Below are 72,089 nucleotides of genomic sequence, written 5' to 3' on the forward strand. Positions count from 1 at the left end.
GTACCATTACTTTGTAGAAAGAAAATTGGAGGAGCTGCTCGATGCCTCCGGGCCCTGCTCTCCATTGCCATCGGGATGACAGTTGCAATCTGACGATGTCACCGATGAAATGCAGTTGTCTGGTCCGACGGCCAGTGCGACCGAGGCACTGTCATCCATGAAGCCTGGTCCCTCCTATGTAAGAATTGCTGCTCATTGGCCTGAAGTCATTCTGAGGTCAGGGCCTCCCTTTGTATTGATTATAATTCCCCTAGAAGAGCCATTTCCAGCCCGTGTGCCACACTGGGGTGCCACAGGAATTTTTAAAACCTGCAATGCCTGACTTTAGTCAGGGGCACTACCTCTTTGCCCTGAGATTGTCAAATAAAAAAATGACAACAGTAGCCATCCAGTGTGGACGAATCAAAATTATAACTTTTTTTGTTTTGTTTTGTTAGATTGGCAACAAATATATATTTTTTTGGTGTGCTGCAGAATTTTAGTAATTAGTGTATGTGCCATGAGATGAAAAAGGTTGACAATCGCTGCCCTAGAACAAGGTGTCTTGCTTCTTTGGTTCTTGACACGTCCCAAGGACATCCACTGCTGGATCGGCTGGGCCCCAAGGCCACCTGTCACGGTTTAAGTCCCCTGCCACGGGCTCCTTGGCTTTCTGGCCTGGGTGCCATAGCTGCAGGCCTTTAACTGGGGGAGACCCCTCCGCCCTCCCCTGCTTGCATGAGGCTTCACCTCCCATCTTCCAGCTTCCCCCTGAAGGATTTTAAATGCCCTGATTTTCTGGGCTTAGAGGCAGAAAGCTGGCATTTCCCTCCAGCCTCCTAACAGAAATACATCATTCCTTTGAATTTGCGATTTGGCCAAACTCGAGGGGTCCGCAGCCAGCCTGTTGCATGATTCCTGCTGTCACACTGGTAGATGGGGCACTTTTCATCTGGCCCGAGACCTGATGTTAACTAGGGATGTCCAAACCAAACACGTTACTCGATACCTTTTTTTAAACAAACAAAACAAAAACACAGACTTTATTTTTTAAAGCAAGTTTAGGGTCATAGCAAAACTGAGCCAGAGGCACAGAGATTTCCACATACCCCTGGCCCCCCAAATGCATAGAATCACCCACTGTCAACACCCCTCACCAGAGCGAAGCTTTAATTGCAACTGGTGAACCCACATTCAAGTGTCATTGTCACCCAAAGCCACACCTCACATGAGAGTTTCTTTCTTTATGTTTTACACTTTATAGGTTTGGACAAAGCTGTACTGACACGTATTCCTCTTGATAGCACCATTCAGAGTATTTTCACTTCCCTAAACGTTTTCTGGGCTCCGCCTGTCCCTTCCCCTTTCTCAACCCCAGGACTAACCCCCGAGCTTCTTACTGTCCCCATAGTTTTGCCATTTAAGTACTGCAGCTTTTTGAATTCCTAGAGGGGAAAATACTTCCCTTATTCTTTTCTGTGCATAACCAACTCCGTAATATATTTTAGTTGAGTAAACAACTGCTCTACTCCTTGGTCCCCAGGCATCCCCGCTGCTGCACCACCCCCTCGCCCCCTCGCCATCTGCTCTTGTACCAGCCCCAGGGCCCATGGCATCTGGGCAAGTGTGTGGAGGGAAAGCAGGCCTGGGGCAGAGGGAAGGAGGCTGGGCCAGGAGTAAGGTGAGGCTGACAATATAGGTGAGCCTGAGGGGACATGGGACTGTCCCCTGGCGCCGAGGATATCATCTTTTTTATTCGTATATGATGTTTCTCTAATTGGCTTAATAAGAGAGTCCCAATTCCTCTCATTCATGTTGCTAAATATTCAGATCTGAATGCTCTCCTGGAAGCACAGTCCCCGGAGCTTGTCACCGTCCCCACATGGCCGGTCATGCAGCTCTGGCTCCGTTAGAGCCTGTGACAGCCCTGGCAGCCGCCGGGGGCCCAGCTCGCCACCCCGTTAGCTAATGGGGAGGTAATGACCCAGCAGCTGCAGGTCGCTCTCACCCTTCTGACCCGCTTTCAAAAAACCACACAAACAGCCACAGAAACCCAGGCCTGGCCTTCTATTGTCCCCTTTTGAATGAGGACCTGGAAACGTCAGCCTCGGTGATTATGCCAGCAGGTGGCCGGACTTCCAAGGGGGCACCTGTCACCAGAAAGATAATTGACTTTATTCAACCAATTGTCTCCCGGTTGTAATCAAGCCATTTCATCCAAATGGATCTTTCCAATTGTTCTTCGGAGGGGGAGGGGGGCAGAGCCGGTGGGTCGCAGTCACCGTGCAGAGGGAGCTCAGGGAACAGGAGCGGTGGCAAAGGGCTGTCAGGCCTTCTGGAAGCTGTGGCTGGCCCAGGGGAGGGCGTGTGGGTGTGACAACCGAAGGGCGATGGTGGAGAGGCGGGGGGCCTCCTGCCCTCTCCCAGGGTTCAAGCAATTTGAACATTTATTTAGTGCACCTTCTGGCTGCAGACAGACACTCCCAGGCTGTGCATTGCTTTCAGCAGCAGGTTCCCTGAAGGGACAGAGGGGAGGGGAGGCCTCTGTGCCCAAAGTGCCCCTTTTCTACCTCTGGGGACTTAGGTTCGATGTAAACCTCAAAGAGGAGAGAGGGGTGGTGGACAGAGACAGCCGAAGGGCCTCTGCTCTTCTTCAAGGAGGTGAATCCGGCTTAGTCGTAGCTTAGAAATGACCAAGGAAGACTCACCTCCTTGATGTCTTGTTGGGTTTGACAGATGTGGTCATCGGTGGTGCAGAGGGCAAGGATTTGAGCCAGGGATAGAATTTACTGGCTCTCAACTTCCCCCCAGTGTAGACAAAAAAAGTGCTGGATTCTGTTGGGCTCGGGGAGGGCAGGGCGCTGCCTTCCAGCTGTGTGTCCAGCTGCTGTGCTCTGGGGAGCCAGGAGCTGCCACATGGCTGATTGTAAATTTGAAAGAGTAAATTGGGGTGAAGGTTGGTCAATCTCTGAGACTATGCTCCGTCCCCATGAGAAATCTTATTTCCACATAATCTTGTTTGGGCCCTGGCTCAGCTGCTTATCTACTGTCTGGCTCTGAGGCTCTGAGACTGAGACTCAACTTTCTCAGCTGCAAAATGGGGCAACAGTGTTGTGAAATAAAGCGAGATGCGCTATTAGACCGCATGGCCCAGTGGCTCAAATGCCCGAAGCCTGTTTAGGTGCTCGCCGAAGCAGAGGCCTTGTCTCCCAGGGGGACCGAGGTGGAACCAAGCCCAGTCCTAACTGTCCTGCAGTGGCCGCGGCCCCCAGCTTATGGAAATGACATTGCCATGAGGAAAGTCCCACGCAGATAAGCTCAGCAGCTAGCAGGAGGGCGCCCTGTGTGGCCTGATGAACAGCATCTCGTGTGGAGGCCTGGACAGGGGTTTGAAAAAAGTTTATACCAAAGGGAAAGGACAGTGGCCAGGAGGGGATGAAAGTGGCACATTAAGTCCGGCCCTGGTGCTCGCTGTAGCTTTGCTGTTGGAGCTGGTGGAAACCCACGCAGGTAGACACGGGGTTTCTCAGGGTTTGGCCTGATGGGTGCAAGGAAAGCCTGAACCACAGCCCTGGAGCCCTAGGTGCCGAGTTCTGGGTTGTAGGTGTCCCACCGCGGGGAGCCTTGCCACCCCCTCAGTGGCTGCTGTAGAAGTTGCAACTATTTTTAAGACTGTGTTTAGGGGAGACTCGCTTTTCTTGTGGACTCTGGTGCAGGTAGGAGAGAGAAGCGTGGATCTGCACATGTGCCCAGCCTCAGAGGCGCCTCTGCTGAAAAGGGACCCGGACACCAGGGACCCTGGAGAATGGCAGGTGCCCACCAAGAGCATGTGGCCACCACAGTCACAGGGCTCTGCTCCAGAGGGGCCCACATTTAGGGGTTAGTGGCCTGTGGGTACCATCTTAAAATTCTGTTTGTTTTTTTTAAAATATATCTTTATTGATTTCAGAGAGAGGAAAGGAGAGGGAGAGAGAGAGAAACATCAATGATGAGAGTCATGGACCGGCTGCCTCCTGCTCGCCCCCGACTGGGGATCGAGCCTGCACCCTGGGCCTGTGCCCTGACCGGGAATCGAACCCCGGTTGCCTGGATCCTAGGTCGATGCTCAACCACTGAGCCACGCCCGGACCGGCTTGAAATTCTGAATTTCAGCACGGAATTTGTGTTTCGTAAGTACAGTGCAATGGGACAGGGAACACTGCACCAGAGGCTCAGAGCCCAGGCCAGGAGCAGTCCCGCTGGAGCCTGACATGGGTTTGGGCTGCCCCCCTGCCCCCCAGGAGCAGCTGGTGTCCTGGGGACAGGCTCAGGGGGTGATGGGCTCCAGCAGGTGTGCTCTGAGACACGCAGGGCCACAGGCCAGGGCCCCGGCCTTGGGAAAGGTCAGTCTTCCCTCCTGGAGCAGCGCTGTGCCCAGGAGGCTGAGCGAAAGATCATGGAAGAAAAAAACCCAAAGAACTAAAAAGCTTTCTTTGCTGCTTTTGGAAAAAGCTGACCGTTTTCGTTTCGCACTGATGCTCGGCCTTCAGGGCCCCGTGTAAAGGCTCAGGGGTGCACTTAGGGGTGCCCCAAGCGGCGGGCGCCCCAGCAGGAGGAGCACACGGGACAGGCCACAGCCTGCACTTAGCGTTTGCCTCTGATGTATTTATTATCTGACATATTTGCCATGTTTCAGATGACAGATACCCACTCACCCTTCTTGGGGACTAGGTGATGTTCCATATAAAGGGGGGAAGTCGGAAGCCAGCGCTTGAGGTAGAGCTGGACGCTTAGACCTGACATTGGTCCTTGAAACCCTCGGGCAATGCCTGCACCGTAGGCCTGTTAACTCGGGTGTCAAGTGAGGTTTCCAGGGGCAGATTTTCTTGTGGTTTGTTTTACACCGAATATCAGCCATTGCAACACAATATTGTGCTGTGTGTTAGATTACAGTCCTCCTTGAACATGCCTCTGTGACAGGGAAGAGTGACTTTGATGTGTCTGTGTCACTTTGTACACACACACTCAGGTGCGCAGAGTATACTAGTGTTTTATTTATACTTTATACCTTAGGTAACAGCTGGAATACTCCGATCAGGAGCACACACTCCAGGGGGAGTTGCCATTTTAATGACCTTAATTAGAAGCCTCCATGCTAAGGGGAAGCTATTACAAATCTTCAGCTCTCTTTAGAATATTTGCTGATTAGCATGGGTGGTGTTAAAAACTTTTTTTTTTTTTAAATATATCTTTATCGATTTTTTTTAGAGGGAGGAAAGGAGAGGGAGAGAGAGATAGAAACATCAGTGATGAGAAAGTCATTGATCGAGCCCGCAACCCGGGCATGTGCCCTGACCGGGAATCGAACCCTGATCGCCTGGATCCCTAGGTCGACGCTCAACCGCTGAGCCACGCCCGGCCGGGCTTAAAAACGATTTTGTGTTGGTGAAACGAGTGGTATTCCGTTATGTAGACTGACTAGAAATGACCGTATAGACCGGCCTCCCTTCTGGGTGTGGGTTTTGAGACTCTAGAGGCCCAGGCAGCCTCTACCTGTTGAAGTGGGTGCCTTAGGCCCAAGGACTCCACCAAATCCTGTGCCCATGTCCCCTCAGGACATACTTTCTTGTTCTTTTTCGATCACATAAATAAATTATTCAGCAGTAAATATGTTTTACATCCTGACCTAGCGCATACACATACACATTGCCAGGAAAAGTTGCCAGAGGAAGCGCTTCTTACACTCGCTTCGTGAAATGCAGTCAATATATTATTTTCTATTCGACTCAATCCTACCGCATTTCATTTTGTAAACTGCTGGTGGCAACCCAGTCGGCTTCAGAGCACCCTGGTGGGATGCAAACAGCATGAAAAACCCCTGGCCGTGAGGCCCAGCAGAATCCTGCCGCCGGGATATTGTTGCTTATGCCATGAGCAAGCCTCTCCTGCAAGGTGCTCGTTACAGGGCCTGGCTGGCAGGGAGCGGGGGACTCACTGAGCTATGGGACAGATGGGACACCTGGTTTTGGGCCAGGGTGCTAATGAATGTGTGTGTGTGTGTGTGTGTGTGTGTGTGAGCCAGAATTTGGCCTGGGACTTGATTTCATTGTAACTAGAACCAGGGAGTGAAGAGGTGGGAGAGGAGACCCCCAGCCCTCACCTCTGCCCAGTCCTGGACGTTACCGGTAACTGCCCAAAAGAACCCAATAATGGGAATAACCTCATCGGTAGGTCAATTTGCAAGCAACATTTTGGAAAAAAGAAAGAAAGAAAGAAAGAAAGAAAGAAAGAAAGAAAGAAAGAAAGAAAGAAAGAAAGAAAGAAAGAAAGAAAGAAAGAAAGAAAGAAAAGAAAGAAAGAAAGAAAGAAAGAAAGAAAGAAAGAAAGAAAGAAAGAAAGAAAGAAAGAAAGAAAGAAAGAAAGAAAGAAAGAAAGAAAGAAAGAAAGAAAGAAAGAAAGAAAGAAAGAAAGAAAGAAAGAAAGAAAGAAAGAAAGAAAGAAAGAAAGAAAGAAAGAAAGAAAGAAAGAAAGAAAGAAAGAAAGAAAGAAAGAAAGAAAGAAAGAAAGAAAGAAAGAAAGAAAGAAAGAAAGAAAGAAAGAAAGAAAGAAAGAAAGAAAGAAAGAAAGAAAGAAAGAAAGAAAGAAAGAAAGAAAGAAAGAAAGAAAGAAAGAAAGAAAGAAAGAAAGAAAGAAAGAAAGAAAGAAACAGCATCAGGCGTTGTGGTGGATGGAATGGTGGGCTCCAAAAGAGAGGTCCAGGACCAGAGAATGCGACGTTATTTGGAAAAAGGGCTTTTACAGATGTAATTAAGTTAAGGATCTCGAGATGAAGCCACCTGCGATTTTCCATGTGACCCTTAAATCCAGTGGTAAGTGTCCTTACAAGAGAAAGACACAGGGAGATTTGAGACGAAAGAGAAGGCGGCCGTGTGGGGCCACAGGCTGAGCTTGGGGTGATGAGGCCACAAGCCAAGCGACACCTGGAGCCGCCAGAAGCCGAGTCTCTCTAGAGCCTTCAGAGGGGATGTGGCCCTGTGGACACTTTGATTTTGGACTTCTGACCTGCAGCACTGTGAGAGAATAAGCTTCTATTGCATGAAGCCACCGAGGGTGTGGCAATTTGTCAGGGTGGCCCCGGGAAACCAGCGCAGACATTAGCTAGACAAAGGCCACCGAACTCGCACAACCCTGCCAGCCCCTCAGGCCCAGCCTGAACCCCTCACCCTGGCCCAGGGCCGAAGATCTGCTCTGTCTTCCTTGCCGGCTTATTCAGAGTGGCCTTTGGGAAAGGATTTTGAATTTTGATTGATTCAAAATATTTTGAAATCACTATTGCTCACTGTTCCTGAAGATATTTGTGACTCTCGCTCTGTGTAACAACAGCATGCACGATAAATTAGAAACTTTATAAATTGCGATGGGCGTGCTTGCTGCACACAAATGGGGCGAACAAAGGTTTTCTAGACGAAACGAGCAGATGCGTTTCTTTAAGGGGAGCACTTAAGGGGATTTTATTTCCTTAAGCAAAGGTGACCCGGGTGGCAATGCTGGAAGGTGGAAACACTATTTCTGTGTAATAAGAAAAAGAGGCAGCCTAGGCCTCCGAGGGTAGAATTTCCAATATGGTCAGGAAACATCACATCAAAAAGCACGAAAGAGGCAAGAGGGGGGACCTCGTATTTACTTGAGAGCATCAGAGCAAATTAGAAAATCAGAGGCCTTGATACAGATCTTGTTAACTTGAAAAAAAATCCGTTTATCTCCAGTAGCACTTTTAAAAGATAAGTATTTGGAAAAAGACCTCTTCTGAGGCCGTTGTTTCAGTCCCACAAAACACCCAACAGGAGCAGCATCTTTATTTTAGCGTCAAGCATAAGGTAGCACAGGCGTGTGTGTGTTAAGGCCCAACGATGGTGGAAAAATCGAGCATTTGTTTATTTGTGACGGTTGCTATGAGAGGATAATTTGATCAATTCTACGGAATCATTAAATCAGCAAGGTTGCAAGATATCCTGCAAATTGTATATGCAAATTGCCGTTGAGAGTCGCATGTGGATTCTAATAAAGCAAATGCCGTTGGTCTTCCCGGCTGCGCTTCTTCATCAGGGGTGACATGGGACATAAAAATGATGTTTAGTAAGAACCTCCATGACATAAAAGTTATTGCAATATGATCGTATTATGATGACCTCCCTGTTCAATGCTGCGGACATTTTTTGGAGGACTCTGATTGTTAGACAATTCTGTTTCGTGTAACATTCCCAGTTCTTTCAAACTTTGTAAGCCTTTTAAACCAATTTATTACTAGGGTTTAAAATGAAAATGAGCTTACATCATTCCATCTTCGCATGGAAAAATATTAATAAATATTATTTATAATAGTATAATACTACTAGCCTAATATTTATAATTTATTGCATGGAAAAATATTAAATATTATTTATAATAGTATAATACTACTAGTACAATAATTATAATTTATTTATGATATAATAAACATATTCCATGTGGGAAAATAATCTTTCCCCATTCCCAGCATTTATGCAATTCCTGGGGAAGGACCTCTGACGATTCCTGGGTTTATCTGCAGTGGCTGGGGGTGGGGTTCCCCTGCCTGGCAGCGGGTGGTGTGGGGAGGGACCTGTTCTCCTAAGGAAACGTGTCTGTGCTGTTACCAGAGGGAGCAGGGGACCGGACTGTTGAGTAAAACACTCAAAAGTGCACATCCACACTCAGACATACCCACAGATGTGCTCAGGCAAACTGAGCAAATCCTGGAAGAAAGCCCAGTGGTGCCCATTAGCCATGGTTCTGGAGGGTGGGATCGTGGGGAGACACAAACACCCCGAACTTACTGCAGTTGCCCAGGCTTTGCACCTCCTATTCTTATAAACATGTTTACCGTTTGCTGACACTGCTCTGTTTCTATTCATGAAAGTTGTGGCGATTTAAAGGTTTGGCTGGGCCACTGGAGGTAAGAAGAAGGCCAGGCAGTGAGTTCCAGGGGCTCTGATTCAAGCCCACGTGTAGGCCTCGCGTGACTCCCCTTGAAAGGTCTAGATGGCCAGTCAGTGGTGGGGACTGAGGGGACACGTCAGGGCCAGGGGAAGGGCCTCTGGCTGTGACTTTCTTTGAGGAGCTGCAGGCTTGCTCTCTCCCTTCTTGTCCTATCTCTAGTTTATCCCAAACATGGGTGCCTCTTTTCCCCCCCGTCCTGTCATTCTGGATCCTGGCTTACACCTCTGATCTGGCTAATTGTCCCGATCAGGCTCCGTTGGGAAGGTCCTGGCCCTGTCCTCCTGACAAGGAGCCCTGCCTTATTCAAACGCTCCCGTGCCCACGAGAAACAAAACATTATTCAATTCAGGACTCTCCCAAAAGCTCTCATTTCCTAAGCACTTATCAGGCACATATATGATTTCCTTTAATGCTCTGCCTTGCTTTTCCAAATTCCAGATGAGTAAGTGGGGACATGCAGAGATTATGTAACTTGTACAGAGTCGCATAGCTTATAAATGGCCTTGAATCTGAGCCAGAATCTGAGCCGTGATCTTGAAAAGGGAAGTACGGATGCTGCTTCACCCTCGCTGTATTATATTCATTAAGTCATTTCCAACTTAACATAATCTGATCATCTGTAAGGTAAGAATGTAAATCTCGCCCAGCCTTTCCATGGGCTCCTGGGAGGTTCTGTGAGATGACACGTGGGAAAGGGCTTTGCATATCATAAGCCACATGTGCACACTTGTGATGCCTTTTCCATAGACTGAGTCCCTGGAAGATCACCTAGGTGTGTGGAGGCACGTCCCTAGGGAAGTCCAGGACCTGGGGACTTTGGGGGGCTGCATACTGGGTGCAGGAGCGGAAAGCGATGAAATCAATATACTGAGGCTCCAGCTGTGGGTTGGCAAAAGGCCAGGCAGGTGGAAGCAAGAGAGGGTGACCCGCTCTCCTGCTTTGCCCGTGACTGAGGGGTCTGACTTGGGGCTTTCTGTGCTAAAACTGAACAAACCAAGGCCACTTGGTTGCCCTAGTTAAGGTGAAAATGATTGGTCATCGCAATACCAGTAATAGAGAAAGCACACGACCACTCCCTCCTTTGGGACCCCACTTAGCTCATACTCCGTCTACAGGAGAGCATTTGTCCCTCTGACTCATGTCATGTTTGTCGCTGGACTGTGAGCCTCTGGAAGGAAAGGGCTGTGTCTTTTTCATCATCTCGTTTCCTGGGCTTAGCTCAGCGTCTGGAGTAAAAGGAGATTCGTTGCTTGTCTGCTGAAGTGATGGCATCTAACACCATACCTGACTTGCCTTTGGTGGTCAATGAAGTCGGGTTTTCTTCCTAGGATCACAGAGCCAGTTAGTAGCATAGGGGGGCTGATCTTGGACATTTTATTCCTTAAGCCGATTAGTAAAGCTGCCTTCCGAGGAAGATTATTGAGAAAAATGACTATAAAATGTTTCTAGTTCATGAAAAAATTAGCACTTAAATAGAGGTTACTTTATGCAGTTAAACTGTCTTTCTATTTTCCAAATTAAACCTGCCTTAGAACGCCCACTGTATTTCCCGTTCAGTTTTCAGCTTTAATACGCTTTAGGTGAGGTGAAGGCTTTCAGGACACAGCCATCAATATTTCTCAGTAAGAATCCTGGCTCATTTGTAATTAAATTGCCCTCTCCTGCTAATTTGTGCGCATCTATATATTATCTCTTCCCTCCAGTTAAGAACATTACTCACTGGCCATGCTTGACATTTGAAGCCAAGATAGAGGGGTGGAAAGCGACAGGGCACAGAAGCAATCAAACTGGATATTTCCCTTGAGTTAAGGTATTTCTCTTCCTTTATATCTTGGCAAGTGGTCACTTTCGTGGCACTCACAGCTGTAGCATGGGGACATAGTTGAAAGGGAACGTGTTTTATATTCGCACATGTCACCGATGAAGCCTGGAAACATTTTTAAAGCTGGAAAAGAGGCATGAGCAGTCCATTTTCCCCATCACGCGATTGCAGAGTGAAGCTGTTTGTCTCAGATCAAACCGATCGTCTGCAGCAACAGCACAGAGGTGAGAAATCCTTAGAGAGCTACTGTATAGCCCATTGATGTGGAATTAGAAGAAGCCGAGTTACCTAGAATATAGGCCTGTTTCTGCATCATAAATGTGAGCCCTTCTCGTCAGGTTCTAGAAATCAAACACCCAACTCCAAAATAATGAACCGATGGATGACATTCAGAGCTTCAGATGGAATGTGTAAGGAAGTGGAGACATTTTCCAGAAGGATTTGGAATAGCACAGTATGGCATGCCTCTGCATAAATCTAAATGCTTGTAAATCTAGGCAATTAGTTCTTACCAGACTTCTCCACACTGTAGTTTATTTTTTCATCTTGACCCTCTCAGTTATCCTGTTTCCTGTTTAATAAAAACAGATTTCCCATTCCTTGTTTCATTAATATTGGCCTTTCTAGTCTCATTTACCCAGATGGTGATGATAATATGCAGAATGCAATAGGAAAGGGAAATAGCTAATTATATATATTATCGAAGGAAGCCAGGAAGGGCCTGGAGAAAAGATACATCCATAAATCTTGGAGTCACACACCTAATGGAATTTGTAGCGTATATATTTTTTGCTAATAATTATGGTAGTTTTATTAATTATGGGAGCTTATTTATTTTTAAAAATATCTTGGCTAATTCTGTGCATTGACTCCTCCAGATAAAATACAGAATTAAATTAAGTTTTATGAAACATCCCATTGGAACTTATATTAGAATGAAACTGAATTCACAGATCGATTTGAGACAACTGTATACCTTTGAATATTGAAATATTTCTGCCCAGAAATCTAATTTGCATCCCTTTTTTTAAAATTTTTTATTTTAAACAATGCAATCTTTTTTTTTTTTTTTTTTTTTTTTTTATCTTTATTGATTTCAGGTAGAGGAAAGGAGAGGGAGAGAGAGAGATAGAAACATCAATGATGAGAGAGTCATTGATTGGCTGCAGCCCACAACCTGGGCATGTGCCCTGACCGGGAATCGAACCCCGATCACCTGGATCCTAACCCCGATCACCTGGATCCTACGTTGACGCTCAACCACTGAGCCACGCCCAGCCGGGCTGCATCCCTTTTTTTGTTAGCTGTTGTTTTATGACTATATAGGCTTTATACTTCTCTTCACATAGGTCTAGATTATTTTTCTCCAACTTTTCTTAAGTATTTACAGTTTGCTGTTGTCCCATGATCTTTTTATATTATACTTTCTGTTTTTTGGAAAGCAATTGACTTCCCAGAGTGCTTTTGTCAAGCTGACATTACAGTCAAATACCAATGAATTCAAATCAATAAAATACAGTAAAATTCTTCGAAAGCTATTCAGATAATCGTCACTTTCATAGAGAAGGAAAGGGAGGCTGCAAGATTATCAATGAACTTCCTTTGTAAAAAATTCACGAAGACTGGAATGCGGGGAGCCTGTAGAGGGCGCTCTCACGCCTGTGCTGAGGGCAAGGCCCTACAGGGAGGACTCGGGGTTTAATTGCCCTCCTATCTTCCTTTCTTTCCATGGAAATTCCTCTTCTTTGTGCCGGCCACTTGCACATGGCCTGCCAAGGCTGCCTGTTACAGATTGCAATCCTCTCTCCCCAAAGAAACTCTTTATTTGAAGAAATACCTAGGTGACTTTTGTTTAAGACCCACCCCCTGTTGAACTGGGGCTCACTTGGTTCGAAAGTGAAAACCTTCCCCATGAGGCAGCCTGAGACTCACCTGCATTTTGTGTCTGCAGTCGAGTAACATCATAATATATACCCAGAGTTTTGAATTTCCAGGTTCCTTTTACATTAAAAGCACAAAGATCCCTAAAAGGAGCACTTGCGTTTTCCCTCTTAACTGGATTTTTCTTTTGTCAGGGAGAAAAGTATGAAAGAAGGAGCCTCACAGTTGTTACTTTTTTTGCCGTATGTGCTCACCCTCCTTACATTTGTGAATCTGACCCGAAGCTTTTAAATTAACTCCATCACTTTACCGGGCCTGAGAGATTCAAAAGCCTAGGCCCCAACCCCTCCCTGTTTCTAGAAAGCACCAATTTTATATGAAGGAGTGAGCAACCTACTTCAGATCAATCCCAAGGAGTATGCTAATCATATCCCTCTTGGGCACAAAGAAACAATGCTGATTTTTAAATGCTGCCTGTTCTCCAAATTACACAGAGGTTCCATTTTCCCATTTGGTGGTTTTATAATATTTAAGCAGATGCATTTTTCCGTTGTTAACAAAGGGACAAGTAGGCAAGATCATGTCTCCACTGTGCCCCTTAAATTTTTTGTTGGATCCAGAAATGCCACCCAATTTTCTGAAGTGTCTTGCCAGCCTTTTATCTTCATAAAACTCAATAAAGTGATTCCAAATGCAATGAAGATGTCAGGGGAAGTGCTCCAGCCACTTCCTGTCGGTCACACAGGTATTCAAGCCCTGTCTCCGAACCTCCCCACAGCGTCCCAAGTGTTCATCTCCCTGGGAAGCACTTGAGTCTGACAGCCCAGTGTTTTATTTTATTTTTAGTATCTTATGTAAGCATTTCTGAATTAGGAAAAGCAGATAATATGGCTAACAACGATTACCACTCTTTATTTTTCTTAGTCTGGGGGTGATGGCTACCCTAATTCCAAATCCCCCTGTTCAAATCAGACAGAGACTGAAAAACCCTCTTGATTCAATGTCCTGTAAAAACTCGAAGGTGGTCATTTGTTCTCTCCTGATTTCGCCATTCAGGTTTATCAATCTCAACGTGAATGATTATCAGTCATTGTCAATATTATCTGGGGCTCTGATTCCTTGAAGGCTTTTCATTTAAAATTTTAGTGCATTTTCATAGATTCCTACTTGCTAATGACCCACCGGTTTAGCTCAGGCTTGTATTCATGGACCTACAGCCACGGTCATGTGTATCGTGGACTTCGCTGGATCTTTATTTCAGCCTTTCACTGGGGCTCCCTTGGTTTGCAAGTGAAACCTAAAGTAATTCATTCGATCCATAAGTAGCACCCATGGCCGAATCTAACATGCTCTCCTTGACTTCTGGTGGCAGAGAAGCCGATCAGACAGGGAATAAACGCTGGCCCCTCAATTTTGCGAAAAGTGAGCCATACAAAGAAATTGCTTTGCATGTCACAGACTGAGTTCCTATGTCATCTCGCCATTAAGCGGTCATCTCTGCTCTTTTTCTATGATTTCAGGCAAATGATGGACCAGGGACGAAGGCTGGCTCCCAGTGATGGGAAGACGGAAAGCTGACAGCAAGGAGGCAGCAGAGGGGTCAGTGAGGCCCCATCTGTGCATTGGCCTAGCAAAGGATGAAGGCCAACTTTCCTCTTGGCTGACGTGCCCGGTCGGGGTCTTGCACTTGTCGCAGGTGGCCTTTGGGCCGAATGTAAGAAATTTGTTCTTGCTCGTGGCAGTTGGGTGGGGTTGCTGCTTTTACTTCGGCGAACCCATAAAGAGGGAAATTCCCTCTCATGGTGGAGGGAAGCGATCAGATTCTAGGACGGGGACTTTATTCCTCAGCAGTTTAAAAACATAAAAAAATCCAGGTGGTTTTGTAAAGAGGCTTTGCTGTGCGCCTTCCCCCTGGATGGGCTCGGCCCAGCCCTGGACCAGCTGGCGCTGCCCCCTTTGTGGGGCCTTGGCAGGGCCCTTGGCCTGAGTCTATGAGGATAAAGGGTGGAGACTGAGGCAGGAACCGGGCAAGCAGCTGGCCGGCTACTTTGCAGGTGATTTCTCTTAGGGCAGGAGGGACTCTTTTCAAAGAAAAAGATTGGAAAACTGTTACCATGGTAACTCCAAGCTCTGAAGTGATGGAATCAGATGATGCTCTGGAGAGCGCAGGGAAGGCAGTGGGCTGGGCACACATGGGCATCTCCAGTCTACATGGTGGGCTTTCTCTCTCTTTTTTAACCTTGTCTGAATATTAAGAAAGAAGAAAGAAAGAAAGAGAGAGAGAGAGAGAAAATGATACAGAAATAGAGTTAAACTAAAGTAAGAGATAGAAGGAAAGAAAGGAGGGAGGGAGGGAGACTCAACCACAATTTATTCCAAAGAAATATCCTTGGTAGCAAGAAAGTCCTGACCATGGAGTTGAGGCTGGGAGAAAGTTTTGATTCTGTTTGATTTTTGACCTCTGTGCTTTATGAAGATTGACCAAAGAGTTCAGTCAGTTGCTGTGGTTTTCTACAGTTTATTAGCACATCTGTAATATTCATTGTTATAAGACATACTTACCTTGATATAATTGGGTTGTCATCAGTTGGACGTGAGATCTATGCCATGTAGTCTGCAATGGCCTGCTGTTAATGGCATTGTGAAAAATGGAATGATTATACATGTGATTACACATATTATACATATGATTATACATATTATTAATATTAATAATGAAACTACCATAGGCTCACATGATAGTTCTATCTATAAGACAGTACAACTTGATATTTTCTGAAAGAACAATTTGCACAATGCTTACATATGTTTGGATTAATTCTCCCACATAAATCCATCAAGTGGGTTATTAACTCAACTCCTCTGCCCCCTCTCCCTTTGTCATACTTGCCTAGAAAACCCCACTAAGGTCAGGCCAACTCCAGGCCTACTGTGCAGAAGCTGAATGTGGTTTGAGGAAAGCCCCGTACTTCACGTGGACAGGTGCTGCCCCTTCTGGATGATGCATCTTAGCTGAGCACCAGCCTCTACCATCCGTTGCCAACATCCTTCCTGCTCTCAGGGGAAGATCAAATCCCTTAGGAAAGGCTGAATGCAGTTCACCCCTCAAAGAACTTCCATCCCTGTCCTTTAGGAGCTATTAAGACAGTCCCCGCATTGGGGCTGGGGAGGGGAGGTAGACTTTTCCCGGTAAGTTTGGCCAAATCTCGTTGATGTCAGAGTTTGGAGAAAAGGATACCAGTAGAGGGAATCAAAGAAATAGAGGGATACAGCCAGGACTTGAGCAAAGGGTTTCCTGCCTTTTTATAAGCAATTAAGATTTTCAGAGATTAATAATGGGGATGCACTGAGGTGATTTTGAAGCCCTCAGCAAATATTCATACAGATTTTTAAAAAAATCTGAAGTTTATGCTAAAAAAAATTGTTCTTCATATGAAATAAGAATATTTTGTTGGCTTGCTCTCATCACCCTCAAATCTGGGAATACTTCATATGTAATAATTTTCATGACTCCAGGGAGTTCAGGAGATAACATGAAGATCCAAGCAGTGCTATCACTCGTTTTTTGTCATGCCCAGGACATGCATCTCCTAGGTTTGGTGGCATTTTGCTGCGGAAGTTCTCTGAGAAATTACCAGTCTGTCACCCTAGGAGACACTCTTTATCGATTACTGCTCGGAGTGAACTTGTAAGAGCTGAATCAGCCTAGTTCTTGGCAAAAGTTGAAATGCAACCCGTAACAACTCATGTGTGGTAACAGTGGGATGGGATGGAATGGAGCTGAGGAGCAGTTTGGTTCCATGCCCACAACAGAACTGTCCTGGTAAGTACCAGACATAGCTTTCATTCCCTCCTTCCAAGTGAAAAGTTGAAAGAACACATAGTTGAGGCTTAGCAAAGATGTTGGAATCAGAAAGACATTGATTCAAATCTTATTCCAGCCACTTGTTAGCATATCTCCTTGGGCACTTCTTCTAAGCCTTCTGAAGCTCCAGGTCCTCATCTGTAGCACAGGGTTAAATAATGTCGCCTGTTATTGTTATTGGTGTTAATATCAGATAGAAGTGAAATCATTAAAGTGCTGAGCATAAGCCGTCACTTAGTTCATATTCAGAGGCCAGTTGTAAGTATGAGTAAGTATTGCCCCAGTGATGCTGCGTAACAAAGCATCCCCCAAACTCAGTTGCTTACAGTGATCCACATTTATTCTTTTGTTTTAGTTTGCAGGTTGGTAGCATTACTATGAGCTTGACTGGGCAGCTCTGCTCAAGCTGGGGTTCAGCTGGGCTTGGCTTCAGGATGTTCAGTTCTGTTCTCTGTGTTTATTCCAGGGTCAATGCTAAGAATCAATAGCTGGGCTATGGTCTTCTTAGGTCGCTGGAGCACCAAGCTAAGTCAAAAGACATGAGCACAATTAAGTCTTCTGCTTGCATCACACTTGCTAACATTCCATTAACCAAAGCAAGTCACATGGTGACCCCAGCATCGGTAGGGTAGGGTAGATTTTACTCACAGTAGGGTAAGGAAGGAAATAAACATTTGATGAACAATAATTTCAACTATCACACTATAATAATGTTATACAAATTTGTTTATTTTTATTATTGGTAGGTAGAAAAATAATTGTTGATTCTTTCCACTGATTTTTGTTTGGTTGCCAGTTTTGTGCCAGGGATTACCTTAGCCACTCTCTCAAGTAATAGTAAGCTTTCCTCAACCTTACAGTGATTTCGATGTCTGGTTTTAAAGAACAAGTTCTTAGACAATGACCTGAGTTGTATAAATTCTTTTCATCAGTTTGGGGACAGGCAAACAGACTAAATGAGTGACAAATGCAGCTCAATGACTAACGCGTTACTGTTTTGGCGGCCCTCTTGCCATCTCTGAGCTTCGGCTTTCCTAATCTGAAATATAAAAAGATGTTCTCTTCAGTTCCTCCTAATTTTCTGAGTATTTTCCATAAATGAAAGGACTTTTGCTATACACCAGTCAGTCTCACGCATTTTAAGCAAGACAGGAAAGCATTTGACACAGTCAATTGACGCTCATTAGAGGGAAGGCTGGGATCAAGTGCCAGATTTAATTCAGCCATGAAAGAACTCATGGATAGTAGAAGTGACTCATAAAATGCATCCCTTGGCCCTTGCTGTGATGGGACGGGCCACCTGAAGAGGACCGTCTAACATAAAAGCAGGAGTCATGTCTTAGGGATTCTTTCCTGGGGTTGTAGAAGTGTGGCACATGGGATGTCGGAAGGGGAGCTGGGTATGAGATTGGGAGGGAAAATGAAGGTATTTGTCGGATATTAGTTGGCAATACATTTTTCTTGCTGGCCTGTCACCGGTGGATGGCAGCTATCAAGTCTACAGAAAGGTTATCTTGCCGGGTTCGATCGTCTCCGTTGGCTAATGAACCAGAGGGGGAGAGCTCAAGCTACAACATGAAGAATTTAATTTGGGTGTGGGGGAAGCTGTCCCATCTTAGAAGGCTGATAAATATTGAAATACCTTGATAACCTCAAGCTATGACATTGACACACTCAACACAAGTTGACAGCTTGTCTCTCCCAGTGTCTTGGTCTGAAGGGGTGAAGGAGGGAGAGAATTGACTGACATTTATGGTCAACAGGAAACAGGCAGCCTCGCATGCAGCACAAGAACCCAGTCAGTTAGTATAATAACCTTGTATTCAGAAAGAACCCATTACTACCCAAGGAGATGCTGATAGGAAGAACCCATTACTACCCAAGGAGATGCTGATAGGAAGAACCCACTACTACCCAAGGAGATGCTGATAGGAAGAACCCATTACTACCCAAGGAGATGCTGATAGGAAGAACCCACTACTACCCAAGGAGATGCTGATAGGAAGAACCCATTACTACCCAAGGAGATGCTGATAGGAAGAACCCACTACTACCCAAGGAGATGCTGATAGGAAGAACCCATTACTACCCAAGGAGATGCTGATAGGAAGAACCCACTACTACCCAAGGAGATGCTGATAGGAAGAACCCATTACTACCCAAGGAGATGCTGATAGGAAGAACCCACTACTACCCAAGGAGATGCTGATAGGAAGAACCCATTACTACCCAAGGAGATGCTGATAGGAAGAACCCATTACTACCCAAGGAGATGCTGATAGGAAGAACCCATTGTTACCCAAGGAGATGCTAATAGGAAGTGGTGGGATTGACCTCAAACTTAGCCTCCTATTTTTTCAGTGCATTGCATTTTGATCTTTAATCTTAAAGATCAAAATGCAATGCACTGGTTAAAATGCAGTGTCATTGGTTACGGCTGAAAGCAGAGAGGTAGACTGAATGCACGCTCACAAAGGTCCCTTCAGTCCCCACATCTGTGAGTCTGATACACCAGAGTCCTTCCTTGGCCAGCCCGGGGCCTACACTGCATTGTACATATTTTTTGCTTGTTTTTAGCCGTCTGCTGCCTGACTGTTCCTCACGGCTGCTTTGCGAGTCTTCATTGCCAAGCATTTTTCTTTTTCCAGCTTGTCTGGTGGATGGAAAGCCCCAGGAAGGGATTGCTGGACTTTGGGTAGAAGGCACATGAAATATCTGTAATTATAGATTACATTTTTGTGCACAATAAATAGCTGAAAGGGGTCCTGTGACAGAAACTTTTGGAAGATTATTGATTCTATCAATCGGAATAAAGCATGTACTTGCCTCGCCTCTGCAAACTGTGATAAATAGTCTGTTGTTTGGAGAGTTTGCCTGGCCTTTTCTTTTGCATTGTAAAATTATTCTAGGCCTTGCCACGGGATTTTTGGTTAACAACTCAAAGAAACCCTTCAGATTGGAATGTATCTTGTAGATGCCAGATACTGTGCCTAGTTACCTGGAAAACAATGGATTTAATCATTCAAAACTTTCATTTATTTCCACCATGAACCGAGGCAAAAGAATTTTTATTTTATTTTATTTTTTTTAGCAAATTTATTTGGTTAAAAATGGGACAGGTCTCATGCTTGGGTAAAAATGAGTATTTATCTGAAGAATGAAGTGAGAGAAAAAGCATTTATTCTTCATTATTTATATTTGCAATTGTGTCCTTTATATAATTGCCTTGGAACAGAAGCCCCTTATAAAAATGCACAATCCGTAGCTGTAAGAGAATTTTCAAGCAGAAGAGCAAACCAAAATATGAATGGAAACTCACTGTTAAATCCCAGCAGTATGTAGTGTGACCTGACCTGGAAGAATTGAGCTTGTTTAAACACATATAAGTCATCAAAATTGTAAGCAGAAATAGAAATAAAGGGCCATCAAATCCAGACACAGGACTGGAGTGAGAGGTTTCTGATTGCAAAAGCAGCGGAAGAAATAGCAGAGGAAGACAATCAGTAGGTATTTTATACACAGATTCCAATTTCTCTCAAAATTGCTGAACAGGCACAGTAAGCAGGGGAAATGCTTCCTTCAAACAGGACACAGGGTGATATCCTTAATAAGAAAAGAGCTCCTGCAAAAAGTAACAATGAAAGCATCAATTTCTCCATAAGTAAAAGGGAAAGGAACAAAGATGATTTAAAACCGAGGCATATCAATGGCTAATAAACAGCTGAGCATTTTTCAACCTCACTCATTATCAATGCAATGGAAATGCGAATAGCAATGAGATGCTATTTTTAACCTGTCAGAGTAACAGAGCTGTGAAAAATGAGAATATTCAATACTGGAGACTGGCACGAAGTGATTCCGGCCTTCGGGAAAAGAGCGTGGCGTACAGTGCAAGAGCCTTGGAAATATTGTCATTTTACCTCCAAAATTCTGTTTCCAGGATCCTATTGATGGAAATGATCCGAAATGAAGAGTTTTCTGCTGAAGGCGTTCACCGCAATGCTGTTTGTAATACTAAAACTTGGAAACAAACTGTTTCCAAAAATAAGAGTGATATTTAAACAAATTAGAATTAAAACATGTATCCACTCAAGTATCTGTAAAAGATGTTGAATAATATCATAGAATGCCTACGTTTCAGTGTAAACTATAAAATTAGAGTATAAAATGTTAGTGTGAAATATGAAATTAGAATATAAAATGTAGAATGAGATCTAAGATGTGAAATGTGCATAAAAATGACTGGAGCGGATTATACCAAAATGTTAGTAATGTTTTTATCTGGTTAGAAAGACTATGGGTAGACTGACCATGTAATTTATTTTCCAAGTCAGGACACTTGGGAGAGTAAAGGGGGCTGGATCAGTGGTTACAAACTGAATTATTCCAGTTACATGGTCACACTTCTGCCACATTACCTTCAAATGAATTTTTATTTTTCCATTAAAATTTCTCAAAAATTTTTCCCCCTCAAAATTCTCAATGAGAATCTTTCTGATTATAGTGTACTGAATGCACAGCCCGAATATCTATGAGAAGGGACATATCAGGGAACATTTTTCTGACAGCACAACCTAATGAGAATGTTACTTTTCACTAAACTTCATAAATATTTTTTAGGCAAGTACTACTTTTTTTTTTTTTTAACAAAAGGACTCCTTTTAATTATCGAAGTGATACATACTCAATGTAGAAAATTGAGTGAACATAGGAAAACACAAAATTTTGAGAAATTTTCCTGACGTAGGGTGGGTGAGTCAAAATTCATTTGAAGGTGGTCTGGGGACATGTGGGTGGGAAACCACTTGGTCTGAGAAACACGTGAGGGAAGCGGAGAAGATCTAATGATGGAGAAGCACAGGTTAGGCCAGAAGTAGTTTTGTCAAGTAGTGAGTTCCCCGTTCCTGGAGTCATTTCAGTCAAGACGGGGTGACTCCATCAGGGTTGTTCTTAAGGAGAACTGAAGGCTGCCTAGGAGATAGTCACCCTGAGGCCTGGGGTCCTTTGGGGGCCCAGTCATGCACCAAAGCCCGTCCCTAGCTTTTCTCCAGGACAGGGGTTTAACCCAGGGAGGTAGGGACATCCTGGCAGGTCACTGCTGGCGGCAGCCACAGCTGAGCAGCACATGGGCGATCAGGGTTGGGGAGCTGAGAGCACCCTCAGAACACGACCTTATATTTGAGTATTCGCCTTCCGAAGTGCCCCTGTGATCCACGTACCTGTGTGGCTTCTGAAGAATTGCATTGCTTTTCCTGAACCCAGAATGTTCTCAGGATTGGAGCACCCCCCCTGCTTCCCCCTCCTAGGCCTAACCTCCTTCTCCCCCTTGAAGGAAACCAGGATCCTCACTTCTGGACCCTTTGGCCCGTTTTTAAATCCTAAGTGGAGCCATGGAGATGTGCTCCCTCATGCCAGGCTTCCTTCACCCCAACATTATATTTGTGAGATTTCTCCAGGGTGTTACCGTATAGCTTTCGATTCCCGCAGAGACACCAGAAGGTAGGTTAAAAAGCAATCAGCGGAGAGACGGAAATAAACGTAAAGAGGTGAAGTGACTTGCCCAAGGTCACACAGCCAACCACCAGCCAGCTAATGGAGCCTGGATCTCCGGGCTCCAGGCCTCGCTTTCTCTCCTCGCACCCTGTCACCACCCCGAGGAGCGTGGCCCGGCGGGGACGGTGTGGGAACCGGGCTGGTTCCTACCTTGGCTCTCCTGCTCGCCACTTGGGTGACTTTGGGAGAGTCACTTGCCTTCTCTGAAACTTGGGTGCCTCGTCTGTAAAATGGTACCCCAATGACAACACCCTGCGGGCAGTTAGTGTTTAAGCGGACGGACCGATGCTTCTGGTTGTTGGGAGAAAGTGACATGTTGGCACTTCCCTGGGACTCAGTAAAGAACAGCTGTAGGTGGCCCTGAAAAGAAAGTGTCATACCAGGGGGCGCAGGGAAAGGCTAATTTTGACACATGACTCAGGATGCAGTGTTGGGGTGCTTCAAGGGAAGTAAAAAAATAAAAACAACCCTCAGGGACATCCCAGCGCCTGTGTACTTGCTCAGTGCTGCTCACCTGGATGACAGGTGTCACCTGGTGTCGCCTGGAGGCTTAGGTCTGTGACAGCGCCTCGCATTAGCTGCCTTAAGGCTCTCAGAGCGTTTCTCAGACTCCCACTTGCTCCAGGCTTTGGTGATGGGCACAAAAAAGTCAGCTTTTCAAAGCTCATCTTTTCCCGAGTCTTTGACGCGCGGGGCGCGCTGGCCAGTTTGCAGCCACCTGCGGGACAGCCTGGCTTTGCTCAGGGACAACGTGGGCGCCGTGGGTGTCGCACTCCGTTAGCTGCTCTTTCGGTGTTCCCTGGAATTTTTACAGCAAACCCCATGAGACAGGATTGTCATCGTCACCATCGTCGGGAGAAGGAAACTGGCCCAGAAAGGCTGAGTGATCACTTCGAGGCCCAACAGCCCGGAGCGGTCTGACTGCAGCCTGGGTCTCTTTTCTCTGTCCTGGGACGTGTGGCAGGAACAGGAGGTTAACATAAGAGGTCTGGAGTGGGGGGCCCAGGGAGGGGGTGGGGTCTGACTCTCCTGACACGCGTGGGTCTCGGGCAGTGGGCGCCTCGGTTTCCTCCAGGCCTTGGTGACTTGCTCCCTCCAGGCCTCAGTGACTTGCTCCCTCCAGGCCTCAGTGACTTGCTCCCTCCAGGCCTCGGTGACTTGCTCCCTCCAGGCCTCGGTGACTTGCTCCCTCCAGGCCTCGGTGACTTGCTCCCTCCAGGCCTCGGTGACTTGCTCCCTCCAGGCCTCGGTGACTTGCTCCCTCCAGGCCTCGGGGACTTGCTCCCTCCAGGCCTCGGGGACTTGCTCCCTCCAGGCCTCGGGGACTTGCTCCCTCCAGGCCTTGGTGACTTGCTCCCTCCAGGCCTCGGTGATTGCTCCCTCAAGGCCTTGGTGACTTGCTTCCTCGAGGCCTTGGTGACTTGCTCCCTCAAGGCCTCGGGGACTTGCTCCCTCCAGGCCTCGGTGACTTGCTTCCTCGAGGCCTTGGTGACTTGCTTCCTCGAGGCCTTGGTGACTTGCTCCCTCGAGGCCTTGGGGACTTGCTCCCTCCAGGCCTTGGTGACTTGCTCCCTCCAGGCCTTGGTGACTTGCTCCCTCAAGGCCTTGGTGACTTGCTCCCTCGAGGCCTCGACAGCTGCCATGTCTGGAGAGCAGCAGCCGTCCAGCCAGGAAAGAAGCGAGCCGCCCTTGTCCTGGCTCCAGCCCGGGTCTGTCCAAAACACGCTTCCTGCAGGCACCCTGGAGGACCAGGGACAGCCTTCCAGACTTTTCTTTGGCCACCAACACGAGGGGCCCTCTGCTGGCCTGCCACGGCTCCCCATTTAGAGCAGCAGTTCTGTGCTCTCCGAACACCCATTCCAAAGATGAGTGCTTAAAATAATAATAATATAAACAGGCTAAAACCCCACCCTTGGGTCACCCCACAGTGAGCCCCACACTATGGAGGAGGGTGGGGGAAATAGAAGCAGCTCGTCCCCCTCGAGGGCCAGGCGAGCAAACTGACCGCTCGCTCGCCCTTGCTCAGTGCCCTCGGTCTTCGGAGCCATTTAGGTCTTTAATGTGCCCAAACTGGGCACTTTAGTCCTGAGTTCACTCCCGCTCTTTACACCCATCCTCGCCACCATAGCCTACGCCGCCCTCATGTCCCCCCAAGGCTGCGTGGGCCACCACACCAGGCTCCCTTTCCCCCTCGCCCCCCAATAATTAATTCTCCTTAAAGTAGCCCGAGTGGAGTGTCTATTCAGACACACAAAGCACGTTTCGGCTGGGGCAGAATTTACTCTCCCAAGACAGCTGCGTGAACAGATCTCATTCCACATGTTCCCACGAGGTGACATTGGGACTCCGGCGTGACTGGGTAGGGCCTGTGTCCCCCTTGCCGTCCAGCAGGGTTTGGGGATGGTCTCCGTGAGCGGTTAGGAAAGGAGATCCAAGGTACCTCCAGGCTGCCTCCCCCCCCCCCATCTCCCTCTGTCTGTCCGTCTGTCTGTCCGTCTCTCTCTTAGGAATCCAGCTGCCATGCAGCCACGCAGCCCACGGAAGGCCCAGGTTTTTCTCTCTCGGATGAACTATTCCAATTTCCGACAACTCTCCCCTCTGCACGCTGCAAGCTGGTCACAGCGACTCACAACCCTCCCTGCCATTGTTGCAGCATTCCAGGAGCAACCATGCCCGTGAGGGGCACCCCCAAACACAGCCAGACAGACAGGCAACGCTTCCCGTGCCTGGCACACAGCGGGGCCGTTACATGGGATTCTCATCAGTTTTTAAGCAACTTTGCCAGGGTGACATTTAAGTTAACGCATCGTGCCCGGTGCAATCACCGCTGACATGCAGTATGTAGGCGACCTTACCTATTATTAATTATGATTATTGTAGTTACAGGCTTTAGACCTCTCAGAAAGTGTACTTTGCATTTTTTTATAATCACAATATTAAGAACTTGGAAATGCATCCCGACCTCGCGTGCCCGTGAGTGACATCCATTTTCAGTCTCATTACCAGGAGGGGTCGTTAGATAATCTGATGGCAGTGGGTAAATCTATTTCTTGAAACCGTTCTCCTGGGATAAACAGATAAAGGCATCATTTTGTTCGCCGTGGTGTCTCTGACTCTCCGAATGACTGATGGGCCCTAATGGTGTTCCACGGGGAGGGGGTGCGTCGGCTGTGGGGTGGCTTTCGGTTTCCTTGGCAACTCTCTCCTAGGGACACCGTGGCAGCCACATTGATTCGAAGTTCGAGTTCTAAAAAAAAAAAAAAGGCGATTTCAATTGAGATTTTATACACCTAAATTAACTTTGCTCAAGAGAGCCGATTCTTGCATTGCTGTCATATTTTAGTTTGTGTTATTTCTCATTAGAATAGCAAACCCTGCCCTTGGAGGAGAAGTGGCTGGGAGGGGACAGAGCTGGGGGCAGGGGAGACTAGAAAGGCTTAATAACCGAGTCCTAAGGGGGAGCGGTTTCCTCTTAGCTCCATTTTCCAGTACAGCCCCGGGGGGGACTAATTTAGACTCTGAGCCACCCCTGTCACATAGAGGGCCTCCTTAGTGCCATGTAACCCAATGGGAGCGGAAAGAACTTGGTCTTTCCTATTGTTTTTACAGAGCAGCTGATCCCTGCGTGGGATTTATTACCGTTTCCTAAGCTGGGGTCCCTCAGCCTGGCAGCCCTGGCCTTTGAGTCGGGGTGATTCTCTGCTGTGGGGCCTGCCCTGCGCTTTCTGGCCTGTGCCCAGGAGATGCCAGCAGGTCCCCGCCCCAAGCGGGGCAACCAGAAGTCTCCACATGGTGCCAGGCCTCCCGTGGGGAGCCAGATGGGCCCAGATGAGACCTAGTGTCCAAAACACAGTGTCATGTGATCCCATGGGCGAGCCACTGTCGTTCTCTCTTCCCCAGTCCTCACTCTGAGCTTCTGCTAGACACAGGTTGGTATTTGCCTTCGGGACGCCCATGCCCTGGGCAGCTGGGGAGAGCTGATCTGGTCCATCTCATGGCCTCAGTCACCGCCCTTCCTTGTCGTTTCTCCTCCCGTCACCCGTGTCACGTTTCTTTCAAGAGTGTGCACGGTAGGTGGCGAGTACTGACACCTCCAGCCCTGCAGTGTGAAAATTCAAAGGGCACTAAAGTAAAATACAGTGAGGGGGGAGCCAGGGAGAGCCTGCTGCGACTTTCAGGGGGTTCAGTTTTATAGAATATGGGCTCTTCCTGCCCCTACAATAAACACAAAATTAGAGCTGGGGCAGGGGGATGTGGGGGGGTATTTATGTAACACTCGTAAGCTCTAAAAGACAACATTTTTTCCCAACAAAATCTACTATAACACAAATTCAAATCATAAAAGAGTATGCACAGCTTCTGGAACTTTCCCATGCCCAAAACTACATTTCCAGGGTGAAGGTGTTCCTCTAAATCCTACTTATAGAGAAGCACCTTTATCCGATCTCAAAAAAAAGATGGGGTCGTGGAAGTTTTATCTAGAACCTCCGCAGGGCACCGAGACCCGGCCTGTGCTGGCATTGAGGCAGCGTCTGAAAGATGTGAGCCACCCGCATGCATTCGGCAGGCGTCGCCTGGTTGTGTTGGGACAGGTTTGAATCTTAGGGTGAAGCCTGTGGGACAAGGGGGAGGGAGAGACTGGATTTTTTGCATCTGGCCAGCTTTTAACCCCCCCCCGGCTGTGTGACTGCAGGTAGCTTGGTGAACCCCTCTGAGCTTTAGTTTGCTCACCTGTAAAGAGTATGACACCCATTGCAGGGCCTTTGTGGGGAGTAGGAAGGATGCACCTAAGGCTCTGAGCAGGAGGCCTGGCCTGGGCTGAGCCACTCCCTGTGGGACAGTCACTCCGAGTTGACAAGGTTTCTGACAGGCCAACACCTCTAATGCGGCATCAGACCCGTCTGTTTGTCTGAACAGCAATAACAAATTCGTAAGGTCTGCCTCAGAGGCTTGCAAACAACACTGTCAGCCTGGGGCCTGCTGGAGGTAACGATCCCTGGTCCATACCCTGTTGGTTCTAACTCAGTGGTCCACTAGGACCTGCGGATCTGGGCTCTAGAAAGCTCCCTGGGAGCCAGCAATGTGCTGTTTCTCAGTGCAGCTAGTTACCTGGGTGTGTCCCCTTTGTGAAAACACACGGATTGGTGTACTTTTCTGCACGCATGGAATTCATACTTCAATCAAAGTTTAATGAAAAAGAAAATATCCCCCCAGGTGATCCTCAGGAACGGCCAGGTTTGAAGTCACCGGCTTTCATCTCAGGCAAGCCTCATTTAAAAGTCAAAAATGAGAAATATGATTTTTCAGCAGCAATGAAAGAATTGTTGGGCAAATATGCCTGGCCAGGGGAAGAATCGCTTCTCGCTGCTGCAGAAGCGTGGATCTCGACATCGCCTCCTGTCTTTCATTTTATAGTTGGGGGGACCGAGAGCCAGAAAAGGGAGGTGACTCCTGTAGGAAGAATTGGCAAAGTAGACATGAGCCTGGGGACCATTCCTGTCCTGCCTCTACAACGCACAGAGGTTGCAAAAACGTCCCCACAGCATTAGATGCACAAAAATATTGGCTTTCATTCCCTGTTTTCTCGACCAAGGCCAAGCGCCTGCAGGGGATCAATGACTCTTGCCTTCCTCTCAGCATCTTACGCTCTGACACACCTTTGATTTCAAGGAGCAACAGGCCACAGGAGTGAAGTGCTTCCAAGCTTCTGCCAAAGCTCTTGCCTTTGCAGAAACCCTTTCTGGGGTCAGAATGGCACCCCCCAATTGCTCAGCCCTTGCTCAAGCACCGGGAACGGGAAAATGGCTCGCTAATTGCTCTTGTTCCTGCTGCTGCTCAAATGGGAATTAAAAGCATTAATACTGTCGAGCCAAAGATTGCAGATTGTATACGAAGGGACATACTTCTATTTTTCTTTCTGTCAGGAGCAGTTAATTTTCTCCTGAAGAACTCTCACTGTGCACTGAGTAATGGGAAGAAATTGCATAGTTTAAGCTTGGTAAGTATGGTATTTATTTGTAATTTCACTTAAAAGAAGAACCAGTTAAGGCTTCTACAAAGCATGAATATGTCTAAGCATAGGGCGTCCCCAGGCAATTGCTGTGGTTGTGACTGGTGGCTTAGTTTCCAATTTGCCACTTTATTTACTTATTTCAGTTCTGCATAAATCAAGTGAGCTAAGTTCATAACACTCTGAGATTTCCCCCCCGTGCTGATGATAAAAAAGCAGATAGAAATACACTGTCTATGTCCTAAGTGGACACTCAACAGATGAAATGTGGGCCTTAATCAGATGAAACACTGGGATTTTTTTCCAATCAGTTAAAATGCTGGGAAACCATTTTATCTTTTAGATAAATGCAAGGGAAATATGCACGCCGTGAAGAGGTGGGCTGGGAGAAAAAAGACTGAATCTGAAGTGAGGTGGCGAAGGTCAGTTTGAGCCTCATGGGTTACAGTCTCCTTCAGGGTTACAGTGATGTGCCCATTTTTCACATGAGGAAACTGAGGCACAGACGGGCTATAGAGCCGGGAATCATGCAGGGCTGTGTAAAAAGCCATCCCCTTTCCTGCATCCGCCCTGGTAGTATCAGTGAACAGCATGCAGAAGGCTTTGTAGAGGCCTCAGGGTGCAGTAATGACAGAAGACACAGCCAGGCCTGGAAGCCAGGCTCTATGAGGAAAAGCCCCAGGACCCCCCCCCCCCCCCGCCAAAAGCCACTTCCTTTTCTTTTTCATTATTGCTATTCAACCAGTTTGCACAGGCTGAGGAGGAGTGGATTTTGGAGGGAAAGGAGGGATTTTGGGGACAGACCCTCCTGGAAATAGTCCATGCACAGTCCTGAGGCTGGTTACACTTGAGAAGCAATTTAACAATAAACTCTCCAGGATTAGAAATGTATGAAAGCGTCAAGAGGGCTGTTGGCTCGTTTCTTGTTTCCCCAGGGTGTCCTGTGCAAAGGTCCTGGGGCTTGAGTGTGGAGCAGGCCCCCCCCGCCACTCTCAGCTAAGGGGGATAGGAGAGGAAGAGCCAGCATGAGATGAGACCAGGAAAGCTTCCAAAACCAGGGAGACTTGACATACTTGACATCAAGTGTCCTGGAGGAAGAATCCAGAGAATAAAATGATGCTCTGGGAGGTGCCGCTATCCTCTGGCCGCCAGCTGGGGCAGGCTGGGGCCTTGAGCACACCTCTCCGGCTCTGTCTTCTCTCCTGTGTCCAGACACTGTCACCTCTGCCATGCGTTAGGCCGTGGGGTCCCTGTGGAAGGGTCATCGGACCCTAAATTCTTGATTTGGGCTTAGGAATCGAGAAGGGCCCTTCGATGTTGGCCTGGACCACCTGCTCTGCCCCAGATTCCCGGTGCTCTCGCCAGTAGTGCTCGGGCCATGATCCCAGCTCCGGATCCTAAGAAAAAGGCTCCCTGCCACCCTGGCAGGCAGGGTTCGCTGCAGTCTAGTAACATCGCAGCTTCACCGCTAACTGCTGCCACCAGCCTCCCCACGACGACTCGGCAAATCAAACAGAAGCTGCATCCCCTTCCCTCGTGTGCACAGCTGTCAGAAGCCCCGGTGCCACCCTCTTGATGTTAAAAGCGCAACTGTGCCACCTGCCCAGGGAGGGTCACAGGCCCCCGGCCTGGCAGTGGGGCTCTGTGCAGAAGGACCAGCGAGGGAGAAGAGCCGGGGAGCTTGGCTCTCTCCCCAAACTCTCGTTTCCACAGCACCACAGTGATTTTAATGAAATGCTCCCCCTCCTGACTCAGCGGCTGACAAAGCCGAGCGCAGAGCCGTGATAAATAGTGTCACTGGAGGCAGTCACACTTGAAGGCCGCAGCTGGGGCCACCACGGGCTCTCCCCTGCCAGCCCCGCAGCCCCACAGCCCCAGTCCTCCTCCTTCCCAGCAGGACTCCCCGGGGGCTGCCTGGAGGCGGCAAGCTGTGTTTTCTCAAAGCCTCTTGGAAGAGACCCTTCTCTGGACTCTACTGGTCCAGGGCCCTTTGCCAAACTCCTCCTGGGGAGGCTGCTTAATGCACCCCGCGAAGCTTTCCTCCGGGTTCTCGCATAGCTGGGGCTGGAAGCTGACTACTGGGGGGCTCTCAGTAACCCCCCGGGAGGAGACAGACAGGACGACTCGCAGAGAGGACAGCTGGGTGCCCAGGCCGCAGGGCAGAGCCACAGGCCTTGTGCCCAGGCCCACATGGCCTCTGCTGCCGGCTCTCCCAGCTCCTCGCGGCCCCCGGGCTCCTGACTTGACTTTCACGGCCTCAGCCTTGTGCACACAGGGAAGGAGCCTGGCCGCCGGGGAGGACGATGGCAGGAATTAATCGAGCCTCAAGTGGCACATACCGAGCCTTCCATCGCTGGTGGCCCTGATGCCCGACGCGGATTTTCCCAGCGGATGCTGGGTCACCCCCAGCCTGGCAGCGCTGCCAAGACGTTGCAAAGCCACGTGAGCGCTCCCAGTGTTTCAGGCCCCCCGCCGCTTAGTTTTCACCTGATCTAGGCCGCAGAGGACAGTCATTCTTCTGCTCCCTCTATTCGGGGAGACGATTCACGGTGTCAGGGAGGCTGTCCCAGCCCCTTCTGTCGCAGAGGCCTGTGCAACTGTCTCGAGGCGTTATTGGTAAATTGTCACCCATACAAGGAGCCTGCCTTTTCAGAGCGTTGATATTGAGCTTGGTCCTGTCTGGTTTTGGCCAAATGGTCTGTCGGCAGGAGCGGAAGCATCTGACGCCCGAGTTGCAGCCTGAAGGGACATTGCATGCTTCTGCTCCTGGTTCTGGAAGTTTCCTACCTCCACCAGGCATCGCTGCCCCGCCAGCCTGGGCCCCCAGGAGGGGGGCACGTCGAGGGACCTACGGACTGCCACAGGGCCACCGTGACCAGGCTGCAAGCCTGTGAGCGGGAATGAAGGCCCAGTGCTGTCGGCCAGAAGATTCTGTGGCTAATGCTACCTGGCAGTGGCGGATTAATCCAGTCTCCAGGGAGCAAGACAGACAGCAGGGCAGATGTCGCCTCTATTTTTGGATCCCCTAATCTATCTGGGAATTGTCCTGTCCCTAGGCACCCAGTATTCAGCCAGGTAGGAAAATAGGCCCCATCCTTTCAGGAACAACCTCCATGCTCCCCCCTTTCCCCCTCGCCCATGCCTAGACTAGGCCAAGGAAAATACATGGGTTGAGCAGTGACCCCTCCCCAATTTTCCCATCTAACGCTCAAAACTTTACATCTTATATTCTCTGGGATAACTCCCACTGGGCACAGGTGGTCATCTCTGGAAACCACCAAGAAAAAGGGGTAGTTCTTCACACTATTAAACACCTACGGAAAAGCTCAATGAGATGAAAGGGATACAGTCAGCACGAGGTAAACTTCAGTACTTTTTAAATTTTTTTCATAAATGCAACAAATACTTGCAGAGAACCTGCTATGAAGCTCGCCGGGTATAATATAGGCTGCCCCGATAAATTGGAATTTCAAAAGGACAACCCATTTTTTTAGTATAGAGATGTTTATTGCATGGGATGTATTTATCCTAAAATTTTTGCTTGCTTGAGGTTCATGTCTAACCGGGTGTCCTGAATTTTTATTTGTTGACTGTGGCCCTGCTGTGTGGAATCCAGGCGCTGGGTTTGATGTTGGGGGTAGAGCTGCTGGGAATGATAGAAAAGGCCTTGGCCCTCCAAAGGCTTATAAGATTTTGGATGTTGCAGGCATGTGTACAAGAATTACATGCAGACATGGGTGTAAAACATGAGCACAGGCGTGCCTGCCACTTCGGCGTCACATGGGCCCTATAATAGGGGAAGCCCAGGCGCTATGGGCTGCCTGGGAGGGCCAGTGTGTCAGCACATGGGGTGTCCCCCCCCAATCCCATTCCTGTTTCCCAGCTCCCTGTGCCCAGCTGGCTAAGGAGGGAAAGATTAAGCCTGTGCTTTGGGTGGCTCTGCAGGACATTCTGACACTTGCCAAAATTCAATGCTGCAGTGTCACAGCTTCGTCAGGAATGGCCTGGAAAGAGAACAGAGGAGGGACCCTGGCTCAGTGAACCAAACTCAGCAGCCCCATCGCCTTGGCCGTTTTATGTGGAAGGTGACACAGCCTGACTCAAGGGCCTCTGCTCACCCAGGGGCAGTGGCTAACGGTGTGGCCAGTGGGCCGGGGACTTGGAAGAAGCAGGATTAGGGCACAGTTGACAAAGGCTTTTGGGGAAGAGACATGTGGGCCTTTTGGAATGGCCTCAGAATGCAAAAATATCTGTCTTTTTAAATCCTCCCCAGGGGATGTGTTTATTGATTGGAGAGAGAAAGAGGAAGGGAAAGAGAGAGAGAGAGAGAAACATCGATGTCAGAGAGAAATATCGACCCATTGTCTCCTGTATGTGCCCCATCAGGGGGTTGAACCCACCACCCCTGAGCAGGAATTGAACCCGAGGCCTTTGGGTATACGGGGTGATGCTCCAACCAACTGAGCCACACTGGCCAGGCAATATTTGTATCTTATTTGAAGGCCCAACCATGCAGGGACTTGCTGATCAGGGGGGAACCCCTTGCAGCCCTGGGTTTCTCTGGCCAGCCCGGCAGGGACCATGCGACCCTGAATATTTCCTTTTGCATCTGTCCCTATGATGGGAACGATTGGGCTGCATTGCTTAGTTGTTGTGAGGACCGTAGAGCTGATGTATAAAAGCGCTTTTAAGAATACTCTTCAACTTCTAGAAAAGCTGTAAGGATGAAAATAATACCGAGCCCTGGCCGGGGGCGCTCAGTTGGGTGGGTGGCGTCCCGGGCACCAGGCTTGGCTCCTGGGGCCAGGCCACATGCCCAGATTGGGGCTCAGTCCCCAGCGGGGGGCGTGCAGGAGGCTGCCAGCTGAGGTTTTGCTCTCACCTCGATGTATTCATCTTTTCTTCTCTCTCCCTCTCCCTTCCTTTCTTTCTAGAAGTCAATGGAAAAAATCTTAAAAATAGAAAAAAGAAAATAATGCCAAGGACACATACATCGTGTGCCCTGTCTCCCCTATTGTTAACATTTTACCCATTTCCTCCATCATTTGTCATTTGTCCTCTCTCTCCATATATATACACACATAGATGCTAATATATATGTAATTCATATGCATAGATGTAATTTTATGCATATATGTACATGCATAAAATATGTTTGACCACTTGAAAATATTTTAAGACCACAGACATCATGGTCTTAAACACCTGAAGACCTCAGCCTGTGTTTCCTAAAAATAAGAATTTTCTCTTCTGAGGCCAATAACAGTGCAGTTATCAGCCTCATAGACTTAACAGGATTCATAGTTTAATCAGCTGCTCAGTCCTATTTTGTCAGTTGACCCAATTCCACTCTTCACAGCATCTCCCTCTCCCCTTGGGCTGCAGCCCAGGGTCAGGCCTTGCACCCACTTACATATCTCTGGCCTCCTCTAACCTGGGACATTTTACAGCCTTTCTTCGTCTTGTACAAAAATAACACCAGAGCAACGCCAGTTTAAGGCAGAAAAATTAATTTGTGCGCATGAAAATCTCTGCACGTGCTTGGCTCACCCGGGTCCTGTAGGCCTAGAGCGCTCAGCTGAGCAGTGGAGCCGGGAATTGTGTTAAATACATTTTCCTGCAGCCTCTTTGCTCATTTATCTCTTTACTCTGCTTCTTTCTGTCATATTAGGGACTCTTTCCTGTGTGTCCCCAGAGCCCTGTAATTGAGTCTTATTGAGTCACCCTGCCCTTCTCAGTTGATGGGGCTGAATCTGTCACCAGGCTGAGATGCCATAGCTGCTGGGACTGTGTCTTATGTCTCACTCTGTCCTTAGGCCTCAGTAAGTCCCTGGCACGTAGTAGGCCGTAAACAGAGACACAGAAGGGACAGATGAGTGAATGGATTTGAATCCACTTAAATATGTTTCTGGGGGACGCTGTGTTGTAATGGAAACTGCTCAGTCTTGATATTCAGGCAAACTATTGAGTCTTAGCATGTGTGTAACTAGTAAGAACACTGGCTTCTTGAAGACCTTACCCCTGTGCTATTATATATAAATTATTAACCCCACCTAGGATCATGGTCAACTCAATGGTATCTAAGTGAAAAGAGTAATTAATGAAACAAAACCACGTGCAGGGGGAAAATTCAATCTTGTTTAAATGAACACAGATGAGAAAAACTGGTATAAAACTGGAGCACCAGATGGTATCAATACATTACACTAATTTTCCATTCACATATTCAATTATAGTTTAAATAAAAGCTAATATGGGTAATTTATCTCATGCTGCTTCTGTGTTCTGTCTGATTGTGAAGTCCCACAGTGTCCACACTGCGTGACTGCTGAGCAAACGGGGGTGCCTGCAGGGTGCTGGCTCCTCTGGGCCCTAGGACAGGGTGTCACAGGGCAGGAGGTCAGCTGACTTCTGTTTCCCAAGAATGTGGGTGCCAGGTAAAATGCAGGATGCCCGGTTAGATTTGAATTTCAGGTAAACAGAGGACAATTTTTTAAGGACAGCTGTGTCCCAAATATTGCACGAGGCACATAGTAAAATAAAATTTACACAGCACACCAGTGCATCCCTTTCCTCTCGGCTATGGGCTCGTGAACCAGAAACTCAGACTCACTGGGGAGAAGTGAGGAGTGTGCAGGGGAAGCTCCGCCGTTTCCAGAAGCATCCGAGCCCTGGGCTGTGCTCAGAGGGAGGCCCAGGGCCTCCCCCAGGAGCCAAGAGCAGCTGGGGCAAGTGGACCAGGCCCCCTGGCCCTGCCCCGAGGGCCAGACAGGCTTCCCTTTGGGCCAGCCCTAGGGACAGGCCAGTGCCAGGCAGGGACAAAAGTCTCCCCGTCTCCTTGCGACACGGTGCAAAGTCAGTCTCTGCACCTGCTTTGTGGTGCCAGGAGCCAGCACAGAGGAGGGGAGTGCAGATCTTCAAAATCTTAAAACCTGTATGGTATAGACATTTGTAGGTAAATCTAGTTGGCAGATTTGCACATGTTATCTCAGTAATGAGCAAAACATTTTTTTCTACTTGGTCTTTTCCATCTCTCCCCATTTAGAATTGATTTAAATCCCCCCAAGAGCTCAAATGCTATTTCCCTTTTAGGTCCTTTCTGAGCCCTCACAGCCTGGAGAGACCCCCCCTTTTCTGCACCTCCCATCATCTCATGTTTAACTGCCTGGAAATGCGTCGCTTTCATCTTCTAGAAGGATTTTTGTATTGGTTTTATCTCTCCTTTAGTACAGAAATTCCTTGGGGTAAAAAAAACACACCCGTCTTTAGTTTCCAGAGTGCCATGTTCAGTTCTTAAATATAGTAGGTGATCAATTATTGCCAAAAAGAAAAAAATAAACTGCATTTTAAAATGAAATGAAGGCCATTTTTCCAATAAAAGGAACCAGGGCTTCTCGAAGAAACGGCCAATTCTAGGCCTGGGGCACATACAGGGTGAGGCAAAAGTAGGTTTACAGTTGTGAGCGAGCAAAAGAGTTTATTCTTATATTATTATTTATTAATTATCGCATTATTTTCCATATGAACAACTATGCACCTACTTTTGCGCCACCCTGTCAAAGACGACAAGGCTCCGGTTAAAAGGACACAGGAGCCAACTCGAAGATGCTTCCACTACTCAAATACAAAATTAAGTATAGAAACCCAAAGAATAAAATAAGAACCCAGGAGCCCTCCTTGAGGGAAACGTAAATAAAAACATAAATTCATGTCAGTGAAACGTCCCAATGAAATGCAGAAGAAATGACCCTATTCGAAAAGTGCCACTATTCTAACTGGCAACTACTATAGTCACAGTTGTTTTAAAATAAGAATCATCAAGGATGAAAAAACTCATGGGCAAAAGTCTGATGCGACCTGGTGCGTGTGCCTTGTCTGGATGTGTGACCTCACCAGGTACCTGCTAATTAGAGCGGGAAAAAGTCACTTTTCAGTGGAGAAACCTGGTGGTGTCACCTTAACCTAAGTTAGTGTCATCAATAAGGAGAGACACTGTCATCGTGTGCCTCCTGATGGGACGCACCCAGAGGAACACGACACTTACAGGCACCCCTGACAAAAATGCAGGCCCTGGCTCTAGGCAGAGGGCAACCCCAAAATTAAATTGAGGGACATTCTCCAAAAAGTTGCCACATGCTCTTTGAAAATGCCAACCGTTCGCTAAAGAAAACAGGCCCGTGGCTAAGGAGCGTGGGAGAAGATGCTCCCACCCTGTCATCAAAGCCGAGCAGGTTAAAGCAGCGATCAGATGTGACAGATGACATGTCCATGAGCATGGCCCGAGTCCCCAGCGGCCATCAGCACCTGCTGGCATGGAGGAGGGGCAGGAGGGGACTTTGGTACCATTAGCATATGATTAGCAGTTATATTTCTAGGTGGTCACTCAAACACTGGCCTTGAAAATTTCCTTGTCACCACCTTGCCTCTTACCTGTCTGCTCAAATCAGCTGGATTATTGACCCCACTTCCCAGCCCTGACCTGACGTGTCCGTGGGGCTCTGCTCCTGGAAATTTCGTGATTCAGGCCTTGCAGCCTCAGAGGAGAGGCCTGCCCCCCTTGTTTCTCCAGTTCCAGGGCATCTCTAGCCCCAGGGGGTCAAGGCAGGGAAACTGGACAGAGGGGAGTGGAAATGAAAAAAAAATAATAAAATTCAGACTTTCAGGGGAATTCTAAACCCCCCAGCCACATAGATTTAAGACACGCTTCTTCTCATGAAAAGCAACGCCTGTCTCTCGATCAGATTTGACGTTTTGCATTTTAGCAACAGATATTAAGTATAAAATTGCACAGAAGAGAGAGAACCCAGGGGTTACGCGAGGCGACCAACTGCACCGAATTTGTTAACTGGAAAAGTCTTGATTTCTTCCAATGGTTGTTTTCTGAGTCCACCCGAAACCAGCATCTGCTGAGCGCCCAGTCAGCTCTAAGTGACAGGGTTTGGGACTTCACCGGGGTCAAGACACGGTGTCTATCATTTATGGCCGGTTTGTTCTTCAGGGGAATGAATGAGCCTGGAATCAGATGTTTGCACTTGCTCTTTGGATCCGGCCTGGCCTACCCATCCCAATATCTGCACCTTTTAGACAGCATGCGATTAAACAGTTTTTAAAAAAATCTTCTCTCTTTATATGTAGAATTTTTCTTTCTTTCCAGGGCCTAACGTTAACAAGGGACCTGGTCTTGGGATCAGGGTGACAGTCCCCCCAGATCCAATCTGGAAAATCTGCTTTTTAATTCCCTAAAGCCATGCACAGCAATACATGTAACCTGGATTCTTGAAATAAAACCCAACTGAATTAGAAACATCTCCAGGAACCCGAGGAGCCCGGTTGCTATATTATTTTAGTGCTCGAGCTGTGGTCAAAACGGCAGGCAGTGGCTTTGTCCCGAACTAGGCAAGCTTTTGAGGGACATTCTTAAAAATGGCACTTGCTGATTGACAAATGAGCAGCCTTCCTGCGGTGCTTTGGAAAGAGGTGCCAGCTCAGCGAGGTGCCGTCGGAGTGACCGAGAGCCACCTGCTGCCAGTCTCTGCTCCACCGTGTGACAACCAGGCCTCTCGTGGGTTATCGCTGCTGGCCGGAGAGAAAAAGTCGCCTCTGCGTGACATGCTGGTGACAGGTAACTGGTCAGGGAGGCTTTGCATCCTGGGTTTTGGAAAATGCATAGGGACACAAAGATGCCAAGTGACAAGAGGACAGGGAAACGTGCGACAAAGAACACAGCCGTTTATTCACAGTAACTCAGGGCGGGGGCGCCAGGCTGAGCATTCATTATGCCTGAAATGCTCTTTTTTTTTAAAAGGACATTTCTAAGTTAAAAGAATAATGACCTGACCTTTGAAAGCACCAAATATTTGTCACCTAGAAACCATCGCTCTTTTCTTTCGTTTGCATTCGAAAAAATTGTATATAACTGTAATGTTTGCAAATAGTTCTACCAAAACCAAGCCATGATTTTTATTTCTTAATATGTCCTAATTTTGGACCATGTGAATAAATAGTAATATGAAAAGTAATCATCAGAATGGATATAATAATTTATAATTGTTAGTTCAATCATATAGGCCCGATAATTGGCCTCTTTTCAGAGTTATAATTATTAAAACCATGCAATACCTTATGTATTTGGGATCCACGATACCTAAATTTATGGAATTTATGGTCGTTTCTAATTGTGAACACTAAAATCTAAAATGTGATAAACGTTCCCAATTTTCCACTGACATGGACGGATAAGAGTTAATGCATCTGTTTTTTTTTTCTATAGAATTATTTAAGATAAAATTCTGAGACTAGGATTATGGAGGCAAAAAGCACGAACCCCTAAATACCCCCTTGCAGACTTGCTCAATTCTGGGGGCGCTAGGCCTAGTTTTACATCCCGAACGGCCCCCCTGCGGGTGCCCAGCGCTTCACCGGGGCCACCTTCAGTGGTGGCCCTGTCACCGCTGTTGCCAGGTCACTTCTTGGGGATTAACCGAAAAGAATCTTAAGGAAAATCCCCAGACAACCCCACTCTCCTGCATAACTTCTCGTTTAAGGAATTCAGATCATTTTGTACAGAAAATTACTAATCCGTGCATTTAGTTAGAATTTTCAATGAACAAACATTTCAAGAGAAGTTAAAGGATGCAAATAAAGATAAAAGCAACAGATTTAGGCGAATATACAGAAACATTGGAAGTAATAAATAAATATCATGACTATGTCTGGGAAACCATAATATATTAAATAAATTGTTGGTGAACCTAGCGACGTAAACGTAGAGAAAGATAATAAATGAACCATTTAAAAATGAGAAGAGTAAACAACTAATAAAAAAGGGATTAACTTCATATAAATATTACATTATGTTAAAGTTGAAAAAGGCAATGAATTATATCTTATTAAAAATCCATAAATAACAATATGCATGAATAAAATAAAAAAACCTAAGCAGGTGTATGGTCAAAAAAAAAAAAAAAATTGACAAAGATATTACAGTTTACAAAAAATCAGGGGAAAAAATCAGAACCTCCTTCTGAAGTTGTTTTAGACATTCAATAAATAAGCAACCTCTTGTTAGAGAAGCAAATTGATCGCATAAATGGAATCAGATGATAAAATTCTTTTTATAAGGCAAATTTCACTGTGACCCCCAGACTTAGGGAAAATAACATATAAAAATTGAAATGTGTGCCACCTGTAAACTGCTCGTTTTATAACATTAGTTGGAGAAACCTGGAGTCAAAATTGTGTGTATAGTATAATTTTAATCATGTAACAAAACTACACGTTACAAAAAAAGAAAACCGGGAAGGAAATATGTCAAAATATTAGGAGTGCTTCACTCTGATTTGAGTGAGTGATTTTTTTTTCCCTGTTACTCTTCAAAGATTTCCTAATTCTCACTACAAGTTGATGGGTAGTAAGAACTATTATGGGTGAATTGTGTCCCCCCTAAAATTTCCATGTTGAAGCCTTAACCCTCAGTGGCTTCTTCAGAGTGTAAGTGTGTTTGGAGATAGGGTCTTTAAAGAGGTAATTAAATTAAAATGAGGTCATTAAGGAGGGTCCTGGTCAAACTGGCATTTTTATAAGAGATTAGGACACAGATACAGGTGGAAACTATACCCCCACAAAGAAATCTGCTCCCACCACCCCCCTAGGCCTACCTTTTTCTTCTCATAAGGGCTTATTTGCAGAGGAATATTTTGCAAATAAATCCCCAGTGTGAGCAGGTGGGTAGACAGTGGCCCATGACCCCGGTGCTCCTCGAGGACAGGGTGGCTGGGACTGCTGAGGCTCGGGGGCAGGTGTCCCCAAAAGGGACTGGCCATCTGTACAACACAGGAAATAAAGTCCAATAATATTGAAATAACTATATATGGCGGCAGGTGGGGACTAGGGTTATCAGGAGAATCACTTTGTAAGTTATAGAGAAGTTTAACCACTTTATTGTATACTTGAAACTAATGTAATATTGTGTGTGAACTGTAACAGAAAATTATGAATGAAAAGATAGCTCAAAGTAAGATCATTGTGGCATTGAGGAGCCGGAAAGAGGGCCTTAGCCAACTAAATATTAGAGCGTATTATACAACCAAGACCAGTTAAGCAGTGTGGCACTGACACCAAAATTAAAATGTAGACCCTCAGAAATAGATGAATATATGACACATTGTGTAAGTACTTACCCTGTTAATTAGTAGTGATGAGAGAGCAAGTTGAGAATTGGGGAGTGAATTTATGTTTGTCCATTATGCTCTACACTGAAATCAGCTCTGGCTACATTACAGAGTTAAACAGGTTTTAAATTTTAGCTTTTAAGACATACTCGAAGTACGGTAATTAGGGGCATTTGATCAAGACCTTTTCAGCATGAATCTGGAAAAAAATGCTACATGAAAGAAGAACCATTTCAAACCCATAGAACATTAAAAAATAGACTAATCTGATATGGAAAAAAAATAAAATTTAAAAGTACACAGTATGAAAAATTTGCCTGAAATTTGGTAAAGTAAAAACAGAATAATATTTGCGACACATTAGGAGCTCATTTGATTTTTAAAGAAGCAGGAGGATTCCTTAGCTAAGTGGGCCCAGATGAAGCCGGTGTTTTGTCCAGTGTTTTTGTTGAGTCGAGCATTTATTTCTACCAGCTCGTGTATATTTATATCAGCTCATCACGACTCTATGAGGCAAGAGAGAGTGATATCTCCATCTTACAGGCATGATCCCACTTGATGCAATAGACACAGAAAGCAGAGCTGGAACTTTTGCTTTAACCACTACTCTTTTAAAATTTTATTTAGATGTTCTAGCAGAGCGGTCAGAAATGCTAGGGGGGGCCATTGGCTTAATATTCATGGAGCATCTACTACGTGCCAAGCCTGGGCTGAAAGCTGCATCAGGATACTCTCCAGACAGTCAATGGGAGAAACAGGCAAGAAAAACAATCACTAAGAACATGGTGCTGTGCAAATTAAAACAACGTTAGGGCACCATTTTGATGGCCAAAATTTGAAATAATAATGATTGTGAAAGCTTTCAAGAATTGATAGAAATCTTCTAAAAGGCAATGCACAGGCTCCTGTGAAGAACTTCAGAGTGTTTACTCCCTTTGACCCCGTAATCTCTCTTCTTCTTGAAAGTTTATCTGAAAGAAATCATTCATCAGGAGGAAACAGAAGCATCATTTGTTAATTAACTTTTTAAATATTTGTTTGTGCCTGTTGCCTACACGATTCTGTGCCAGGGTCTGGGGAGGGGAAGGTGAACAGGAAGCTCGTTGCCCAGGAGCCTTCATTTCAGCCCTCACTGGACTGATGGAAGCTGCTGGCAACCTTAACGCTGGATCACAGAGTTATCTTAGAGATGATGGTACATTGGCTTGTGTAAATGTAGCAGAATGTTAAAAATTATTTGAAAATCGCATAGGAAAAGGTCATTCTCATGACACAATGCTCCCTTAGAAATATTACATTTTGTATATAGTTCTGTTGCTATAATAAATATTTATTCATAAAGGCAAAAGCTAGAAAAGCGTATGCTAATAAGGAAAGTTATATTAGGGCCTGGGGACTATGGATGATTTTTAGTTTACAAAATTAAGATTATGGTGTGCAGCTTTTTCCACGCAAAACGGGAAGGAGAACAAGAATTCCTGTAACCAAAGAGAGACCCTGGGAGAGAGGAATGATTGATGGCAGAGGGGGCTGCAGACGTGAAGGCCCGTGTAACCGCTCGCGGAATAGCAAAGTGGAACCTGCGAGGTGTGGAGAGAGCCCTGCCCTGTGCAGACAGACAGGAGGCGGGGTGAGGAGGGGCCTAAAGGGCTGCCCTGAAATTTCATCATATAATACCCTAATTACTCTCAAATTACTGGCTTTTAAGTCCCACTAACAATACAGCACTCGCTAAGGATTGTCAAATAGAATTTATTCAGGATTCCCAGGGTTATCTATTTAGCATAAAGATGTATTTTAACGCACTTATGAAAATGATAAAACACTTCAATGAGTCTCAATCCTTTCGAGTCTTCCTCCTGCCCCCCATTATCTAGCCCTGTTATTTGCTCTTAAATCAACTGACCTGCCACTTAGAAAGCAGGGCCCCTGGTCCCTCTGGCTTTTTTCTTGAGCCACATACCCCGTGGCTGCCTCTCTGGTTCCTGAATCCTTAATATTCTTGAGTCTAACCTTCTGTCAACAGGAGAGGAGCAGTGGAAAAAGTAAGAAAAATGCTCCCCAATGCGGGCTCTGACATGGACCCTGCACCGCACAAAGCGGACCCTGCTTGTGAGCAGGGGAAGTAAAAATGTCTAAGCAAGGACAGGCTTTCCCCCCACTTTGGTGTATGGAGTGAGTTCATCAAAGAAACACTGAGTGTGCCAGGGAGGTGGATAGCACAGTTGCTATTGTCCTGGGCTCTTGCTACAGCTCGGTGGCTTTGCCAGATGTACGTCTCATGATATCCAGGACTTGGCTCCTATCAACAGGCAGTAGGCTGGGGCCTGCCCAGGGTCTGGGGCCCCTATAAAAATTCTGGCAAAACGAACACATCCCAGCCAGTGGAAGATGCTAGCCTGCGCCCAGGTTCCCTTTCTGCTCTGCACGGTTTCTGCAGTTGGAGGAAAGCTTGGCTCTATAATCACAAATTATGTCCACACCTTTCCCAAACACACCTACGTTGGCCCCTTTGTTCTCGCATCAGTTCAGAATTGCCTTGATTGTTCCCCTTCTTGATGAGCAATATATAGGCCACAGACACCCACTTCTGCCTCAGATGAGGACTGGGGGGCCCCTCGGGGCCCATGAGCAGCAGGGCTTTGTTTGCAGGCTCCCCTGCCCACTGCCTCTGGCCTCTACTTCCCCCGTTGGGAGTGGGGCCTGGCATTGGCCCTTTGGCATCATTCCTTGGTTCTCTTGTGCTAAAACCAGCTCCGGCTTCCATCACGCGCTTGCCTCTCATGGCAGAGTCTGCATGGCCAGTAGTGAAGCTGGTCCTAGAGGAGCCTTTCGAGAAATCCCAGTTTCTAACCCAAAACAGAATAGGCCATCCTGTTGAATTCTTGATTCTGGAGGAGATTTATGCATTTTCTATATGCAGTCCAGGCTCATTTGCGAGGAGCCTATTATTTCTTTATTTCTTGTTACATACACCATTAGAGAGGCTTGAAGAAGGCTTTTACTGATTAAATATTTACCATTAAAGACTTGACAATAACCCAACCACCTCTTAAGCATTCAAATAAGTGACGAAAGTGTCCCAGAGGAGGGAAGCGCAGGAAAATAATAAGAGGCAGCCTTTCTAGCACTTCCCTTAATGCGTCCTTTCTGACCCCTGGGAAGTTTGAAAGAATATCTGGCCTGCAGTGTATTTCTCACCTTTATTTTTTTAAAGCCCCTGCTTAGAGAATCCTTGACATTCATCAACACAGAGCAGCTGATTTTTCACTTTTGGAAAACTGAGCTAAAGAGTTGCCCAATTGTTCAAAAAAGTCAGGAGTTGCAGAGAGACCCCACGAAGAAGCCCTCGGCAGGCATTCGCCCTTTGTCCCTCCAGCCACCGGGCGTGAACTGGGTGCACACATACTGGTGAGCAATGTGCTCAGCGCGATGGACACCAGAAGATGTGTCCCCTTGAAAGCGACTTACATTTTAGCAGGAAATATAAGATACGCACACGGATCATAACAACAAGGGAGCCTGTGCCAAGGGAGCCTGTGCCAAGCGTCCCAGGGGTACTTGAGAGAAGGTGCCTGGGGTAGGTAGCGATCATGCTGGACTGGGGAGGCCAGGGAAAGTGTCAGCTCAGAAGTGGCGTAGGGATTGAGATTTTTGCCCTACGCACCCTCAGGAAATGTCAGGCCCGACGGAAGCTGGCAATATCCGCCCAGGCCCTCGCTTGCCACATGTGAGCCACAACTTTGTGTTCCTTGCCTCTCCGGCCTAAGCCACCGCTTCCCAGCCTTGGACACCGACTAGGATCACCTGGGGAGCTTTGGGAAATCTTCAGGCCCCAGTTCGCTCAGGGGGTGCTGTGGGGAGGAAACAATACATAGATGACAGATGAGGGGGCCAAGAGCCAGAAACGCAGTGTTTTTTCCTAAAACGAACTAAAACTGAGGCTAAGTCTGGTTTCCCTGATTCTCACTTCAGGACCCTTCCTGCAGAAATAGTGCAGCTTCTTTGCAGTTTCTTTGGGCTGATCTTACCTCTGTTGTTATCATTTCTTGGGGCACAAACAATATCTTCTGGTCTGATCTGTAGCTTCCTGCGATGCCCAGTTAAGGCCGTGGGCACCGGGTAAAGTGTTGCCTGACTGGTCATATAGCTGACAAGAGGCGCAGAGGAAAACAGCAGATTCCTTTTCTGATGCAAGACGGGAGACCAGTAATAAACATTTCTCTTGTACTGCAGTGTATATTAAGATGTTTAAGGAACAAATTGGTACAGATGTAATCTGTTTTTAAAACGCCACTCGCTGTGTTTTCCCAAAATGTCACGCAAATGAAAACTTTATCTCTGAGTGTCCACGTGGAAATCTTCTGATGTGAGCACACATGGGTGACACGCAGGGAGACAAGCTGACCCCTGTGATCTCTCAAATTTCCTGCGTAGGATTTCAAATTCTCTTCCAAGTTTCTGAAATGAAAAGGCTCGGAAAACAACCAATAAATCAGATGAGTAGAGAGTGAGAATGCTTATAGCCAACACTCATTATTATTTTATTTTATTTTATTTTATTTTATTTTATTTTATTTTATTTTATTTTATTTTATTTTATTTTAATCTTATTTTTTATTATTTTATTTTATTATTTTATTTTATATTTTATTATTTTATTTTATTATTTTATTTTATTATTTTATTTTTTTAAATTTTATTCTTGTTTAAAATATTACAGATGTCCCTTTTTCTCCCCAATGACCCATTCCACCCCGTTCCTTCCCCCTCCCCAGTCCCTCTCCCCACCATTGCCCCTGTCCTTGGGTTGTGCACATATGCATATAAATTCTTTAAAGCGCTCCGTTAAGATTTTATTTCTATAGCCCAGACCACGTCGTACCTGGGCTATGACAGTAGCCTCCTACCTGGTCACCTTGCTCTCTGTCCCTCTCTCAGCTCTATTCTTCATGTAGCAGCCGGAGTGCCCGTCCCTTTGGAAGAAACCTTGTAGTCAGTATAGGCCTGAGAGCTTGGAGAGGCTGGTGGCTCAGGGCCCCAGGCCGGGAGGCAAGAAATCACGCCTTGTCCGCCCACCTCCAACTCTTCTGGGGCTTCCCATTGAACTGGAACCAAACTAAACTCCGTATCAGGACCCAGAAGGCCCAGGCGACCTGGCCTCTCCCTGCCCGTCGCCCTCTGAGCTCCTAGGTCACCGTGCCCAGGCCACCGGTCCCCCAGAAACTTCCAGAGCGAGGGCCTTTGCACCTGACGTGTTCCCTTCTGCCCCTTTTCTCGTATTGTGATTTCTGATGACAAAGACAACCAGAGCCAGGCAGAAGTTAAATCAGCGAAGGCCGATTTGATTCAGGAACTAGGCTCCATTTCAAACACAAGGATCGGGGATCCCCCTAAACTGACTCAATAGGGCTCTTGCTGAAGGCGGGCCAGGGCGCTGAGGTGCCAGGGCCGGGGTGTGGGCATGGGCGTGGGCGTGGGGGGTGTGAAGAATTTGATCAGATATCTTGCACTCAGATACCAAGAGTAGATTAATGAGTTGATTTGATCCGATGTGAAAGGTGGGGTATGTTTCCTAAAGTGACCTCGCAGGATTCTTGCTGGAACTGGACCAGCCAGGCCAAGGACAGACCCCAAGGGTAAGGTGTAGTCGAAGAGAGGGCTCAGGAGAGCCTGCAGCCAAAGAGCAAGCCCTTGTCGCCGACAGTCTGCAGCACTTATTTTCCGTGTCGCATATTGTGACGCTCCATCTCCCTCACGTTAGTCTTTTCTGTTGTGTTTTCTTTCTTTTAGGTTTAAACATTTCCCCTTCATGAACTCATGGGCCCTGTTAGGAGCTCAAGGACCACGGCAGGTGGCCTTTCCATCTTTGCCTTCCCAAGGGGAAGACGAGATGCGCACGTAGGACAGTCCCCTAAAACGGAAGGGCTGCCGTGACGACCGCGGCACAGTCCCATGGCTCCAGAGGCCACTGTCACCTAGGCCGGTTGGAGCTGGGAGGCTGCAAGGAGGCGTCCGAATGGGGCCTCTAGTGTTGGGTGGGTGTGGGGGGGGGGAGGATACTTGGCAAAACAGAACGTTATAAACATCAGAGTTTTGTTTCCTTCTCATTTTCTGCTATTTTGAGTTTTGTTTAAAGTAAATGCTTCCCTGAAGTGTAAGACACAGGCGGTGCCCAGGTCTCAAATGTCCCGCCCAAGTGCCTTTGAAGGGAACGCAGCCTTTGTGCCAAAATCCAGACCGAAGGAGAGCACAGGGGTCAAGGCCCCGGACCCCCCTCCTGCCTGCTCCCAGCCAGTGTCCCTGCGAGTCGCCTCGGCCCGACTTCTGTCCCCAGAGGCTGGCGCTGCGTGTTCGTGCGCTTGGTGGGGATGCGAGCGCCCTGCCTCCTGCTCAGCGTGCACGCGAGGCCGTGTCGTGTTTTGTCACATGATCATTTCACCTTAATTTACCCATTTGACTAGTGGGGGGCCTTGAGGCTGTTTGCAGGCCCTACGTGTCGCAATAAAGCCATGAAATCGTGTCTAATGTTTGGTAACGTCGGGTGGTGCGGCGCCTGGAGCTCTAGGCCCAGGCCCTTGGCTGGTGGCGCCTTTGCTTTGGAGGCCACAGGGGAAGGGCGACAGAAGGGCCTGGAGGTTTAAAGCCGTACCCGCCTGTCCCCCCCCAGCCGATGCCTGACCCCGGCCGGCGGGTGAAAGCCTCGCTCGGGGCTCCCAGCAGGCGAGGCAGGGCTCTCCGGGGACTTGCTCAGCCCACAGCCTGTGTGGCATCTCCCCACCCCGCCCGCTGCCCGCTGTCCCCGGGGCCGTGTCCCTAAGTGCGGCTGGGACCAGGCCCTCAGCTCAGGCCCCGCCCCTGGGGACGCGCTGCCTCGGGCGCGTCTGGGCCGCTCCAGGCCCGCGCTCGCTTTGCCGCGGGGGTGACCCGGCTGGCACCCCAGCGACTGTGGGGACAGGCCCCGCTGCTCCGCTCTCTGTCAGCACCTGCCCGCAAGGCTTTTCCGCGGGTCTTCATTTCGCAATGGGATTCCTTTTTCTTACGATTTTTAGATGTGCTTTGTAAATGTATATTCGTGATATGAGTCCTTTGAGATATATATATATATATATACACACACACACACACGCACACACACATACATACACACACACACACACACACACGCACACACACACATATATATACAGATATAAAATTAAGAGTGGGACTAGATATTATACTATAGTATACTGCATTATACTATATTATACTATATTATTATATTATAATAATATAATTATATGTAATATATTATAATATATAATATATAATTATATATTATATATTATAATATATTACATATAATTATATATTATATATTATAATATATTATATAATTATATATTATATATTATAATATATTATATATAATTATATATTATTATATTATATATAATTATATAAAAATATATTATATTATATATTATATAATTATATATAATATAATATATTAATATATAATTATATTAATATACTAATATAATAATATAATAATATATAATATATAATATATTAAACAATATTACATATTATATATATTATAATATTATAATATTATTATAATATAATAATATAGTAAAATAGCTAGTCCCACTCCTAATTTTTATATGCGCTATCAGGTCGTGTGTGAACAATGACTGCTTTAATTCCCCTCCTCTAACCTTCACGGCTGTTACTGGCCTTTCTGGCCTTCTGCCGTGCAGGTCCTCCAGCGTGATGTCGAACAGAGATGGTTACAGGGAGCGGCCTTGTCTTAGACCCAAACGTGGCCGTCAGCATTGCATGGGATGTGTGGGGGGAGTTTCTATGGATACACTTTATTAAATTAAGGACATTTCCTTTTATTCTTGTTAAAAGTTTTTCGTTTTTGTTTTCATGGTCAATGACTAAATTTAATCAAGGAATTTTTATGCATCTACTAAGGTGATCGTATGACTTTCACTGTTTTTCCCTGTCAGTGCTCAAACCCACCCTGCATCCCGGATTCCCACTCGGTTGTGGGGTTTGACCCTTTCTGTATTATTTCTGGATTGGATTTGCTATTATTTTCCTTAGGACTCTTGCCTCTACGTTCCTGAGCGATCTTGGCAAGTGCTTTTTCTCTCTTATAATGTCCCCATCAGGGTTGGTCTCAAAGTTATGCTGGTCTCATAAAATAGGTTGTGAAGCCCGCCCTCTTTTTCTGTTGCCTGGAAGATCTTGGGTGACATTGGGGCTCTGAAATCCTTAAATGTCTGGAAGGATCTATCCATGCATTCCTCTTTTTCTCTTGGACTTTGGCCTCTGAAGTCCTGGCTGTTCTCAAAGTGGGTTCCTGGAGCAGCAGCAGAAGCTCCCCCAGGAGCTTGTTAGCAATGCAGCCCCGAGCCCTGCCCCGGGCCTACTGAGCCAGAATTCTGGGGGGCACACCCTTTAGCCTGTGTCCTAACAAACCCCCCCAGGGATCTGATGCTCGTTCAGTTTAGGAACCATTGCTTTAGACCCCATTTTGCCTCCCTCACAGCTGGAGATGAGGGTGGTGCCGGTTCTGGTCAATGAAACCTAAGAGGAAGTGCACTTGGGGTACCTGTAGGAAAACTTTGATTTTCTTAAGAAAAAGGGACAGATGAAGCTGGGCTGTCCGTTTTCCTTCTTCTTGCCATGGATGCTGAATGATGTTGTGACCAAGATGCAAAAGGTCCGAGGACTGAGAAAGCCAACATACAAGAGCCAGGGTTCTTGATAACATTAATGTGCCTCACACTGGCCTTGGGCTGTCTACCTTTATATAATTAAATGCATTTATTATTCAGTTCACTGGCAACTGGGTATTTTGCTGCTCGTAGCTAAATGAATTCCTAAATGATATCTGTGTTAGGTTTCGATCTGGTACCTAGTAGGAGAGCCTGAGAGATAGTTCCCCCTGATAAGTCAGAAAAAAAATTAACCTACTTCTGCAGAAGAGATAGATATCAGCTAAGCGTTTATCTCCCCGCGGAGATCGCAGCTTTGAGTAACATTTGATTTCTTCATACCTTGGGCAGAGGAAGCAGTTTTGAATGTTGGAGAGAGATTTCTCACTGGATGAAGCCACTTGGGCAGGCGAGCCCAGAAAGCAAGGAGCTGCTGTGCCATCTCCTTGGCATTACTCTTTTCTCTGTCCAGAAGGGGAGATCCATGGGGGAGAGCAGTCCCCCCAAGAAATTCACGCTGGAGACGAATCTGTTCCTCTCTCATTACTGCTCTCAGGATGCGTCCTGCTTTCCCAGGGCTCCCTGGAAGAAGGGAGTAGTGGTTTCTGGCAAAGGAGACAGTGCCATAGCGCAGGGGCCTGTGCCTGGCAGCTTCCTTGCTGTCCCTGGCCCGGTGTGCTCCAGATGGCAGCAGGTCGCAAACACGCTTGGGCGGCGTGTATGACTTGCACGTGACAGGCCTGTTCTAAAGGGGACTGACCCACAGCGCGCGACAGAAATAACTCAAGTGGGAAACACCCGCTGAGCGGCTCCCAAGGAGACTGCCTGGGAGTGCTCCCCACGCACCCACCTGCTGGCTCCTAGTTTCTGCTTTGAGTTGTAGGTGCCGTTTTGGGTCCTAAGCGGGATATCCTGTGAATGTGTGCACATCCCGAATCACCTCCACAGAGAGCCTTTGGGCACTGGCCACCCTGTTTAAAATCGCAGATCCTCCAAACGCCGGCCTCTCTGCTCTGTTTTCCAGCGCAGCGCTGCTCACCAGCTGCAGGCCGCATGCTTGACTTAGTGAGGCTTTATTGTCTTTCCTTCCCACTATTTTGCAAGCTTTATGAGAGCAGCCATTCCTGCCGGTTTTGCTCCTTGCTGCATCCACAGTGTTTAGGAAGGTGCCTGGCATGTAGCAGGTGCTCAGTAAACGTTCACACGTGGAGGCCTCTGGGCTGGCTGACAGGCCCCCCCCTTCCTGCCCTTGGCCGCTGTTTCTCTCAAGAATAAGCTTTAGAGGGCATTCGGCTCCCATTGCTGCTGTGATTTACTCCATGTCAGCAGGCAGTGTTTGAATGAATACTAATAATGATGAAGAATAACTATGATTTGGTGAAGGCCCGCTGTGTAACAGACGAATGCTAGGTGCTTCGGATGCGTTGTCTTATTTAATTCGCAGAACAGCTTCAGGCCCATGTTATCAATGGGAACAAGAAGCCTCAGGGATCTCAGGTTCACAGCTCATCAGTGACAGTGCTGGGACTTGAACTTGGGGCTGTCTCACTCCAGAGCCTGGGCTCCCACCCACCATTTTATTGGGGAACAGTTACAGCATCAGTGGACACCTTTACATTACCCTGGTGTCTCCTCCACTCTTCTAAAAAATAGGCATTTCTGTGCAAACCCAGGGCTCAAATGGCTGGTCAGAGATGCTTTCTGCAGACCTCCCCTTGCCTAGATAGGGAGGTAGAGAGGTAGGTACATAAGTAGGTAGGTAGGTAGGTAGATAGATAGATAGATAGATAGATAGATAATAGAATACTTGGCAGAAGTGAAGTTCTGATTAAATATTGACTCTTTAGGTGCATGCACCTTCCAAAAGAAGAAAACGAAAGCATTTTATGTTGAATGAACTTATTTTGGTAAAGTGTTTTTCGTTTTTTTAAAAATACAGAAAGTCTTCAATATTATGGATAGATTCTGCAGCTTTTAAGGGCAGCCATGTATGATGAAACCCGTTTTAATCGTAGGCTAGTTGATATAAACAAGAGCTGAGCCCCTGTGGCATCTCATCAGCATTATGATGAAGCAGCGTAGGGTGAATCACCTCGAGGACCTGCTGTGGTACTGAGGCAGACGGTTTCCCAAGTCCTGTTTCCCAAGGGAGTGTGTAATATAATCAGACACTGGCGCAGGCCTTAAATAATAATAGTGACCACTGCCTAAAAAGTGCTTGCGATGGGTGGGGCTTCCAATCTGCAGCAGCCACGGGAACTGTTGACTTCAGCAAGGCTGAGCACATCCCCTTCTCAGAGTCTTTAGTCTCCGTGGTGTGTGCAGAGCTTGCAGCATCTCCCAAGATTATTTGACCAAGATTCTTATTTCCCAAGATTATGATGGGATCGCCTTCCATTTCAGTGGGATATTTCATGGGGCTGGGGGGGGCCACACTCTGGGATCATCAGAAATTAGATCTTATGTTTGAAACCCCTGTGCCAGGTGCAAGAAGCCAGTCACAGATGCCCGCATGCTGTGTGACTCCATTGATGTGAAATATCCAGAACTGGCAAATCTCTAGAGATGACAAGAAATGAGTGTTTGCCGGGGGATAGGGCTGCAGGGGGTGGGGGGGAGTGGGGTGTGACTGCTAAGGGGAATGGTTTCTCTAGAGGTGATGAGGTGCTCTGAAGTTAGATTATGGCGACGATTGCATAATCCTATAAATATACTTAAACACCATGGGATTCTGCACTTTAAGTGGTATGGAATTTTATGGCATGTAAATTAGACATCAAAGAAACATCCATAAGGAGAGAGTCATTGATCGGCTGCCTCCTGCATGCCCCCGACTGCGGATCGAGCCCGCAACCCGGGCCTGTGCCCTGACCGGGAATCGAACCCTGATCGCCTGGATCCTAGGTCGACGCTCAACCACTGAGCCAGACCTGCCAGGCAGTGCCTATATTTTTCCACGAATTGGACCACACTCTGTTCTGCATCTTGTCTGTCTCATTTAGTGGTGTGTTTTGGAGACCCTTTTATGTTTGCACGTATAGACCAATCACGCCTCCTTAACAGCAGCATAGCGTTCATTGACTCTTTATGCCCTGTTTATATATAATCAGTCCCCTATTAAGAGATATTTAAGTTGTCTCCAGATGCGGGTGATTTTTGTTTTCTATGTTTTCCCATTGCAAACTATACTACAATAAACATCTTTGTCTGTTGGTGCAGGACAATTACTAGTAGTGTTTACCCATTAAAAGGCACATGTCTTTGAGTGTTGACAAATGTGACCAGGTTGCCCTTTGAAATAGCGCCCCGCATATAATCCAATCCTCCAGGGGTACGAGAGTTGATGTGTTTTTCAAAAGCTCCCTTAGCCTAGAACATGTTTCTTCCTCTCACAGTCCTGACCACACCCCAGCACTGCCCGGGCTGAGTCCTGTACCAACGTGCAGTGACCTGCTTTCTTCTAAGTGCAGGTCATTCCCTCTTCCCGGGAAGGTGCTCGCTCTACCCTGGTCTCTGAAGTTGTCCTCGACAGCAAGGCCTCCAAGATGTGCACCAGAGGTGCAACCGATTTGCAAATAACCTATTACTGTCTTGCCCACGGCCCGTGTCAGCTCATGTTCTGACTTTATGATTCTCTGATGGATGTTCCTAATTCTCCCCTTGCGTTCCTGCTTCACCTTGAGAGAAGTCACAGCTTCTGCCAGCTTCTGTCCCTGCATGGACTTAGGTGGCTGGTGGGGATGGTGGTGGCTGAAGGTGGTGTTAGCTACCAGTGAGGCTCTTGAGTGTTTGTGTGGGAGGGGAGGGGAGGGCCACGGGGTTGGGCAGATACTAAATAGCTGTTTTTGAATTTGCAGCGAGCCAGTCAAAATATGGCTAGAATAATATTATTAGTATTTGTCATTTTCTTGAAGGTGCTTTGATACAGCTAAAAGGATATGGTTTCAACTGTGCGGTAAGGCTGTCACTCTTTTTTTTTTTTTTTTTTAAATATATCTTTATTGATTTCAGAGAGAGGAAAGAAGAGGGAGAGAGATAGAAACATCAATGATGAGAGAGTCATTGATCTAGCCCACAACTTGGGCATGTGCCCTGACCAGGAATCGAACCCCGATCGCCTGGATCCTAGGTCGACGCTCAGCCGCTGAGCCACACCTGGCCGGGCAAGGCTGTCACTCTTAAGGGAGGTCTGAATAGACATGGGAAAGTCCAAGTCCCCCAGGCTGACCTCACTGACACTGTCAGACCAGCCCCTTGACCATAGCACCTTCTCTCAGGGCCGGGTCCCCAGGCCGCACTGGAACAGGGGCGAGGCTTCGTTAGCGTAAGCGGCCCAGAAGTGACATCAGAAGAAGAGAAAATACTCCCCGGTTTAAGCTGTTGATCAGATTAAGCGCCGGCCTCCATTCTAAACATGCAGGTTTGACCCTGATAAGTGGGGGGGTACATGGGTAGTGGGTAGGAGGCAGCAGCTGTAAAGTGAGGGTGTTGGTTTAGGGTGTGTGCAGAGGGCAGGGGAGACTGAGCCTGCAGGGCTCTCGCACCTAACCCAGGGGCAGGGGTGCTGCCTCTCAGCACAGCTGGCTGCTGCTGGGCAGGGGTGAGGGTTAGCACCCCTCAGGCCCCACAAACACCAGGTCGGCAAGCTCGTCGGGGTGTTTCCTCTGTCAGCCCGCTCCGGCTGTGACACTGCACTATTCCGACTAGTACAACGTAAGAGCCACAGTGGCTACACCTCTGCTAAATATTTATCAGGCTCGCACCCTCCGCCAGGCACTTAATAAGAATTAGCTTTTTCACTTCTCAGGACAACCCAGTCATAGAGAGGCCACCCATTTTGCAGAGCAGAAAAATAAAATAGGGAAGCATCTTAAGGATAATTGTTTGGGCCCTGGTCTTAGCCTCTCCATATTTCTGCTTTAAAAATTAAAAGAGAAAGCATCTGAGGGATAATTAAATTGTGTCTGGCGGGGTATCTCCCCCTCGATGGGCGAGGAGATGGAACCGGGGGGATTGGAAGCAGCCCTTGGAATATAATGCTGCGCTGCTGAGCTGCAAAAATCCTGCCCGATTTGTAAATTTGCGTTTCCATGGCAACACAAGCGCGCAGTTAAATAATCCTCGCTGGTGGAAAACTGAATTCCAGCGACTCTTCCTAAACCCTCATCCTCTTCTAATCCCGCAGCCGTTGCCATGGAAATGATCAGATAAGATTCAGCCCGGGAGGCAGATGGGCCTGTGAAAGCTGAGACCTGGCCTACATAGAGCCCCCGAAATATGAGGGGTTAAAAATTACCCCCCCCAATCGTAGAAAGCAGCTGCCTCCCAGGAGAGGTTAAGGTGGCATGTTGTCATGAGAATCAGTCTTGGGGTTTGGCCACCCGGAGCAGAGGAGGGACAGTTGATCCCCAAGGCCTGCTGAGGGGTGGAGAAACCGGGAATGCTTTCCTCTGACGCATTTTGGAGGGTCGCCCTAAGAGATGATCACGCCAGGGGGGCTCTCTTGGGAGCCCCCTCCCATAAGTGACTTCCCCAGGCTGCTTCCCCACCCAGAAGGGTCACACCAAGCCACACGCCAGGCGTGGCCAGCCCAGGAGAGGCCTGTTCTTTCTTCATTGTCTGGGACTAGTGTCATTTTTCATGGCTGATGGGAGCGCGTAGCCTGCCTTGGGGTTCACTCTGGCCCTGTCAGCAGTGTCCTTAAGGAAAGGAACGGCAACTCTTTCAGGTCCTCCATCAGCACCCTTTTCTCATGTACATTCATGCAGATGGTTTGGGAACACTTCATATTTAAATCACTTTTTCTGAGCAATTCCCAATGAAGTTGTGGTTCCGTGGAAAGCAGTACCGAGTCTCTTTGTACAGTGCGATTATATTTGTGGTGATGTCTTTGCCAGATTCTTCGCCTGGGAGTGGGGTGACGTCACCCCCAAAGCAGTTGTGCCTTTCGGAGAGGCAGGTCCCCTGATTTTATCTGGGTCTACACGACTCCTCTCACCACAGTTCCAGGGCGATAGTGTCACCTCTGGAACCTGCTTGGCGCTTTCTGGGCAAGTTGTGCGTTTTAGGCGGTCAAGGCGACGCCTCTCAGCGGCATGAAGTAGAATTTCATTCTTGCTCTCCTCTCAGCTCTCATGGTTGCGAGTTGAAGACAGACAAGAGCTGAATCATCTTTTAAAGGAAAAAAAGATGAAAAATAGGAACTGAAAGCTTGCCGGTCTCCAGCCGACTCCTGGGGCTCCACCCAGGGCTGCAAAATCACCTCCTGTCTCATTGAGCAAAACTGTGGCCGTGTGGCCCGCGTTCATGCCTAAGTGGATCTGGGGCCAATGCAGGGAGCCCCCTGTGCCCATGTGCTGCTCTGGTCAGTGCCCCACCCCAGGTAAACTGAGCTTGTGGGCACCCTGTTCCCCTAAAGCTGAGCCCTCTCTAACTCCAAAGAAGACTCTGTGTGCACGAGTGTGTATTTGTTATGTTCCCACGGTGGCCAATCGTGTCACTGCACAGCCATGGCAAGTTCTGAGATGGAGGTTCAGTTACTTGTAGGAAAATGGTCCCAGATGTGGCCGTGCTAAGGGTCTGTCTCGAGATCCTTGCTCTCCAGACCTAGTCAGCTTCCAAATTCCCACTAACACACCTCTGAATGTCCCTCAGAGTCGCCCTCTCTCAGGCCCCTGTCGCCTCTCTGCTCAGACCACGGTGTGAGCCTCGATTAATCTCCCAGATCCCCTCTGGGCCCATTCAATGCTGACCCCAGTGGTGTTTTCAAAGAACACAAATCCGATCCTGTCACCGTCTTGTTTAAATGCTCCCAGTGACTCACCTCGGCCTGGGATTCAAATCCCAAGCCCTTAGCATGGGTGGGCCCCTTCCTGCTCCCCAGGGCAGCCCCTTCTGTATTTTCCGTGCCCCAGACACCCCCCCCCCCGGGCCTCCAGCGTGCACACCGTGGCCTGAGCACTCCTTCCTCTGCCCCTGGCTTTAGGGTGACTTCTAACTCCACCTGAGCTGAAATGTCACTTCCCCAAATTAAGCCTTTGCGGGGCTCCCAGATTAGCCTGGGCCCTACTCTTGTCAACGCTCCTTGCGTTTGCAACCAGAGGGGAGTTATTTATAATCATTCCAGGCAAAGGCTGGTTATTTATAATCGCTTTGTTCCAAATAAATTGTCAGTGTGGCCACGGCCCTTTCAGCTGCACGTGCACTGATTTTCCGGGGCTCCCGTCCCCGCCATACGTGCCTGTCCCTCCACCCTTTGCCCCCAGTGGCAGTCACAGCGCAGCTCTCCCTTCGGGGCATGCGAGGCCCAAACAGGTGTGGCCTTGCCCCTGGTCCCTGTGTCATTCTAACAACCCCATCTGGGCCAAACCCCATTGGATTTCAAATCCTTCCTCTTTCAGCTTATTACGGAATTCCTCAAAGCGCCTTCGCCTTCCCAGAGAAACTGTAAAAGCCTGTCACATTCCTGGAACTCCTTTCGAACTGTTGGGACCCTCTCGCCACCGTTTTTTTTTAAAAGCCTGACAGTGTGGCACTGAGGCCTGGATGGGATCCAGAATCGCAGAGATCTTCAAAACGAGGCAGACTTTGTGGGAGGAAAATCAGCTAAAGAATTTTGTTATTTTAATCTTACTCTTCGACACCTGTCGTCCCTCGGGAGAGCCGGGAGGCTTCTTTACACTCACACGTCTTCATTGGAAATTGAAGAGAGGCCCGCTTAGATTTATTTATTTTTGCTCTCACCACTAACCCACATGTCCAGCGATCCCTTTATTTAAATGTACTGTGCACCTGCTGAGTGCGAGGCCCTATCCTGGGTTCTGGAGGCCTGGAGGAGAGGGGGAGAGACAGAGAGACAGAGAGACAGAGGGAGAGAGACAGAGAGGCAGAGAGACAGAGAGACAGAGGGAGAGAGACAGAGAGACAGAGGGAGAGAGACAGAGAGGCAGAGAGACAGAGAGACAGAGGGAGAGAGACAGAGAGACAGAAGGAGAGAGACAGAGAGGCAGAGAGACAGAGGGAGAGAGACAGAGAGACAGAGGGAGAGAGACAGAGAGACAGAGGGAGAGAGACAGAGAGACAGAGAGACAGAGGAAGAGAGACAGAGAGACAGAAGGAGAGAGACAGAGAGACAGAGGGAGAGAGACAGAGAGACAGAGAGACAGAGGGAGAGAGACAGAGAGACAGAGGGAGAGAGACAGAGAGACAGAAGGAGAGAGACAGAGAGACAGAGGGAGAGAGACAGAGAGACAGAGGGAGAGAGACAGAGAGACAGAGGGAGAGAGACAGAGAGACAGAGAGACAGAGGGAGAGACAGAGAGACAGAGGGAGAGAGACAGAGAGACAGAGGGAGAGAGACAGAGAGACTGTCTACACCCCAAGGCTGCCCGTTACAGGACAAGGTGCAGTGAGAGGGGGCCCCCTGGAGTTGTGCAAATGCAGGGACCATGTGCCCTCCAGATCTTACTGCCGAGGCCTGTGTCGCCCAACACGCAGCCACCGCCCACGTGTGGACACCGAGCGCTTGAAATGCAACCGAGAGACTGAGTTTGGAGCTGTCTTTAATTTCAATGAACTTTCCATGAAAAACTAATACTCCCATTACCGGAACGCTTATGAATATGGTTGGAATAACTCGAGGAAGTGAGTCTCCTTTTTGAACTGCTATGAAATATAAGTAGAGATCAAGTATTTCTGGTGAAAATTCAGCACCCGAGTTGAGATGTGCTATTAGTGTAAAATATACATTGGATTCCTAAGGCTTTGCATGAAAAGAAAAATATATAATGTCCCGTTAAAATTGATATATCCTAGTACATGTTGAAATGATAAATACTTTGGATATACTGTTAAAACTTACTCAAATATTTCTCAAAGATGTTATTAATAACCTGGGGTTTTATTTTTACTTTTTAAAATGTAGCTATTAGATAATTTTAAATTACGTATGTGGCACCTGTTCCATTGGACAGTAATTCTCTAGCAGAAGAAATACTTGGAGGAGATAGAAAGAAATAGGTAAGGAAATAGAAAATTAACATTTAGTGTGGTAAGGGTGAGATAGGGAAGTAAGGAACAAATAGGTAGGGTATCTCGTATAAGGATGTATAGGAGTTCGTAGGCCTAAGAAAATAGAAGAAAGCAAGGAGTGTTTCGGTGAGACAACCTGACATGTGCGATGTCATAGAAGCACACGGGACTGGCCATGAAGACAGTGTGAGGAACTAAGGACCCCGTTTGCCAAACTAAGAAACCTTACATTTATCCTGAAGATGATGAAGAACCATTGAGATATTTTAAGAAAAGAACTGTCATGATCAGAGCTGCGTTTAGAACTGTCTTCGGTGGCTGTGTGGAGAATGAATGAAACCAGGTGACACAGGGGACCCCCCTGCACATGCCAGGGGAGCCAGCCAGGAATCGGGGACCCTGAAGGAGAGATGCTGAGTGAAGGGGAGAGGAAGGGAAGCGGTCACCCAGACTGCTGCTATCCCGCAGAAATAACGAAGCCAGTCATGGGAAGGAGTTTTATATTTATGTGCATGTTGCTTCCTTTTCAGAAAAAAAGATCTAGTTCTTCTTAGAAAGCACAGCCCAAACCTGTGAAAACAAACACATCTATTTGGGAAGATCAGTGACAACCAGAAAGCCCTGAAAATACGAGTTTCTGACAAACCAGATCAATTAATTTATACCCTGGGGCATGAAAAATGCAATTACAAAAAAGAAGGGGGGGACTGGCCATGTTGTGAGGACAGACTTTCCAGGATTACGTCCAGCTCCTGACATTATCCTGATCCTGTTTATTCCGCTGCTCTGCGGGCCAGGCCTCACTTTCATGTTCTTGGCCTTGACCCTTCGGGCAAGTGGCTTTGAATCCAAATATTTCTGTTCTTCCTCGGGACTGTCTCATTACGTGCCGACTTCATTATTCGTTCTAACCTCGTTTCTTCGTTAATTTACATTTACTTTCCTCCCAGGAGGCCAGGCAGGTTTTTTAAAATAAGGCAATGTGAACTGCCGCATTTCTGTTTTCCCATTAAGCTCCCACCATCGGGGAGTCAGGTGCCATTCTCTCTCTCCCAAGGCAGACCGAACAAATCAGAATTTAAAATGTGTAAGAGGATCCAGGCTTCTTAGAAGAAGAATGTTCTAGAAGCAAGTGATAGAAATGCCCCGGGTTTAGGCAGCACGAATGGTAGCCAGTTGCGGGGCAGGTTTCCGCACAGGTTGGGGAGCAGGAGTGAGGAGGTTGGGTCCCCTGTCCTCGGGTCCCCGTGCCAAGCGGGCCTTCACTTCGTCGCCCTGGGCTTGTACTTGCTGGTGTGTGAAATTGAAATAATAATATCTGCCCTTCTCGCCCCCAGGGGCCTGTTAGGAGAATGAAATGAGCGCTCGCCTGTGAAGCCAAATGGAAAGTAGACACTGTCCACTGGCGTCACTAGGGTGGCAATTGTTGGTGTAGAGCAGTGACAGTGACGGGGTGTGTGTGTGTGTGTGTGTGTCGTGGTGTAATGTCTCCAGGTCCAGCAGCACATCAGCTCATGGCCCGTCACGGGCACTCAATCGACAGGGCTGAATGGGCCCAGGGTTCCTCAGGGAGCGCTCTCCTGCTCCTGCTTCACACTTGGCCCTGTCATGGATCCTTCAGGCCACCTTTTTTCATCTCCGGTGTCCCCTTGTCTTTGATGTTGGAGGGCTGCCTTTATTTTATTTTATTTTATTTTATTTTATTTTATTTTATTTTATTTTATTTTATTTTAATTTTATTATTTTATTATTTTATTTTATTATTTTATTTTATTTTTATCCAATGATATCAATTATTTTATTTATTTAATTTATTTATTTTTAATTTTTAAAATTTTATTTTTGTTTAAAATATTACAGATGTCCCTTTATTTCCCCAATGACCCGTTCCACCCTGTCCCGCCCCCCCACCCTCCCCCCATCCGTCTCCCCACCCTTGTCTGTGTCCCTGAGTGCTGCAGAGATGCATATAAATTCATATAAATTTGGCTACTCTCTCCCCCTCTACCCACCTGCCCTCCTCCCTCCCTCTGACATTCATCAGTCTGATCCCTGCTTCCACATCATTGCATCTATTCTGTTCATCAGTTTATTAAGTTCTTTAGATGCCACGTATAAGTGAGATCATGTGATGTTTGTCTTCCTCTGCCTGGCTCATTTCTCTTACCATAATTTTCTCGAGGTCCCTCCCTGCTGTCCCAAAGGTACGAGATCCTTCCTTTTCACAGCTGCATAGTATTCCACGGTGTGAATGCCCCACAGCTTTTTATCCGCTCACCTCCTCACGGGCACTTGGGCCGTCTCCAGATCTCAGCTGTTGTGACACTGCGCTGCTGTGACACAGGGGTGCGTATATTCTTTCTGATGAGTGCTCCAGGGTTCTTAGGATATAGTCCCAGAAGTGGGATCCCTGGGTCAAATGGCAGGTCCATTTTTAACCTTTTCAGGCCCCTCCACACTGCTTTCCACAGTGGCTGCCCCCGGCTGCATTCCCCCCAGCGGTGCCCGGGGGTCAGAGGGCCTGCTTTCGATGCTAATTTATCTCCAGGCCCCTCGCCCTTGGGCCTCGCCTGGGGGTCAACAGCTGCCCCCCGTTTGGTCTCATCTGCGCTCGTCCCTGTTTGTCTGAACCCCGTTTCCAGTTCCTCGCCGTCTGAGGTCTAGGAAACCTGCGGCCTCCCCCTTTGACACCCACAGATGACTCTGAGGGTTTCAGTTCCCACTTACACTCGCCTGCTGCTTTCCCCTGCTTCCCCCCCACATCAGCAAGCCCCTCGCCTCCTTGCCAGTGAACCCCCCCCTTTCATGCATTCCAGCTTGGGCACCGCGACACTTTTTCTCACCGTGTGGCTTCCATTTGGTCAAAACCATTCTCTTGACACAGTTTTCAGCTCCCTTCCTTCCTTTCCTTCTGTTCAACATCGAGGCTCTTATTTAACACCAGCTCTCACACCGATCGTTTCCTCCTGGGTGACAGCCGTGACCGATGCCACCCTGCTTTCTGCTTTATGATCACAGAGGGTCTGGTCCCTGAGAAGTTCTGCAAGCACAGCACATTCTGGAAAGGGCACGCGAGCCGAGGCAGGCCACCGTCTAAAAAGCACAGTCGGTGTGGCGCTAGGAAACTTGAACGGTGTCACGGCCTGTCCTCCAAGGTGCTTGTTGGCCCTGTGCCCCCCTAGACAGGCTGCATTTCGGGGGTCTGTGTTCTTTGGCATCCTTTCTCTAGTTCCCCACTGCTTTGTTCAGTGTCACCCAGTTGTTCCCAGCCAGCCGCAGGAGGAAAGGAGATGCTGAGGAGGGGAGTCACAACAGCGACAACCAATTTTCTAGGGCCTTCGCCAGATAGGCCAGGCATTTGCCTGAACACTTGGTATGTATTAGCTCATTTAAAATATATATATATTTTTTAATTTTTTAATATATCTTTATTGATCTCAGAGAGAGGAAAAGAGAGGGGGAGAAGAGAGATAGAGACATCAATGATGAGAGTCATTGATCGGGGGCCCCCCCCAAGTGGGGATCGAGCCTGCGACCCAGGCCTGTGCCCTGCCCGGGAATCGAACCCCGATCGCCTGGATCCTAGGTCAGCGCTCAACCTCTGAGCCACGCCCGGCCGGGCAGCTCATTTTTCCCTTGCAACAATCCTATTGTGGGCATAATTATTATGCCACTATAGAGAAAGACAGAAAGGCCACATTGGACCCCTAGCTGAGTTTCCAAGAGGTTGGCGCACATTGGCGAGCCGTCCCTGGTAGCGTGGTGACACTGTCCGACCCGGGAGCGGCTGTGGGGACCAGAGGGAAGCGTGTTGGTGGACAAGAGCTGGTGAAGAAATAAAACTTGGTTTTTGACCAGCTGTACGGCCATCAAAGCTGAGGGTTTCCCATCAGAAAGTATGTGCCATCGCAGTGGGAGAGCGGCGCTCCCGGCGTCACACCCTGTCCCCGTGACAGCTGCCATTTCACACCGGTGGCCAAGGGGACAGCAGGTGGGGGTTCCTTGTTAGGGTTCTGCATCCTCGGCGACTGGGCCTGGGCTGCTGGCTCGGTCGCGGCTGTCCACCTGGCATCTCTCTCTGTGCCCGTGGGACGCTTCAGGCCTGCGGGTGGGGGTGCGGGGGACAGGAGCTCATTTCACACTTTGCCACCGGGCCACCCTCAGCCGTCTTCAGAATCGCTAAAAGCCACGAGCCCAAAAGCTTGCTGCAAAGAGGCTCCCCGCCCTCCCTCAGACACCTGCGCGCTTCTCAGCGGTGCCCTCCCGCCCGTGGGCACAGCGGCCGCCCTTCTGGGAGCCTTTGCCAGTCTTGTCGCAGCGGGTGAACCCCTGCTCGCCCAGGACCTCGTGGGACAATCTTTCTCTAATCCCCCAAAGTGGCCTGAAATGCCCCTTTCTCCATACCCCGTGGCGCTTTATCACAGCAGTCACCCCGTTGCCTAATTCTCCCCCATTTAGTGCCCGACTGTCAACAGACTGTCCCCAGGGCACCGCCCTGAGGCACAGGGTCTGCATCATAGGCCTGTCACCTCCCAGATGAAAGACTCTCCTGGGTGCTTGACTTCCCCCAAGTGCCAAAGGCGAATGCCTGTGGGGTGCCTGCCCTTGCAGGGGGGTGCTAGAGTCACTGGAGTGGTCACCGCCAGCGTTTGTCACATGTCCCCCCCCTTTGCTCTCACAGCTTCACTGAGATGCAGGTTTTAGTTTCATACTTTCTACCAGCGAGGAAGCTGAGGTTCATCCAGGGGCCCCGGGAACGTCCCACAGCGAGGAAGGGGCCGAGCTGGGTCCTCGCTCCAGCGTCGCCCGCCACTGCCTCTGAATGACGGGCCCGACGGCGCGTCCCCAGGGTGCTCCTGGGGTTGCCCTTCGCTGCCGCGGAGCCTTAAGGCGCGTCTTCCTCTCCTCAGTGCTGCCTAATGAGGAAGGGGGGGCGTGAACCCTTCTCTCTCTAACTTCTGTTTCCTCTGAGTGGAAGCAGAGTCCCCCCCCCCCCCCCCCCCCCCGACGTGAGCCTCCGCATGCGAGGCCCGTCGCCCCGCAGTCACCCGCTTCAGCGCAGAGCCCCCCGAGGCCCCCCTTGCTGGGCAGAGTTAATTAACAGCCCAGCCGCTAATTACTTCCCCGGCTCGGTCCTGATCGCTGAGAAAATGTGAACGTACTGAGTCACCTCAAAGTGTAAAAGCGAGCAGCAGGCCTTCGCGTAGCAGTAACAATATTTTTTATGGACTTTATGGGGGGGACGCCGGTTAATGCAACGATGCAGGTTTCAGGTTCTACGACACGTCATCTGTACATTGTGCCCTGTGCCCAGCACCCCAGCTCAAGCCTCCTTCCATCACATTTCTCTCCCCCGTGCCCTCTCCTTCCCCCACCCCCTTCCCCTCTGGCAGTGGCCCTGCGACAATAACATTAATGCAGTTTCCCATCGGTCCTGTGCCCACCAAGGACCAGGTTCTGTGCTAAGTGCTGTTTATGTCGCCCTGACAGGACTTTAGTTTGAAGCAGACGCTCCCCTTTTCCTCTCTGCCTTCAAAGCCCAAGGAGAAGTTTAGGGTGAGATTCGAACTCAAGTCTGTGCAACCGGGGCCCGGACACGGGGTCCTGCCGGTGCCCGTGTCTCAGTGGCAGGGATAGGAAATCATCCCCTTTATGTTGGACCGGGGCGCTTCCCACCCATGCAGCAGAGCTTGTCGTCACGAAACCTGCAGAGCTGAGGTTACAGGCCCTTTGTGACTAAGGCAGCCCCCTCGAGACCCTCGAGTTTGGGCGAATGGGAGCCACCCGGTGCCCCTGTGACCGAGACCTTGGCCAAGGCAGGGTGCTGGTGGCCTCTGAGCAGCCGAGCTCAAGCCCAGATGAGAGGTGCAGCTTAGGGACTCTTCTAGTTATATTCACAAGGCGTTTCTTCTGCCTGGGACATTAGCTCACGCTCACCAGGTCCCCTCTGCAAGTCCTGAGACCCTTTCGTGTCAGCTTCAAAGCTCTTTGCGTGCAAACCGCTCCTGACCTCCAGAAGAGGCCCTGCCTCAGCTTCCCCGTGTCAGGGAACCCCCTCGTGTGTGGATCACAGCCCTGAATATTGATTTGGGTCACTGTGGATTAAATACCTGTGGCCAGTGCTGGGTATTAAGTTCTGTGTCTCATTCTTTGTCCCATCTGTGGCCTAGTACAGTGCCTGGCACCTGAGGCCCACAATAAGTCGTGGCCGTGTTAGCCTTTTAGGGCTTCCCTCAAAAGTACCGAGAACTGGATGGATTGAAACCAAAGAAACTTGTTCTCTCGCAGCTCTGGGGGCCTGAAGAATGAAATCAAGTTGTCAGCAGGGCCGCGTTCCCTCTGATGGCTTCAGGGGAGGGTCCTTCCCTGTCGTGTTCTGCTGGGGTCATGGAAGTGCCTGTCACAGGGCAGGGTGAACAGAAGGGGCTTTAGGGTGACACACAGGAGCTAGGCCCCGGTCGGTCATGGGGGTTCGTCCCTCTGAGTCTTCGTTGCCCCATCTGTGGGGGGAGCTGCACCACCTTCCTCAGTTTCCCCTGTGAGGGGGATGACCGCCACACTAAGTAAGCCCATTGCATGTAAAGTCCTTGGTAAACTGCCTGCCGCATAATCCATACCGAGTGCTAGCTATTATAATAATTATTATACTTTTATATGTATGTGAAAATTCCTGTTTTATAGAGGGCGGGCCTTTCAGCTCAGTACGTGTCGGTATTCCAAGAATTTTGCCGGGAAAAGAAAGGTTGCCCCGTGTATTAATGCGAGTTGACCTTCTGTGCCTTCTTTAATCAGATTAAAGCGCTTTTTATGAAAATAGTTTTATTTTTTGCCTAATTCTCTTGGTGGCTATTTTCTCCCCTAAGAGTTGTGGTGAGACAAAAACAAGAACAGACTGGTTCTGGTTTTTAGCAACATGTTATTTCAGAGGGATAATTGAAGGGACACTCAACTAGGGCGTTTTGCTGGGTATGGGTGGCCATGGAGGCGTCCTACCAGATTCCCAGGTCCCCCCATTAGTGTCCATCACATGTGAGCCAAGGCCACGTTTCCCCCACGTGGTTGACAGCCGGGTGACCAAGCCCAGCAGGGGTCCCAGTGCCTGGCCATTCGGGTCACCAAAGCGGATTCCTTTACTGGGCGACTAGCTGAGGATCCCCATTGCCCTGGCCAGTGAGCCTACCTACCTACCAAGCCAGTAACTCCAGAAGGGGGGGTTATGAAGAACTAGAGGATTCATTGGTGTTGGTTGTTTCTTGTAAGTCTGCTCGAGAAACCTGGAGCCCCAGCAGGGCTTAGCCCGGGTGCAAGCAAAGTGCAAGGGAAGAGAAAGGAGCATCCAGGGGGCAAGGTCCTCACTGTGCTAGAAAAGGCAACGGCTTCTGTCCCTGGTGTCCTTGGGCCGGTGCTTGGCATCGGCCTTACGTACATGCCCAAAGGTGTCTCCATTTGAAAGATAAATCGTATGGTCATCCTACTTGCGCCCCAAGTAGCTAGAGAGAGGACTGTGGTTCAAAGCCTTTTTCCAAGGCCGGTTAAGATCTCCTGGTCAAACATTAAGCCAGACAAAGATATCTCCTCTATCCCTGGCTAAGTATCGAATTGGAAATGTTGCCTTTTAACCTAACCTATTATTACAAAAGGCTGCGGTGGGTGTCACTGTCAAACCAAGGAGGAGGGATGGGTACACAAGGAGGGCAGGTTTAGGATACTGTCTAGGAAAGAAGTCGCATGTGGTGTCTGGCACAGGGAACCCGCTGGAAGAAAATTCAATTGTGTTGCCAAAGAAATGATGAAATGGGTTTGCAGAGGCCTGTAAGCAGCTCCCATATCCCCAGATTCTCACAAGTAGGAGTGAGCTGGAACGGCTGTGGCCCAGGGTAGATGCAGTGACAATGCCCTGGGGCAGGGAGAGCAATACAGGGCGAAACTGGTTCCCTGAGTGACCTTGTGGAGCAGAATCGCCCCACTGACATGGCCATTCACCTGGAAACAGGCCCAAAAGAGAGAAATAAACCAAGTTCTTTAAGCCACCATATAGTTAGGTCTCTTGGCTACTACAGCTTAGGTGTGTATCCTACCTAGTAGAGATGTTTTCATCTTTTTCATTTCTCCATTCATTCATTTATTCAAGCATCAATCCACCTATGACCTAGGCACTTAGGTGCAGGAGATAAAAAATATCGACAAAACATGTTTGTACTCTCAGGGAGGTCATTACCTACCAGGGGAGAGTAAAAAAATACACAGAAAATTATAGCACAGGGTAATAAGTGCTCTGAGAGCAACACACTGAGGAAGAAGAAGTGGCCTAGCTTAGGAATTGTTCTTTTTTTGTTAATCGTCACCCAAGGATATTTTTTCCATTGATTTTCAGAGAGTGAAAGGGAGAGAGAGAGAAACATGGATGTGAGAGAGACAGGTCAATGGGTTGCCTCCCTCATGCACCCCAACCGGGGCCTGGGATCGGGCCTGCACCCGAGGCACGTGCCCTTAGCTGGAATCGAACTCAGGACCCTTCAGTCCGAGGGCCGATGTTCTAACCACTGAGCAAACCAGCCAGGGCAGGACTTGTTCTTAAAGGACAGAAGTGACAGACTGGGGCTTGGAGGCTGAGCGGTGACCATCACTAGTGACCAGTGAGTGAAGCCCCGCTTTGTGGCAGGCCCTCCGCCAGGCCCCTTGGACATACGTTGATCTGCCTGAATGCTCACAGCACCTCTCCAGACAGGTGTGAACACTCTTTATTATAAAGATGGAGACACAGAAATTCAGAGTTTAAATAATTTTTCTAGGACCACGCACTTGATTGTCAAGATTTAAAGCCAGGCCGGCCTGACCCTGAAACAAGTGTCCTTTCTGCCCTGGTGAGCTGTCCCTCCACCCCGTGAGCTTCAGTGGTGTGATCTGCTTAACAAAATGCCGGCTGGACAGACGGCTGCCTGTCCGACCCGCCCTGAGCATTTCTCGAACTTACTGCTCAGGCCTATGGGGAGGCGACGGGAGAAAGCGGGGCGACCAGGGGCTGCTCTCTTTCCCTGATTTATTCGCTTTATTTCCAACCACGATCAGACACTCACCCCCGGCGTGACTGCCCTTCCTATTTCACACTGGACTTGTTCTAAACGGCTTGAGGCTGTTCCCTGAAAACAGTCAGACCTAAGGGACAGACATTTGCCACCACGCAGGATGCTCAAAGGACACACTACAGGCCCTGCCACGTTTAACATCTGAGTCTGGAGTTTCCTGAGCAGTTAAAAGGGCAAAAGAGCCCCTTTCCACTGGGTCTAAAGACCCCATTTAAATAAATAATTAATTAATCAGTCAATTAACTAATTAATTAACCAATTAATTAATTAACATGTTTAAAAATGTTTTAGTTACAGTTGACCTATAATATTATATTAATTTCAGGTGCACAACCTTAGGATTAGACATTTATATAACTTACAAAGAGGTCACCCCGGTAAGTCGGGCACCCCCCCGACACCACACGTAGTTAGTGCAGTGTCAGTGACTATGTCCCTGTGCTGTCCTTTACGCCCCGTGGCTGTTGGCATAACTGGCCTTCTGCCCATCTGGGCCCCTTTCCCCCTTTCGCCCCTTCCCACGGGCCCCTTCCATCGGCAGCCATCAGGATGCTCTGTATCCACGACTCTGTTTCTGTTTTTTTGTTCACTTATTTGGTTTTGCAGGCCCCACATACCAGTGAAATCATGTGGCATTTGTCTTTCTCTGCGAAGGCCCCATTTTTAGCTCCCTGTAAAAGATCCATTCTTCCTTCTATTAACTCTGGGAGACGCCTTCCAATGGCCAAGAACATCAGTGCGAAGCTGACACTATTTTCTCCAAATACCATCCTCGGTGAGCAATTGGGCAAGACCGCAGCACCCCACACGGCTCCCATTCAAAAAATTAACATGAGAGCGGCTGATCTAAAGAGGGATTTTTATCCATGTGTCTCCTCGATGTTATAAGAGGGAGTGAAAAATAAGAACTGAAGCTGATTTTTGGAAAGGAGCCTTTGCAAAGACACAGCCTCGCCCCTCTTCAAATCACGTGCAGTTTCTAGTCTCTGCCACTTTTGTAAATGATTTTTTTTTTTTTAAATAAGAAAGTCTGTTTTGAAGGTAAATGAGTTTTCAAAGCAAGAAGAGATAATCTGTTCTCTTATTAGCAAGAGGATCATAAATTATGTCCTGAGTTTATATGGAGACATCGGTAAATAATAGTCAATAGCAGGTAGGCCGCACGTTGTCTTCTCCCAGGACGTTTTCAATATTCGGCTCTTTCTTTATTCACAAAGCATTCCCAGAGGGAAGGTGTGAAGGGGACACTGAGGCCGCTTTTGTAAGGACAGTGACCCAGACAGGACGCGGTTATGCTCAGGGTGACAGAGAAAAACGCACGTGTGAGTCCAGAGCTGACACCCCCGGGCCTGGTGTCCCCTCTGAACACCAGGCTTTTCCGTCTTTGTCTATTAGGCGTTTTTTTTGCTGAATTTGGTACCATCCGGGTGACACGTGTAATCAAGATCTTGCAGAAAGCTGATCGGATATGGAGCTTGTCACTCTACGTATAAAATAAACCAGATCACAGAAAGTCGAGAAATTAAATCTCCTTTCTCTTCTGGGGCATTTTCCTGAAAATCCAGTCAAATTTCTTCACTGGCTTAGAGTATTTGTAGGCACGTGGATGCACCTTCATGAGCTTCACTGCTCCTCCAAAAGGGAATAAACTGAAAACTGAGAATACTGTCCACCCATGTGAAATAGTTAATTTTTTCCTTGGTTCTCTTGAGAGAGTCTCCCAAGCCTAGTTGAGAATTTGGGGAAAAGAGATCCATTGGTCTACTTTTTTTTTTTTTTTTTTTTGAAGAATGGAAGTAGATTAACGATATGAATTGCCAGGGGCCTAGAAAGATTTATTTTGTCACTTGTGTCACTGGCTCATTGCCTTGGTTCCCAGGGCAGTCCTAAGAGTGCCAAGCGCCGCCTTGGCAATATGTCGCCGTCGGGGTTGTCGTGTTCAACATATCTGGGGGTGTCTGGTATATCTGGGGAACCCGCCTTCCCCACACGTAAGATGAGATGATGGGAAGAGATGGAATCCACAATAGAATGAAAAGCTACTAAATCATATTACATATTATTTGCCCAGAGTCTCAGAATCTAGTCTGCACATATCTCCATGTCACACCCGGCAGAGGAGGCCGGGAGCAGACAGGGGGCCTGGGGGAGGCAGGCCACCTCCCTACCCTGCACCCCTCGTCACCATGGGCTGGTCTTCCTAGGGCCCCTGTCACCAGGGGAGGAACCCATCCCGCCCCAGCATCTCCGTCAGGCCCTCTTTTTTCCCTTAGGCCCCATCACCCCCCTTTTCTCTCTCCTTCTGCCTCCTCGGGTTGCAGATTCCCCCCCTTTCCATAGGGTCCTCAACTTCCTCCCCCCGATGGTTTCTCTTGACCTGTTTCAGCGGACAGCTTAGCAACCCTGGGAAACTGAGCCAGAGCCACCGGGGGGCTCTGGAGGCCTGAGATGAAACGTCCTGGGGTAACTTGTGGAGTCTGGGGGTGGCGACTGGGGGCCGATGTCCATGCCAGCCAGTGTGCTGTTCAATGCAGCCACTGTCCCCTCTCTGGGGGCGGACAGAGCAAGGGGCTGGGGACTTTCAGTTTCTTCCATCATTTCTCCACTTGTCTCCCAGCCTTTAGGGGGAAGAGAGGGCCTCACAGCCCCCAGACCTGCCACTGTCCTTAGGACCCATGGCCTGTCCCCTTACAGCTCCACCCAAGAACCTCCCCCTTGGTGCCCCAAACTGCCTTGAAAGAAGGGACCTCTTCGGGTTATACCAAAGGCAGGCAGCCAAGGTCGGGGACCCCACACGAGCCTTGGCACCGAGCCTGCTTTTGTCAGTTGGCCCTTTCGTACCCCGAGATGGTGGAAGTGTGGGTCCCCTCAATGACTATGAGCACATGTCCACCCCGGCGGCTTCCTAAGCGAGCAGGGGACAGCCGAGAGGGGACGGGCCGCGATGTCCCGTGGCTGGGCCTTCCTCGGGGCTGTAAGGAGCCAAATGGAAAGAGGCGGGTCACAGACAGGCCTTAGGAGTCTGTAGACAGGACGGAGGAGCTCTGGGAAAGTTTTAACAAGGTTAAGCGTGAAGAAAATGCTTTAGGACAAGACTGAGTCCGGATTGGAAGTTTGAGGTAAGAGCTGGAGCTGGTGCTGAAAGATGGGCTCTGTGAACACTGCGGGCTAGACGCTCAAGCTCATTTCTCCCCCCCCTTTCTCTCCCTCTCTCTCTCTCTCACACACACACACTCCAACAATAAGGATGGCACCATTATTATTACCGATTGGAAGAACTGAGATACGGAAAGCTTACACCATTTGCCCGATGTCGCACGGCTCCTAGGTGGCAGGGCTGGCATTCCGGTGTCTGAGCCTGCCTTCTATCTTTCCAACTTTATGTCAAAATGTTCCGACCATTGGAAAGAATAGGCCAGTGACAACCTAGGGGACTTACTTACTACCCGGTTTTGAGAATTTTGTCAAATTTGCTTTATCCGTCTGTGCGTGTGAGCGTGCTTTTTTCCCGGGGACATTTAAAAGTCATTTCTGCCACTTGCCCTCTGAACACTGCAGCACTCACCTCCCTACACCGAGAGCCTTCTTCTAGGTGACAGGGTGATTTGTCACAACTCAAGTACTGGAAGGTCTCTAGGATCATCCATCCCCCCACGCCCTGCTCATATTCAGATGTCCCCAGTTGTTTCTAAAAAGCCGTAAAGCTTTTTTAAAACTCAGCAACAATAAAAACTCACACATTATTACATTTGGCCTCTTTGTAGTTAAAACATAAATTAAAGATTATGCCCCAGCCGGTGATCTTTTGAGCAGCTCCGTCTTGGGCCCAGTTGCTCCCAGTGGCCACCAGCGCGGAGGGCTCAGGGTTGCTCCTGTTGACTGGGCCTCAGGCCGCCCAGTGGATGGAGGTTGGTGGCTGTCCCTGTGACACCGCCCGGGGTCAAGTGGCCATGGGAACTGAGGAGTGACCCAGACGCAAGGGTCAGGCAGAACAGTATGCGTCTGTGCCTGGCCTTTGGCGGAGGAGCTGCACTGGGCTGGGACCAGGTCCTTGCCCTGGTGACAAAGGCCCATTCTCACAAGGCCAGCAGGGGCTTGCAAGTGCCCTCCTGGAATCCTGGGGGGGGAAATGCCACGCTGGGGGGGGGGGTGCCCATATATGGCAAACATTTGAAAACTATTTTATGGCCTTATACTGGGTCAGAGTTATGTAGACGTCCCGCCTGATTAAAGAGATTTCCTAGATTGAGCGAAAGTAATATTCTTCTAGAACCACTGAGCTAAGCAGAGTATGTGGTGAGTTGAAATCAAACATATCATCGCAAGGATACCTAATAATCATCGAATGATCATGGACACACACGAACGATAGGATATTAGAGCTAAAAGGGACCTTACATTGAATCATGGATTCGACTAATATTTACTGGGCACTTGGCACTGAGGGTCAGGCATTTATTCCATGCACGGGGCATATGGAAATGAAAAGAGATACAGAGATTGTTTGCCCTGGTGGAGGGAACATTCTAGCAGGGGATCCAGACAATTAGGTAAATAAACCATCAAGATTTCTAAAAAATAGCTGAGGGCCCCTTTGGTTCTTGACTGTCTCTGCGCCTTCCTCAGGCCTGGAGGGTGAAGGGCCGCTGCTCGCAGACGCCACACACCCTGCTATGATTTGGGGGTGCTTGCCACCCATTGTGGGGCCACATGAAAGCCCCAGACAGACTGACATTTCCATCTGCCCTTACAATAGGGTTGAAGTGCTGGCGAATGAGAACTGAACCAAAAAATACACGTGCCCATGGGAAACAAGCCTGCATTTGTCGGGCAAAGCTTCGACATACGTTTCAAGGACTAGGGAATGAATGTGGGGGTCGCCCTTCGGGTTCGAGGTGGGGGCCCCCGAGCTTTCCTTTCTGGAAAGTTGCCTGTGGAGACTCGAAGCGGCTTACGGTCCAGTGTCTCATTCCCCTGGAACT

Source organism: Miniopterus natalensis, chromosome 22 (genome assembly GCF_054644295.1).
Source record: "Miniopterus natalensis isolate mMinNat1 chromosome 22, mMinNat1.hap1, whole genome shotgun sequence".
NCBI classification, from domain to species: domain Eukaryota; kingdom Metazoa; phylum Chordata; class Mammalia; order Chiroptera; family Miniopteridae; genus Miniopterus; species Miniopterus natalensis.